This window comes from Micrasema longulum, unplaced genomic scaffold (genome assembly GCF_059751315.1).
Source record: "Micrasema longulum isolate JH-2025_06_02 unplaced genomic scaffold, ASM5975131v1 h1tg001042l, whole genome shotgun sequence".
NCBI classification, from domain to species: Eukaryota; Metazoa; Arthropoda; class Insecta; order Trichoptera; family Brachycentridae; genus Micrasema; species Micrasema longulum.
In genome coordinates, this window is record NW_028278230.1 from 422,082 (window position 1) to 494,170 (window position 72,089).

Genomic DNA, 72,089 nt, shown 5'->3' on the forward strand with positions numbered 1-72,089 from the left:
ATTCCCTTCTCAAAAATGTTTTCCCTATCTGTTGAAATAAATTTGATCACTTTCTTAATCTTATCAACTATCACGTGACAATTTAAAACAGCCAATGATGGTTCAAAGGCCCTGTAAAGGCCTAGCATTTCATATTCCTTCCCCTTAAATGTTATCAATCTTGGTTTAAAAAAAGGTGCATAGGGCACTGTATTATAAATCAAACGCAGCGTATTTTGATCGTATGTTTATTTATTTATTTATTATCATTATATTACATACACAAAATTATAATTTATGTAAAGTTGCTTTGACTGTCTAACTAGGGCTATTTACCCCGTTCTAAAACAGTCAAAAAAATATAATAAACAGTAATCCATTTATAGAAACAGTTATAAAGATACAGGACAAAGTGAAAAACAAAGTAAAAAATGGAGTAAAAACATGGTAAAAAATGTAGTAAAAACATAGTAAAATTGTAGTAAAAACATAGTAAAATTGTAGTAAAAACATAGTAAAATTGTAGTAAAAACATAGTAAATGTTACACAATGTTACACAAAGCTACTTGTTACTGCGTAAATTAGAAAAAAAAAATATGACCATATTTTTTTGGGTCACATCGTGACCATTGTGAATACATTTTATCGACTTTTTATTGAAAGTTTTTCACGATAAACTCTAGTGTTAAGAGTGAGTAAACTTACATGCTACCAATTATGTTTTTTTTTGAATTTCTGTTTTTATATTTTTAAATGTATTTAATATAATACTACGTTAATAATTTTCTTAAATTGTAATATAACTAATATATTTTTTTACATTTTTATTCCACGTCCTCTGAGTATCAAGCCTTAAGGCTGCTTCCCTATCGTCAGAACGCGTACATAAAAGGAATACTTATTCATTTGAGATTCTTGCAAATTAAACAAGTATTCAAAAGGTAATATTATCATATAATACATAGACATATTTTAACGTTCACAATTAAAACATTTACGTTCGTAAATGAAAATTCTTGATGGAAGTTCATTGTAAATTATTATAAAAATAAAACATGAGTGATACTTTAATCCACAAATTTGGAATATCCAGTGACCGGTTTCATCGCTTTCGCGACATCTTCGAGACTGGTATCTTTATTAAAAAGTTAGATGTATTTATACAGAACAGAGGTAAGGATAGATAATTCAAAGTTATATGTAAGTAAATTAAATAAAGTTATTTTTATCTTAAGGATCATTATCAACAAATTTTCTTTGGGTTAACTTAAGCACATACGTGATAACTTAAGCATGTTCATTGTGATCGCTCAAATGCTTAGCATGTTTTTAAGCACGCCGATAGTTATTTGTGATTGAGCTACAGACTGTGGTAATCAAGGTTCAAATCTCGGACAACCTGATCCATAAAGCCAGCCACATTACGGCTGGACCTCAAACTGACGAAATGTTATCATTTTTAGGCTATTTTCTAAAAATCGTAAATAACTGTGATCGAAAATGAAAATCAAGTTGTTGTAGAGCTGGGTTCAAATCGCTTACCATTTTATATTACCACGGGATGCATATTAGTAAATACCCGACGTTATCCATTCGAGGTGCATCTTTATCACTCGAAAATACCCCGTTCAAAATGTTTTGTGATCAATCCCCACATTGATAAAATAAAATTAAGTAGCTACTCTATCTAATTTGATAACGCCACAAAACTGCCCTTGAGTAATACCTACTAACGTCACTCACGTCTGCTATTAACGAAACCACTTCAGGTCAATTCCGAAGCATCTCGAACGGATAATGCGTCGGGTATTTACGAATCTGCTCACGGTTCAATTTATTTACTCAAATGTTTCGATTTTGATGCCATTTTCAGAAAGCCAAATTCAATTGGAATCAAGTTGTAGTAAAGGAGAAACATTAAACTCTGATATATAAGTTACCTGCACTAAAATAAGATCAAAACCAACAGTGCGATTCTGAACGCTCTCTGGGGGGTAAAGAAAGCGTTGCTAGTACCTAATTAGTACGTAAATTATGCACTAGTTACGCTTTCCCTGTCACCGACAGAGCGGTCAAAATCGCACTGCAAGTTCAATTGGTGAATATAATAATTAAGACACCGATTTATTTTTCAAAGGCTTCTCTATTTTCTTCTCATGACGATCCACAAGATCTTCTGGCATCGGAAGAGATGGATCAGCTAGTATTAGAACTGCTAAAGCGCCGTCTAGAGTCCCCAGAGTTACTTGTCCGCTTTCAGTACTACCCAGAGCTGTTAGTTCTGCAGGGACACGATACTCTGCTATCTGCACAGCGTCTCCCATTCTGAAAGCGGAAAGCAGTGTTATGAGTAATTATTGTATTTGATCGCTAAGCGATACTATTATCATTTTTCGGTATAAGCAGGCAGACTTTGCTGGTGCGCTTATATCTCGAGAACTGCCTTTTGTCTGCGTTCTCCTTTCTTCAAAAAATCATCCAATTAGTTTTTCAACTAGTTGACAGAATTTTTTATTTTTTATTTTATTGAAATAAACGGCACTTAGTGCCTTTTACATATTAGTTACAAATACTATTAAATATACATACATGTAAGCATAATTATAAGTAATACAGAGCATTTAAAACAATATTATTAATTTAGAAAGTCTAAGAAATATAAACTATAATATAAAAGAATAAAATATTACCAGTTGTAGAATTATGGATAAAAAAAGATAATTTGGTATTAGAAATACTTTGAACCAGTTAAAAAAATAACTAAGAAGTAATTTTGAATAACATTTAAAAAAAATATATACATGTATTATTATTGAAAACTAATATTTAGGTAAAAAGTATATGTTTATGTATAAAAATATATAATGATGTAAAAAAAATGATAAAGAGAAATATTTTTTACTTATAAATTAATTAAGAAAAGAAACGAAAAAAGGAAAAAAAAACACTAATAAAGAAGTTTAAAACAAATTTTTAACAAAAGTAACAAATAGTTACCTAGAACTATTACCAATAAAATTAAGAAGAAGAGCCGTTCTATATGTAATAAATTTCATGTGAAATGAGTCACCAATGTCCTGGTACTTATTGCCTAGAGAGTGAAGTCTATTGATGACTGCATTTTTATCATATGATGTCGAAGTATTGTTGCCACAGTATTGGTAGGTTTGCCGAGTTGTCCTTTTTGATACATTAAAACTAATTAGTGATAAAAGTGCAGGGGTGTCAAACATGGAATGGATTATTTTATATAAATTTAATAAATCAGTTATAACTCTCCTGTCACTTCGTCTTAATAATTTCAAAATAAACAGTAACAAATCATAATTTAAAAATTCAATACCAACACCTAATTTAAAATTTATAAATCGTAAAAACTTATTTGGGACCTTTTCAATACAATATTGGTGCCTAGAATAATGAGGAGCCCAGATTGTAGAGTTGTACTCCAAAATGCTTCTTACAAGTGACGTGTACATTATTTTAAGTACACCAATATCTTTGAAATATTTAGTGGTTCTGATAATGAAACCCAACATTCTTAGAGATCTATTACTAATGCTATTAATGTGACCAATAAATGATAATTTGGTATCGAAAATAACACCTAAATCACGTATTTCGGAAACGGATGTAATCGACAATTGGATGTCTAGGCTTGGCAAATTACTATAGTCTGAAATTCAGAAAGGAAGTTTTTCTTGGTGAAATTCGGGACGATAGAGCTTCCAGTTATGCCCACCTAAATTGGTGTTCAGATTTAATTAATACATCTCATGTAGGGAGCAGTCACAGTTAGTTAGTATTTCATAAGCTTCTATCAAGTCCCCTCACTTCCGTCGTTCCACCAATGACGAACGAAAGTCCTTGTGCTTTTAATCTGCCGTGGTAGGGCATCCTTTTGAGTAATTTGGTATATTTATCAAACTCCTTGGTTATATACATTATCAAGTGATATTACAAAGATTGGTATAAAATGTACAACTGTTTCAAATGTAGGAAGCAAAGCACGATTTTAATACTACTGATGATTTTTTTAAGCTCAATCGTCTAATTGTTCATTTGGACTATTGCAATGGCCCAGACATTCATAGCTAAATTTAGAAACAAAGCAATTGAGACCTTCGAACACTACTATCATATGAAAAAAAAAGATGAACAAGTTTGAGGTGAGCTACTGGAGTTAGATTTGAAATTAAAAAAAGCTTATTGGACTCGAATTGACTAAGAGAAGTTTTATGCAAAAGACAAGCTTTTGAACCATAAATAGTATACACAATCAATCATGATGTATACTTTATTTATTGAGTACATAGAGAAATACATTACAAAAATACATTCAATACGTACATATTATAAAAAAGAAAAAAAAATACACGAAAGAGACTCATGTCAAAGTAGTCGAAGAATCCTACTCCGGAAAGCCCCTTCAGATACATGAAACAGATCAATATCCAGAGCGATGTTGTTCAGCATAGCAGTAGCCCTTCCAACAGGCATAACCATAGGCAGGTTGGTCCTGAATATCGGAATATGAAACAATCTATGCTGACGCTGTCTTAGGTAATTATCAGGAACATACAAACCAATGCTCATCATAATTTCAGAATTATCGATCATACCGCGCAACAATCGATAAAAATGTGTAGTCAATTACACATTCCTTCTAGTCTCTAAACTGTTGTAGCCAAGCATACCCTGGAGAAACTCGGTCGGGTAGAGCCATTATGCACATTAGAGGAGGGTAGAGACGAGCGGAGACTGATAATGCATGAAGCAAACCAATCGCACAGATTATGACCCGCAAAAGTACATTATAGAAGACGAAGACCCGATTGCAATAGTCAGACATTGTAGATTAAACCATGTAAAAATATTGTCAAACGAACTAAACACGTCTTCACATACATTAACAACAGTTTGATTAAATATGAAATCAGTATAAGCTCGATCAACAACTCATCATCGTATCAGCTCGTCATTGCGTAGTTTTTTTTTACCTGAATACCCTTAGCGTCTTTCTTCCGCTGTGGTAGTACAGCACGTATTCGTTGGTTGCGGAGAAAGTGGACAAGACGCTGAATACTCCTTCAGCAACTCTTGGAATAAAGGTCTGCACAGTTTGTCCTCTCTTCAGCTCAAGAAGTTCTAACCCACCTCGAGGAGGAGCAAAGAGTCCAGACTTCCCGTCTTTGGTCACTTGTCCACCCCATCTAGGTATAAACCTACAAACAAATTTATGAAATACATTTTTTTTATAAAAATAAATGTATGCTATTTGACCACTTCTTACCGCATACATTTTTTGTAAATTTTGCTAAAATTCATATGTTCAATTTTTATTTCTCTTCATTGGTGATAATTTTAATCTTTTTTGTGGTTAAATGATTGTTTTATCATCATGAAACATATTATTAAAATACGCTGCAGTGAGTTTTTTGACTGATGCAGAACGACAAATGGAATATTGATATTGTTTGTAAGGAAATAATAAGGTACTATTATTACCTGACATGTCTTTTTGTTTTGATATCCAAAATACTGCCTTTGTCGGCCCCAATTACAGCGATCCAGTGAGGTTTGTGTGGCATGGCAACAAGAGAAGCCATATCCTTAATGCCACAATTTCTCATTGGTATCCTAGAATGTTTATTTTAGTGTCAAACAGGAAATTTAAAAAAAAACTTAAAAGGTAGTACTGCAAGGGTCGTTCGTGGGCCCACTACTAAAACAAGTTATATTAACAAATCGTCTTTAACAAACACATATTTGAAGTATTTTCATCTCGTTTTGTTAAATTCAAATAATTACTAGTTCTCAATACATATATTTCAATAACTTTTCTGTAAATCAGAAGGATTTTAGAGAAAAATGAAAACCATGTTTTTCAATCTATCAATGTTTTAATTTTTAGACGTGGTTAAAATAAATCTTGTCCTAAATAAATTTCTTATTGGACGTACCTATGAACAAATGTTCCTGTTTTTGCATGATAAATGTTAAGACACTCTCGTCCTGTTTTATCTACACTTGGTGCAACAAAATGTAACTCATCAGATGTGACCACCGCGCTCCTAAAAATGACTCCAGCTGAACATTTTATTGGGTATTCTACGGAAAATATGGTTTCTCCTTCTGTAAAAAAAACAAATATCTAGAAAGATGATTAATGATGAATGATTTAAAATGCTATTATAAAGCTATATTTTATATTTTGTATCACATGGCGCTAGAACAGGAGTCAAGTTGGAAATAATGTTATTCTGTTGTCATATCTATTCTTTGTGCCTGTTAATGATTTTCAAAGGGAATAGCCCTTAAAACATGATTCGGAATTGAACCCGCAATGGCAATTCAACAGGCGAATTACGCCATGGCGCCCATTATAATTGTTTTGCCTTACTTAATTGCAAAAATTGAATTCAGAATGTTAGGTTAATTGTTTAACGCATAGAGAGTAACATAGATTTACAATTGTAGAATCAAGTTTGCATACTTCGTATTATGTCTAAAATTGGAAAATGCCCCCCCTCTATACGACATCCCACCTGCGCGCATGCGCGAAGTGGCCGCGTAATGTTGCCAAATCGCAAACAATACTTGATCATAACACAAATATAAGATCATTTTGTGTTATGTTATGTTTTACCACAAAAAATATTTTACTGACTGGACTATATAAAAATAACCGGTACTTTTATTAGGCAAACACAAATAAAAATATTAAATAATCATTAAGTAACTAAGCAAAATTAATACAGTTTAAAATTATACTTAGACTTATTAATAGAAAGCAGCGTAAAAAATTCGACGACCCTGGCAATACTTACAAAATGTCCACCTTGTTTTATTTAACATTGTGACAGACGGTAAAATAATTAAATTCTTAAATTATATTAGTATGTAAATCCACCCTATTCCCTTTTTATCCCAGCAACACGGCGTTACTGAATTTAAATCGGCAGTTGCGCACTTAGCGGCGTCTACAGAATGACTTAAATGACCAAAACGTAAAACTACTCATTTATGAGTAGTTGTGTCGGCTTCATTTTGATGTGCGTATGCGCTTTTTGGACTATTACAATTTTATGGGGCATATTTTGTCTAGTAAATTATTGGTATAAGCCTTAACCAATAAATTACTAGACATATATATAAGTATAAGATATAAGTCTAAACCAATAACTGATTAGCCATACATCTTTCTCTAAAGGGGGCGTTTGTGTATTAAACAGTTTACGAAAATTGAAAAACACAAAAGTGAAATGACAACAATGCAATTGGGAGTACCTCAGGGATCAATATTAGGACCATTGTTTTATATAATATACATTAATACACAGTGACATAATGGGGAAAAAAACAATCTATGCGGATGACTTAGGAATTTTATGTGAAAACAAAAATGACATTGAAACGACTAAAACCATCAACAATGACGTGCAAAAACTATTAGAATAGACAAACCAAAACTTCTTAACATTAAATGCCAAGAAATGCAATATAATACATTTCGAAACACAAAAGAAGAACCATAACATGAACATAAAAATAAACAACGAAACTCTTAAAGAACTAGAACATGTGACTTACCTAGGACTCACAATGGACAGACAATTAAAATGGATAAAACACATAGACGGACTCACTAAAGTAATGGCATCACTACATAGCCTCTTCTACAAATTAAAGATTTTATACCGAGAAAGGAAAAAATTATGATGTACGAAGCCTATGTCAAAAGTAAATTGAGTTACATGATGGCCTTCTGGGGAACTGATAACAAGACAGACATAACAAGAATACAAAGACAACAAAATAAAATTCTTAAACTAACATCCAACCTACCCTACCTGACCTCTACGACTGAACTGTACAAAAGAAACACACCAGTTTGACATAAACTACTTGACTAAAATTGAGACCTTAAAAATTGTGCTCAAAATAACACTCGGAAACATACAAGACGACGACATAATTTTAGCCAAAAATGCTGACATACACAAATATAACACCAGACAACAACAACACTATCATATTTTGAACAAATTTTTGTAATGATTTCATCAAAACGAGAAAAAATAATAATAGGCTGTGTGTATATTCCCCCTTCGTCTGATACGCAAACCTACAAAGATCATTATTTGGAAGTGGAATGTCTACGAAGGCGGTATCCTGAGGCCGCTATAGTTTTGACGGGTGACTACAACTTACCCAATATACAGTGGGATCCAGATGGTATCAATACTAAATCTAGTGATGGCATAGACCATGGGTCAAGTGAGATAATTGAAATGTCAATGTTTTTAAATCTCCGTCAAGCAAATTATGTTTATAATTGTCTTACTCGTCTCTTGGATCTTGTTTTTTCTAATTCAGATAACATTTCAGTGCAACTTGCAAATGAAAATATTTTACCAATTGATAGATACCATCCACCTTTATGCATTAATTTTGGAACCCTTATTTTAGCAAAGTACAAAACCTCTGATGTTAGATTAAATTTTTTTAAAGCAGATTTTCCTGCCATTAACTCATTTATCCTTAGCAGTGATTGGAACTTTTTAAATCAAAATTTAAATGTAGACGATATAATTGCACAATTTTATCATATCCTTGATACTGCCATTGAGTCATCTGTGCCTAAAACTACATTCATAGCAAGTCATTTTCCTAAATGGTTTAGTAAAAAACTTATTGAAGTTATACAACATAAAAAGATTGCTCATAGTAATTTTAAAAGGTCTCGAGACATTAAAGATTATGAAGAATTTTCGAAATTGAGAATTTTGTCTAAGCAGCTTTCTAAAACCTGTTATCAAGACTGTGTAAGTAAATTTGAAGTCGAGGCTGCATCTAAGCCGCAACATATTTTTAAATTTTCCAAGATTCTTAACAGTAGGGAATCTGGAATTCCGTCCACAGTGTATTACAAACGCAAAATGGCAGACACACCACAGGAAGTTGCCAATTTATTTGCTGATTACTTTAGCAGTGTTTATAGTTCTACTTCTAATTCTAGGTTACACAGTATTGATAATACAGATTTAATTGATTTTAACGACTGTGTATTTACTGATTCTGATGTAAAAAAGGGGATTTGTGCCTTAGATCCAAAAAAAAGCGCTGGGCCAGACAATATCCCTACACTTCTTCTTATACAATGTTGTCCCTCTTTAACTGGTCCACTTACAAAATTTTTAACTTGTCCTTGAAAACTGGAAACTTTCCCAAGAAATGGAAGATCTCATACTTAACCCCCATTTATAAAAAAGGAGATAAAACTGACGTCTCCAATTACCGACCCATTTGTATTCAGTCAGCCATTCCAAAGTTACTGGAATCTGTTTTGCTAACTAAGTTCACCAATGAAATTAGTAAAGTTATCACTCCGTTACAACATGGTTTCATAACTGGTAGATCAACTCTTACAAACCTTATGTTGCATCAGAATCGGTTGATCACATCAATGGAGAGACGTCATCAGACTGATACAATTTATACTGACTTTAGTAAAGCGTTCGACAAGGTTTCTCATACAATTTTAATACACAAACTTAGTTCACTGGGAATTACTGGTAATATCTTGGAATGGTTTAAAAGCTACCTGTCATCAAGGAAAATCTTAGTAAAAGTATTCGGTTATAACTCGTATCAGTTTGAGGCATCTAGTGGGGTACCCCAAGGCTCCCACCTGGGACCAGTACTGTTTTCTTTGTTTGTTAATGACATTGTGTCGATATTTGAGAAAGTAGACATTCTTCTCTTTGCCGACGATCTTAAAATTTCAAAAACTGTTACCTCTGATACCGATTGTGGAGTTCTTCAGTCTAATTTGGTAAGGCTGTACAACTGGTGCCAGAAAAATGAACTTTATTTAAATGTCGACAAGTGTTGTGTAATATCATTTACAAGAAGTAAAAAACCCATAATATTCGATTACAACATTAATAATATCAATCTGGGAAGAGTTACACAAATAAAGGATTTGGGGATAGTTTTTGACGAAAAATTGACATTTATTCCTCACATTGATACCATCACTAATAAGGCAATGAAATGTCTCGGATATTTGCAGCGAACTGTAAAGGATTTTAATTCCATCACTACCCTCAAAGTGCTATTTACTGCCTTGGTTAGAAGTAATTTAGAATTCAATTCAACAATTTGGTCACCTTATTACAATGTTCATATTTTAAAGTTAGAAAGAGTACAACGTAAATTCCTTAGATTCATCAATTACAAACTTAATATACCCGCTGAAAATATTGATTATGATAATTTATTATGTACACTAAATATGTCAACTCTATGTAAAAGAAGAATTATAAATGACTTATTAAATTTATATAAAATAGCGAATGGCGTATTGGACGTCCCGGAATTAACTAGTGTTATCAGCTTGAAAGTACCTCTTCGAAATACTCGGCAGCTAACGTTATTTTTTGAATCTCCTGGCAGTCACAATTATTATTACAATTCACCAATACCTAGACTACACCGGCTAGGTAACGAGTATGGTGAAGTTGATATATTTTGTCTGTCTTTATATAAATATAGGTTAAGTATTCAAAAGGTTATAAATTAATTTATGTAAAATTTCTTAATATTTTTCTTTATTTACTATTTCTTTTTCTCATGTATCTCTTTAATAATGTATAAACTTATATGTATGTATATGTATGCGTGTATGTTTTCATATGTAAATTTTAAAAATATTTTTCTATGTACCATATACCTATGTTGGTACATTTCCTGATTTTTACCTATTATTGTATCTTTTAGCTTTTCTTATGTTATCTTTTATTTTTACCAAACTTACATACTTATGTTTCACTGCTGCACTTAAATGTAATTTCTAAAATATGTAAAAGCCCATTGGGCGTGTAAATCAATAAATAAATAAATAAATATTGAAAAAGCAAAGACAAACACAGGACCGTCAAAAATACTACATAATGGACTTAAACACTACAACGAGCTACCTTGCTACTTGAAAACTTTTACTGAAGACAAATTTAAAATCAATCTGAAAAAGCACATGATGACTGAACTAACTAGACTAGACGAGACATAAAATGACTTGACAATATTAAATTTCTTATGTAACCCTAACGGGTTTTTTAAAATTGTAAATAAATAAAATAAAAAAAAATATGTCAACAGGTTTCATGGTGTATGTATTTACCTGGAACTGTTCTTAGAATAGCAACACCCGTTAACTTTCCCCCTTCACTCACGTCTATGGCGTTGTTGGGTTTAGATATGGTTAAGCATTGAGTTCCCTGTTCCATTAATATCACTTGCTTTATTCCTACTTGCTCCTCTCTGAAGATAACCTTGCAAAACACCCAGATAGATTAATACATATATATAAGATACTTTGCTGCATGTCTATAATTATTGTCGTATGTCTGCCATTTATAGTTTATATACATTCAGTGTTCTGATTATCATAAAAAACATTTAAAAATGTATAAAGTTATTTGTGCGGATGTTGAAAGAATGGCAGCTGACTGGTGTAGAGCAGCCAAATAACCCGCGATGGTGGCATGCTTCTCGGTTCAATATCTGCACAGTACCTATGCACATCAACTTGTAGACGGTGGATAAGATTTTTATACATTAACAATTATTCAAATAAAAATTTTGAAAATTTACCGGATGACATAAAACCAGCATTTTACACAACCAATAATATGGGAAGTATACTAAAAAACCCTAAACAAAGAACTGAAATTAGATCGATCAGGCATTTACAAGTTGATGTGCCATGACTGCAAGTCATTTTAAATAGGAAAAACATCACGTACTTTTAAAACTAGAGTTAAAGAACATACGAGATTTAAGAACAATAATTTTTCTGAGTTTGCTGACCATATCCTAACAAATAGTCACTCGTTCAATTTTGAAGATAGAACCAAAATTTTACATACAAACAAAAAAGGATATGCGCTTGATTATTTTGAAATATTGGAGATTAGAAAGGCTGTAAATAAAAATTTATATATTATTAATAATCAAATAAATCTTTGTAATAGTCCTATTTTCAATATGTTCCCTCTCCCTAAATCCACACAAAAACCCCCTGTCTTCTCTACTTTCGTAGCCACGAAGGTTCTATTCTTACAGAAAAAAATATATATGCTATGTTAGTTTGTAATTAACCCTGAAGAAGGCATAGTATTGCCGAAACTAGTTGGATGTCAAATTATAAAAATATAAGTGGTATATAAAACAAACATACAAAGTTTGTTGTTATGTTTGTTGTGTTAGTTATGTTTGCTGCGTTACTATGTTTTAAGTTACTATTTTTGTATATTTTTTGAGATTGTGATGATGATTCATTTGTATATTGTTGCCATTTTCGAATTCCACAGTAAAAAATGTTGCTAAGATCTTTACTTTTTGTTCCATGGTGTCCCAAATCACAATGTTTCCAGATTCTGCCGATACTATGTATGTTCCGTCTGGAGTTATCTCCGCGTGTGTTACGATAGCTCCTAAAGGGCTGTCAGACAGTTGTGCCAATAGCTTCCCTTTCTTCAAATCCCATATCCCAAAACACCCCCTGGTTACAGTAACAGCCAAAGGCTGAGTCTTGCAGAGACTGAAACAACAAAACCAACAATTGGAATGATATATGATATATTTTTTAAAAGGATATAAAAATGGATAGTTGAGGTGGATAGAAGTAAAATGGATTGTGTTAATCGGCCAAATCAATTTTTAAACATATGTAGGAGTTAATGCTGGTTGCACTGGAGCTCCTACCCAGTCGGAGGTTAACAGAAGAGAATGAAGATATGCTTTGATGTGTGTTTATTACATGCCATATAAACAGAGTAACAGAAAAGGTAACTGCTGAAACGTTTTACTGTGACGCACTAAACTACATGCTGTAACTCACTGTGTGAATTACAGGGCATATTGTGTTAATTTTACTTATTTTTGGTACGTGTATTTTGTATATACACAAATCTGGATTTCTCCCAAGGGGGAGTAGGTATATATTTTTTTTATTAATATCCCTACAGATAAAATAAAAAAATATATATACCTACTTCCCCTTGGGAGAAATCCAGATTTGTGTATATACAAAATACACGTACCAAAAATAATGTGTAATAAGATCTGGTCAAAATATAAGTATAAATAAATTGCAGAGTCATCTGCAGGCGATTACTAGTACTTAATTTAACTCGGAAGAGTCTTAAATACATAAAAATAAAGTAATATGCTAATTAAAAATACTTAACTTCAATATCAATACATAGATGGCGCTCCAACACGCTTGTGAATGGTTTCTCATTTAATAACATATATACAAAAATCAAAAAAATGTTACCTGTGTCGATATTCGCTAATAAGCGGAATGGTGAATGTTGTAGTACGTAAAGTGGCCACTTAACCCAGCCAATGACAGGTCATAAGCCCTGTAAACGCTTGAATATCCACAATCCTGAATTTGAAAAAATACTACCTCATCTCTGTAGGGATATTAATAAAATAAAAAAAAATTTTACTTCCTGGTGACATTTTGAGTTGGTGTACTAGTCTCGTATTTCTCAGCGATTTTACATCCGCTCGTGTCAGCAGTTCAATAATAGTCAATTGAATGTTTTGATAATTAATTGTCAACATACAGGAAACATGTGATTTTGTTTCTGATAAGATAGTAGATCCGCGACTCGTGTTTGAATCATCTCCCGCTCCACTCTCCGCCGATACCGACTACGCTACAAGACCTTCGCCTGCCCTTGGATTCGACTTCTGGACTTCTCACCTTACGGATCCCGACCGCGGCACTCTCTTGGAATTAAAAGTCCTTTTCAGGACTACTAGTCAAATCGGCCTTTCGCTGCAGTGAACCAGTGCTAGTGCTTCGCCTTCGGTTCCCGCCGCCAGTGAAATTAAGTGTGTTCTTCGTTCTTCGGTTTCGGCTGCCTTACAAACAGCGGAAGGGACGACCTCGTGAAGAGTGGTGGACCCGCTAACTTGTCGGTAGCGCGTCAGCTACTGGTATTGTTTTTATGTTTATTAAATCATATTTACTATCGCCATTAATAAAAAATAATAACGTTAGGTTTACCTGATGGAATCAATTGGCAGTTCTTGCCTGTCAATGACGTGAACTTGCTCAAAAATATTGTCGATATTCCACACCTTGACTGATCTGTCTATAGATGATGTAATCACAGAGTTCCATCGTCCAACTGTTAGGGGTTCTAATTGAACAATCCTTCCGAAATGGGCATCCAGAACTTTAATCAGTTGCTTTGTGAGGAGGCTCCAAACATAAAGGTTTTTCCTAAATTAAAAAAAAGCGTATATTGTTACATTATTGATTGAAATAAACAAACGAAGGATTCAAAGTTTAAGTGAAACGGAATATCTGTTGACGTCTTCTCCTGAAATATTTTTTTGTGGTTTCTTCTTAATTAAAAAAATGTGGAAAAGTTCCTTAACATGCCCATGACAACATGATCCACAACCATCCCACCAGAGATCTTCACACCATAGTTAGAGCAGTTAAAAGGAACATACATTTTGCTGTAAATACATGGAAGCCCAAAAATAAGCAACTCCCATTAAAAATGTACTGATTGCAGTTTACGTATTGCTTTTAATACAACCGCTACTACTGTTAACTTCTGAATTTCCTTTTTTTCTATACTAGCAACTCATAAAAACTGTAAATATCCCGTTCTTACCCAAATCCTTCCTATTTCAATTTTTTTCTTCTACCGTCCTGTGAGCAAGTCACATGTGAAAAGTTGTCTCTCTGATAAATCTTTGTCATATCCTGCGTCAGCATATTTTGTACAAAGTGAAGTTAGTGTTAAGTTTTTAAAAAGACTAAATTATACAGCTCATCATCATCTACACGATATCGGTATCCGTGCTACAGCAATAGTGAAGTGCTCCATATAAGAAACAATCGGAAGAACTTTAAAAGTGAGTAATAATTTCTATACAATCCACTAAATTCTAAATCCCGCTGATCTTAATGCCTAAAGGCATTGAGCTGCCCAAACAACTACCATCACGCCATTTGCCCGTAGGCAGAGAGGACGGTCCGCCACACACGTCTATGTCTGCTTCAGACACGACCAGACTTAAGATTATATATACCACATCATTCTTGATCATCCTTGTCCTACGTTACACTGATTTTCGCCATTTATACATATTTATATCATCAATCAATCAATTATTTTCACATGGGTGATGCATAAGGCACTGCATTATCAAATAAAATAGAGCGTATCTCGATCATCTGTTAGCGGAACGTAAAGTGAACAACAATACCCTATTATCAAGATGCAGAACTGTAAAAGTTATGACCTGATCAATCATTATTTTTGTTTTACATAGTGCTTACTGACTCTTTTGAACATTAAGAATATGATATAAATATGGAAAATAATCGTACCTAACACCAGCTACCGCATATTTCTTGTCGGAACTAACCATAGCTGAGTTGCTCTGCATCATCTTGGTAGAGATGTTCCTAATTGTGTGGGGAAGTTGCAACACGAGTGCTTCTTTAATATTATCAGTTCCAATTATGGACGGATGAGGGTCCATATCCAAATCTTCCGGTTCCAACGATCTCTGTATCATGTCGTTAAAGTCCCAAACAGTAAAACTGTATGTGGAAGTTCCTGGAATTATTTGAAAAAATTAAAATTGTAAAAATCAGTGGACATATCAAAAAACCTTTTCAGGAATAAGGGAGGTATCAAGGGTCCTACTGGGGTGGTATTCTGAATCTTCTCTACCCCCTTAAGTGTGATTAATTTAAGAATGTATAAAAATATTTTTCTGCTGAATTCTTCCAATAATAATTAATATTTACCTTTGCTTTCCCCTCGTGGAAATAGCAAACATTATAATCCATCGCTCTACAGCCAAATAATCTTTGATATGTTGGTTACTTTGCACTTGCGCATTTTGCTTTTTGGTCGCTTTTTTCCAGCCATAACCGCATTAATCCGGTTTTCATGCTTTAAATTTAACATGCAACCCCGCCCAACTCCCCGCTGTACCTTCACCCTAACGGGTGGCGTGACAATAAATCAGTACTGTTCAACGTGTCACAGCGAGAATAGCGCGATGGCGTGCAGCATTCTCCCGTAACAGTATTTTATAAAAAAATATAATTTCGCAGAAAACTAGAAATATTATGAAACAGTTTTATAATCACTATCACATTTTTAGTCGTATTTATAAAATTATAGCTGGGATGTTTCTGGTACACAGCTCAGGAACTCGGGGATTTTTTACACTTTCAGACTCGGATAGGTTTAGAAGATTTGTAATAGTATAAGCTTGAGTTGAAAATACTCCTCCAGGATTCTAGTTCTATCAACCAGAACTATATTCTTCATCCGCCTTGACACGGACACATAAACAATAGATTTGATAGATTGTTACGTTGGATATTAAAATCATCCCAGTCATTTAAACGATACTGTGAATGGAAATATACTTTCGTCATACGATATCTTTATATCAATAGTGAAGTGTATGAACATCATTGTCTAGTAGTGACAACTGTTCTTTTGCTTTGGCACTTGAGATTAATGTTGTTAGTTTACATTGACTAAAATGTGGAGTTTTACGACTAAACGATAATCAAAATATGGAGCCTGAGTGACGTACTACTTCTAAAATGAAACCAAAGAATCGTCATAAGAACCCTGCGTATGTCTGAAACTCATATAATTTATATTATTTGTGTTGCAGTTTAGTTTTCTCAAAATAATTCTACCTCTTTCGGTACTTAAATCAAATCACATGACGAAACTCACTGGCGACCCAAAGACTGTATTTAGAAGAGTAAATAAAATCCTAGAGGCGAGTTATCAAAACATCCTGCATAATAAATAATTGTAAACGATAGGCTAAGACTGATGCAGAAATGTTTTTGAGAAATGAAAAGTCTCGAGTCAAGAATTGTTGATCAAGAACGTTAAGCTGGCTCACCATTTTGAAATTTGCGACAAAAATCACGAAGAAACCAAAAAATTACGTATTCGTAATAAATACCCTCTTTGCGGAAATTTTAGGTTAGCCATGAAAAATATCCATAAATTAGGGGAAATCTAACAAAGTATTGCCTACTTGACCCCAAAATCAAAGACTCTTTTAAAGAATCTTCATTATCTTCATCTTTATGGGTAAATTAAATGACTTTTGTTTGCTTACCATTCTGTGACTTGGATCTAGAACAACCAATGTCAGATTTCATATTGTTCTTGCCACCATCTTGTAGAGGGTCGGTGTCAATTAAAAAACTTCAGTATTTAACTATTTTATTCACACATACATACGTTGTAATGTTTATTTTTTATTATTATTTATTATCAAAGACGTCAAACAGTTTATTATAACGCCACAAAATGACGATTTACGACATTAGCCGTTACAGATCTAAGCCACAGCATACCGGCTTCTCCATGAATAAACGTAATCCAAATCGTAAACGTGACCACTATACCACGAGGCTGAAAAAAAACCGAGACAATCCCGGTCAAACTGGGAGGTATAGTAAGCCTACCTATAATGACATATGCGAGCAGACACCACAAGAATAAAGAACCTGCTAATAACATCAGAGGTGAGAGTCCTCAGATCGATTACCGAAAATACTCTGAGCGACCGGGTCAGAAATGACTTTATATGGGAAACGTGCGAAATTCAAGATATAGCGCACTGGAGCAGATCCCGTAGAAGATTCTGAAGAGATCATATAAATAAAATAAGCAGCAAGTGGAGACCACTGCAGGCAAAGAATTGACCTCCGAAGGGTGCCCACCAAGGCATGGAAGGACAGGACGGTTGGGTCTCGTCATCGGAGACTGAGAAGAACAGATCGGCAGATTTACAAGAATACAAAGAAGAAGGATGAAGAAATATTATACGAATAAATTCTAACAAATTGGTATTTGAGCGTTTTGCCATCTAATTAAACAGTATTGTAGCGTGAATCATGAGCTCAGATGATGTTGTATATCTAGGTTGTTGCTATCCAAAACTTTGGCGATAAGCGCAATTGTTCGCATGCGGCATACCATTTAGAAAATAAGTAAAAATAAAAGTACCAACCTATTAACATCTGTTCCTCCCATGCCAGCTTTAGTTGCAGCATCATATCTGCGGTTTCTGGAGGCTCGTAAGTAAGAAGTAGCTCCATACTCCATTCCATCTCTTCCTTATCCAATCGGTACCTTCTAACTCCCGTTTCAATGCAGCAATAGAATAGGTCTCGTCTTTTGGCCATCACCATGGCAGACTGGATACTAATTGGCTTTACGGGTTTTCCCTCCCAAAATGCATGGAGTCTTAAGGAAGTGTCTTCTAGTTTACCAGTCCATAAAACAATGTGATAGTTTTCTAGGTCAGAAAATTCCATTGCTAAAAATACAAATATTTTTCAAATGTAGGTATACAAATTTTAATGACAAAATGAATCGGGTTGTGATCCCGTGGCTAGTGTCTCGGACGTGGTTCGAATCCTACCCCAACTTGATTCCCATTTTCTAATAGTGAGTTATTTACAACTCGTTGAAAATGGCCCTCAAATTGAAATATTTGGGTAAATAATAAGAACGCAAATATTTATTTTTTAAATAAAAAAAAAACGAAAAATATTTGGCTATGGCATTGTTTGTAAATGGCACTGTAGTATATATAGTATTTACCAAAAAATGCATAAATCACATGCGATACAATAAAAAAATAGGTTAATAGTATTCAGTAGTGTGTTGGAGAATAGATTGGGACTGGGGGTTGGGGAAAACAATAACAAAGTGGGCTTTATCAAAACGATATTTGATTATTCATCAGGGTAATATTATTTTTCAAAGCTTTTTTAATGTAAAACATCTCCATGTTATTCAATTCAAGTTAGTTTTTAGTATTTGAATGTAAAGGTGAAAGTGTATTTAACATTGGCATGTTAGTGTAGTAAGTGTTCTGACGAAGAGACGAGCACGCCTCGAAACCAGTTGACATAAAACGTCGGTAAGTGGTTATACACTTATGTTTACTAACATTAGTTATGCTGTGCTGTCCTTATATAGAGACGCAATAGACTGTGTTAGTTTGCCGTTCACTTCATAAATCTATTCCTTGTCTGAAAAAAATTGGACGTGCTCAAAATATTTTTGATTGTCCTGATCTCGATGTTTTTTTTAGAAGGAATATCCTTAACAGATATTCACACTGTTGCTAAAAGCAGTTAACATGCGCCATTGTTCTTGGACTTTGCAACAATGGTGATTGGACTCATAAAGGTAATAAACCAAAATCAGTGATCGAACATTCTATTTCCAAGATAAACAATAACGAACTTTTTTGAGTACCTTAGCCTAGTACATGACACGTAAGGCTACTAAATACAGGGGTTCAAATATTTTTATTTTTGAAAAATGTTTTATACGCTTACTCAAAATCTCCCATTCTGTGTCAGTTTCATCTTCGTTGATAGTTTCTGGTGCTCTCGTAATGTTCATTAGCTCTCCCTGCAAGCTCCAACAGCCCCAGTGGCGGGTGCCATGAAGCAGCAGCCGATGGTCGAGGAGTGCCACTCCAGCCACCTTCTCGTTCTGCTCAGTAAATGGACAGTCCAGCGTCACGAACTCGCTGGAGAGCATGTTTAGAATCACCACCTAGAAAATAATTATTAAAGTATGTATTTTCCGTCTCGGGGAGCGACGGTCGGCGAGTTTGTCCACCATGCAAGAGATCTCGGGTTCGATTCTCGATAAGGTTGACATTAAATATTTATTTAAAGAGGTTTTCTACACAGAATATTTAAAAGTCCTCGCTCTTGAAGACTAAAACTGATCGTCTTACCTTTATGTAACACAAAATGATCTAAATGCGCTTCGGTTGGTATACTAGTGCAGTTTCCTAAGCCACATTAAGTGAGGAAAATGAAATGATGATGACATAATTTTTTTGGTCAGTGTCAATGCAGTTCTGTGAAAAATAGAACCAGAATTCTGGACGAGTGTTGTTGACTCGATGGCTGCTCACAGGTAAGAATCCTGAATAAAGAAATCGAATCCTATGCCTGGTACATGGTCTTTTATGATCTTTATACATGGAAAAGAAGAATTAAGAATTAAGAGTTAGAAGATTTAAAAACCCATAATCTACTCGCAGCTGTCAAAAAATTTTGAGAGACTATCAGCTCCGCATATAGGAAAGTTAATTTAATTATTCCTAAGGAACACAAACTCTATGTAGATAATGTGGGAAGAAGATTATGTAAAAAGTTGAAAACAGATACGTAATAGATATATAAGTTTATACAAAAAATGACTTAAGACTATGAAATTGAAAATTTTAATATATACATAGAAACAAAATGAGTACTGGAAAAACAATTTTAAAACATTGGTAAATAATACAACAAAAAAAAATATATTTCGTACAAACAGAAAATCAGATGAAATCAGTGTGTACAATAAATAATGTTTTCAATGAAACGTTTTCAAATTCAATTACTGATTTGCCGATTAATGATAGCACCAATCCTTTTTTTTACGTGATTTACTTTATGAGATTGTTGATCATTTGTTCGTGTCTGGTCTTCATTTCTGTCTTGCATATTGTGAGAGCTGAATTTGAAATGAAACAAATTATTTTTACCTGATTATTGTTGGTGTAAGCTGATGCCCACTTGTTGTCTGGACTGATGGCCAGTTGTTGCATGATACCCTCCAGCTGAGGACAGATATCCCTGGCCATGTCGCTGGTGGAGAGGTCCCAGGTTATTAGCTTGTTAGAGATAGAGACGATGTATCGGAAGTCGGATGTCAGGCGGAATGAAAACACGGCGAATTGGTGACCCTCCAGGGAATACTGTAAGGCATTTAAAAAAAAAAACTTTTTAAATGTCTGACAATTTGAATTACTGCATTAATCCCTCGAAAGATCCGTTTTACACATATCGTTCAAATCTACAGGGCAAGATAAAGTCTGTGGATACTTATAAATTATTAACTTTTTTCGTGTGGGTAAAAAAATTGCGAAAGGAAATCAAGGGAAGATAAGTCGGCCTCATGGTGTACTGGTTAATGCGTTTACCTGCCACTAAATAAATGAATGATAAAAATACTCCATGTTATTGCTAATACTCTATGTCAAATATAATTTTATCGTGCCGGGTGTATTTTTATTATGGTGTGAAAACGGCGAAAAGATACTTTATAATTCATAGGAAAATATTTCATCGAAGAAGGATTTTAAAAAATGGATTTGAATACCCCATTATCATTAGTTTTTGCACCTAATCGTGCATAAACTACTGCTTTGGTTATTAATTTATAATAGATTTAAAGTAAAATTAAGCTTTTGTGCCTTCAGAGGTCCTCCGGGAGTATGGAGACAATGGTGTAGTGGTAGCAAGGCGCAGTGAGCTCTACCCCTTCCATCACACTGCGCCAGTAAAGACCGCAGCCCGGCGTGGGCTCCTGACTCTGGAAGAAGGCGCCCCAGAAGTTGAGGGGCCAACATGTCAGGGTGTATCCCTAGAACTGCTCCTCCTAAACGAAGTGCATCCGCCACCAACACCAGCTCTCTGAATTTGGATAAAATGGTAAAAAATAAAATTGCTGTTCAAAAAATTCATCGTTATTGCATTAAGAACTCTTAATAATTTTTAGACTTTTTTTAATGAAACGAATTACGATCAATTACCTGCATGCTTCTTTGTTATCGATATTTTGACACGCATCTTCGAAATCTGCTAAAAGAGCCTGAAGTGGACAAGATTTTAGTTTAGCATGCAGCCAATCATAGTTAAATAGGACATTGTCGTACAAGTCCTTGAAGCGACGAGACCGAACCAAATGAAATGGCAACTCCCCAAACTGAAACAAAACACAAATTAGAATAATTATTTTTTTTCCAATAAGGTATGTATGGAGTACAGCAAGGGTCTTATTTGGGTCATTTAATAAATTTGTTGAATTTATGCTTCTGGATGCATGGAGCTCCTCTCCCAGTTGAAAATGGCAGAATGAAACGATGTTGTGCTTTAAAGTGTATTTTTTACATCTAGAATAATAACAGAAAGCAAGGATTACTGACTGATTAACTGACTGAACTAAGTGAATAAATAACTGAGCAACAGTTGGTACTCAGGGGTGCTACCGTTTACATAAATGTCCTTAATATTTTCTTTACTTCCTAGTGAGGAGTTGATATCATATTTTATTTCCCTGCTATTTGATATCCATGCACGGCAGCAATTTGACATCAGTAATCTTGATGTTTTGGTGTATTGTTGACATATAAAAAATGTATAATTCAGTTTCTGTACTGTCCTAAAAACACTTGTAGTTCAGATGACAGAGGGCATTCGTTTCCAACGAGTCCTACAAATTTGATGACATCGGTCGTCGATCTATATTTCAAGTGAAATTTTTGAACGTGTGTGTGTCATCAATCAATGAACTATTAACTCCACATATCTATTTTTGAAGTGGATTAGTTTTTATAGGCCCGAAATCTTTATTAAATTGACCACTTAAACCAGCCAATGACAGATCATAAGCCTTGTAAGTGAATAGACTTCCATATTTCTTTTTAAAAACGTTTTCCATGTTTTTTTGTTATTTATTAATCTAAAAAGCTCTCTAATAGGAGAAATCCAATCTTTCAAACATTATTTGAACATACTCAAAATATTGTCTCAAATAAACATTTTCGCTTAACACAAAATAGTACCTTTATATCTGAAATATGTTCAACAAATACAACTGTATTTTTTTTTTAATAAATAGATATCTAAGCCATATGAAAAAATACCTTTCTGAGGTTGTATCTAGAAGTTAATCCATCAGCAGACACAAAGGCCAAGGGCTGAAGGGGAACTTTTCTGTCTGCTACTCCTTCCTTGTCCGTAAGGTTGAAGCGATGACGCTGGATCTCCGTGTACTTGAAGGGTTTTGGGACGCCACCACCCCAGATACCTAAAACAAGTAATTTAGAATCTAAATATGCCATATCTAAAATAAAATAAATTATAATAATTTTACTTTTTAGTAAAACGAGATAATGCAAAACTATTTTTTTTTCCGTTCAAAGGTAAATATAAAACTACTATTTGAGTAATTGAATAGGAAAAAATCGATATAGAGTAGTACTATAAAAAAAAACAAAAGCATCCAACTTGGATATTGAAGACACCTCCAGCAACCATTTTCAAACATGCCAAAATCTGCAGAAAATTACAGCAACAGAAAGGGGAAACATTTTTGAGACGGGAATGTGGAAGTCTAAGCATTTCAAGGCCTACGACCTGTCATTGGCTTGATTAAGAGTCTAATTTACACGCTGTTATATTCACCATTTTGCCTTTCATTTTATTCTTTGTTCCGCTGATGTTTTGAATTTAACCCTGAAGAGCTGAAACCCTTATTGATGCGAATGAGATTAATCTGATTGAATTATTCCCATAAAACGTCCTCCATCTCTGCTGCAATATATTCACCTTAATAGCTTATTTTGGGGTGGAATCCAGGCCTTGCTAGCATTTGGACGAACTAAAATATAGTTGATAAATCCAACTGGTCCATGAAGAACTATATATATTGAAAACTGAAACCTCCCTAGTATGTACGTGAAATAATTTAGTCAGATGCAATGAGCTCGCATCAATAAAGGTTTCAGCTCATTAGCTTCACAAAAATTAACGGACGGACGAACTTAAGAGATATGTAAAGTGGCCACTTATTTAGAACGCTAAAAATAAATATTAGCGTTCTTATAATTTAACAATGTTTGAGTATGTCCAAATGCTTGCAGACTGGCTGGATTTCCTCCTTAGGGAGTTATTCATAGTTAAATTTATTTCAACAGAGAAGGAAAACATTTTTGAGAAGGGAATATGAGCCGGATGAATCTCACCCCCGTGATAAATGTTTCAGCTCTTTTACTTCACAAAAGTCAACAGATGGAAGAGTTGAGGAAATGTGGATGTTCAAACATGGGCAGAATGGTGAATGTTACACAGTGTGTAAAGTGGCCACTTAAACCAGCCAATGACAGGTCGTAAGCCATGTAAATGCCTAGACTTCCATATTCCCTTCTCAAAAATGTTTTCCCTCTCTGTTGAAATAAATTTAAATTCTTATAATTTACCGAAATATTTCAATTTTGTTAGCCATTTTCAACTATTTGCAAATAACTCACTTTTAGAAAATTGAAATCAAGTTGGGGTAGAGGGGGTTTGAACCTCGGACCTCTGGCCCGTGAGTCAGCAACACTAGCCACGGGACCACAACCGGATTCAAAATTATTCCATTCATAACATTCATTCATTCATTTGAATTATTTTCTCCTCTAAAATTTTATCCATCTCTATCGTAGCTTGTTAATTTGCCTTCAAGTAAGAATTCATATTAACTGCTTTTAATGCTTCCATCAGTCAAAATTTAGCATACCCACGTTCTCATTATAAACTTGTATGTCCTCATTGGCATTGATCTAAATTCACCCATTTTGCCTATTAAACCGAAAAAAAAACACATGTATGTACATTGAAATCTTCCTTCATTTATCCGGATAAGTTGTAGAGGTCTTGTGGCCTCATTCTAAATCCGCAACGTGCAAAAACTAATTTTAAGCTTCAATGACCTTTAAATTTATTTTTACAATCTCAGTATATTTGTATCACCACCGGTCTTCATGCGCATGATTTTGGATGTATCGAGTCTTCAACATTTCGGTGGAGACAGGATCTTAAATGGATGATCTTTATTGTGACAATGGAGAATCGTACTCAAGTCATGTACTGTTCATTTTCATATAAAGGAACAGGGGCTGGGTTGCTCCTTCACGGCCACGGTGTGTTTTTAGTATAAGAACATGATCTTCCTAAGTAGGATTGGGTTTTCATATTTTGCGGTTAATAGGCTGGTTGATAGGTCTTGACTTGGACGATGCCAGGTTTTTAATAGGTTTGATGCTAGGATCTTGTTTTTAATAAGGTGATTCTGGGAAAGGAATAGATGTATGAACTACGATTTTCTTTTAGACTCTACGGGTTTTCATTTTTGAAAGATGTCTGAATTAGGGTGTCTTTGAAACAGTCAAAATAACAATGAAAGGTTCTTCTTACAACTGTTGTTACAAAATGGCTGATGGAGGGTTGGCAACGGCTCTAGTTTGCCCAATTGTACTTGGTTCTCTCGGTCTGCTTAGAAGCTAATGAACTACTATATCCTTACCCCATCAAAAATGGAAAAATTATATTGAAAACATACGTACATATACATACCAGCATGTTTTGTATTTGTTCCCTGAATACTGTCTTACCTAAATAATAGTCCGCTATACTGGAGTGGAAATACATGGCCATGTTCATATTCTTGAAGTACCTTTCTCTGGCTGCGTCACGGAACTGCCTATGGTACCAACTCATGACGCTCACTCCATCTGCCTCTCTCTCAGACAAATAGTTTGGTAAATCGTTTCGTATCCTGCAAAATTAATCAGTCTTTTGTACATAATAAAATAAAAAGTTCAATTAAATATTGCGTGAAGTTCTATTATTAACTCTAATATTCTACTTAATTGACGATAACAGTGGTTCAAATATAATAATGAGAAATTTAGACAAAACTGATTGAATTTAGCCATATTAATAAACGCGAATCAAATTTACGTTTGTGTCGATAGCCAGTGGTGTAGTCGGGCCGGAGGGCACCGGAGCGGCGCTCCGGCACTTTTTATCTGAGCGGCTCTGGTCAGGAACAAATATTACGTTTCAAAAAAATATCTACTTAAGTCTCTTCAAACAATTCTAAATAACAAAAAACGTATTTCTTGCCGATAACTGCAAAAGTCTAAACATGTGTCCCCACCCTCCCCCCTCCCACTTCCCTCTCACTTCACCTAGTGGTGGCGGTTCACTCCGGCACTTTTTTATTTAGGACTACACTACTGTCGATAGCTATTTCGCGTAGAACATCTAGTACTGGTGCTGAACGGAGAGAGTCTGATTTCAATTTCCGTTTCATAGCGGTTGGTGACGTGTTGGTTTAGTGTTTTGGAGGGCCTAGCACTTGGTATTGCCAGTGCCTTTATCACAAACACTTCTACTACCTTCACACAAATCCAGTGCAACGCTCTAGAGTTCATCAAAATCATTTTCTAAGATTTTAAAACATAGGCAAATAATTGTGAGAAACTGTGTCAATAAAACGAAAATCAATTTGGTTATGTAGAGTGGGTAATTGAACATTGGAGCTCTACTACGAGTACTATGGAAAGACCCACAACAGATGAATTTCAATTCATCAAATTTTGTTTACTAAGCAAGCTTAAGACCAATTATGACATATGGCGCTGGAGCAAGTGAAGACGCAGGACAAAACAAATATTGATGAATTTCGAGAAAAAGACACTGAGGATAACAGTAGGCAAAACTCTAAGAGGTCACGTTAGGTAAGAGAGCTATGGGAGGCTGAGGACATTTTTAGATGGTGTAGACAGCAAAGTAGGAACTGGTAAGGTCATGTCCAAAAAATGTCCACAATCAGCTTCACAAGACCAACCCTCATAGAGAACCTCACAAAAGTTGGAAGGACAGCTGAGAATCCATCTCACAGGAGGAGGAACCACATAGGTCTATGGCAAAGAAGGAGAATAATTTGGTTTAACCTAATTCTTAAACTAACCTGGTCCATAGCAGCGGAGGGATCCTTCTGGTCGGCGGAAGATGATACTGGTAAACGTCGTCAAGAACCTTGTCGTCCAGAGATATGAGATCTTCCAGTTCGCTTTCGGAGAGACCACTCCTGGCGGCTGTGATGTACGCCAGACCGTGAAACACAAGAATACGACCGTGCTAGAATTATACAAATGATTGGATTTAAATGTAAAATAAAAAGGGTTAATAAAGATGAGATAATATACAGATTTGAAATAGAATAGAAAATTTGGTAATGTATCCAAAATAAAACAAGTTTATTGGATTGTAATTCTACTTTATTTTTTATAAAATATACAAAGGGTATATTGTGACGCGTTTCGTCTTGTTAGGACATTTTCAAACAAACTAACTTAAATATTTACAATGTTTCCTTATATATTAAAAATAATTGCTATTTTATGTTAGTGGATTTCTATACAAGCCAAAATAAGTCGAGTATTTTGGATACATTACCAAATTAAATATGGAATTCTACCAATTATCTGCATACACAATAAATTGAATAGAAAATATAAAATAGAAGATTATAAGTTACTTGCTCCACTTAATTCAATCAAAATTATTTTTCCTCCCTGTTGCAACAAATTTAGATATACATAACTCCCTAAGTTGGCCTCGTGGTGTAATGGTCAGCGCATTTGCCTGCCATGCAAGAGGTCTCGGGTTCGATTCCCGACATGTTTGTTTGAAATATTTATTTAAAAGGATGTTTTCACACCAGAATATTAAATAGTACCTGGACTGGTACCTGAAGCGTAAGACTGATCATCTTACCTCCATGTAACAAAAATGATCAAGATACGCTGCGATTGGTTCGCCAATGCAGTGTCGTATGCACCATTAGGTGCGAAAAGGGAATGATGATGGAGGAAGAAATCCAGTCTGTCTACAAAAATTTGAACATACTCAAAACATTGTTGATATAAATAATTATTTCTTAAGCTTTTGATATATGTTGTTAAAATTTCACGCGACAGAATAAAAATAAAAAAAATCTTCTAATTTCAAATGTATGGTGTTTTAAATATTTATATAAATAATACTAATCTCTCGAACCTGCTTTTCAATTCTCTCAAACAGCATCATGATGGAATCCATCACAGTGGCCGCCAGTTTGGTCTCTTGGGGTCTGGTGTAACTCCTCCATCTGCAGACTTCAGCAAACACCAACTTGACGAAAATTGGAAGCGAGCAGGAGCCGATGGCGTTGGACACCAAACGCCATTGGAAATTGTTGAGATCACGACAGGCTGTTTTCATCCACATTCTGAAAAAGTAGAGAAAGGATCTTAATAACTTAACTAACTTACACGAATCAGTGGGCTGCTGATACTAGGTATTTTATGTACTTACAGTCCCACATCTCGCCAAACATTTTTCAAAAAATTTACAATTTAAACCAACGTGTATCCAGCTCAAAGTATTTCTCCACAGACAGGTTTCACGTTTCGAAATTTTGGCAAAATTTGATTGAAATACACTGAAAATTTCGTTACTTCCAAATGGTTTTAATGCATTTTGACTAATATTTAAGTTTCTGTAACAGGCACACGGATCATGACCAAAAAGCATTTTAACATGTATTTACGCAAGTTTTTGCATTTTTTTCTAATGGGGGTTTAAAAAAAAAAATTAGAGATTTCAATCACCTTAGATATTTTCCCAACTATCCGTATGGAATTAACAGTTCAATCATCAGTAATATTGCTTCTGTTGAAATGACGCAAAGTGATTTTTTTAATATCTGACCCTTAATGTTTGTGATAAAGTAATGAAAAATTCTTACGATTGGGTTGCAAAAGGATCTTAGTAAAGTTTAGTAATTAAACTAAAAATAAATGAAAATATGAATCAAACTGATAAGATAGATGGCGATCTTGATGACCTCTTACTTGATGACCTGCATGGCCAAGTCCTCTCCTAGGGCGCTGACTTCTATAAAGTTCTTGTCGTTGTCAATCATTCTCCTCAAGAGGTTATACTCTCTGGAAACTACTGGATTGGACTCCTCGCAAGCGCACGTCACAATTACCTATCAAAAATCGTACACGTTAATGAATTTCTGTATAGATTTTTTTACTTACAAACTCATTTCATAATTCTATAATATTATATTTCCTGTCACAACAAACGAAGGCGGAAAAGTTCCTCTAAAGGTCCACAACTATTTTTTTTGTTCTGACAATGTTTAAATTATGATAACTAGAAACTAGAGCGTAATATTTAATTGTATAAGCAAAATCATTTAGCAAACAATAACATTGTATATAATTACGCCATGGCGCCCATTATAATTGTTTTGCCTTACTTAATTGCAAAAATTGAATTCAGAAAGTTAGGTTAATTTTTTAACGCATAGAGAGTAACATAGATTTATAATTGTAGAATCAAGTTTGCATACATTGTATTATGTCTAAAATTGGAAAATGCCCCCCCTCTATACGACATCCCACCTGCGCGCATGCGCGAAGTGGCCGCGTAATGTTGCCAAATCGCAAACAATACTTGATCATAACACAAATATAAGATCATTTTGTGTTATGTTATGTTTTACCACAAAAAATATTCTACTGACTGGACTATATAAAAAAAACCGGTACTTCTATTAGGCAAACGCAAATAAAAATATTAAATAATCATTAAGTAACTAAGCAAAATTAATACATTATTATTGTTATCAAAAACATTTTTCCCTTTGTGATATGACATTTTACACTTATATGTTTATAAATTTGTATAAACCACTTTTTTTTTTTTTTTTTATTAAAAAAGAAATATTTGCGTTCTTATGATTTACCCAAATATTTAATTTTGAAGGCCATTTTCAGCGAGTTGTAAATAACTCACTATTAGAAAATGGAATCAAGTTGGGGTAGAGTGGGATTCGAACCACGGACCTTTGGTCTGTGAGTCCGAGACACTAGCCACGGGACCACAACCCGATTTAAATTAGAGTTACACTTTAATTTAGAGTTATACTTCGACCAAATCAAATTTTACCTAACAATATTGGGCCAGCTTTTTTTACTAATAATGTAGGTAAAATATTATCTAATTGTAAAGATAAGGATGATAAATTAAATCATTTCTATATTGGAAAAACTTCACGTAAATTTATAGTTTGAATCAAAGATCACATAAGATGTCTCGGTAATAATCATTTTTCAGAATTCGCAAATCATCTTATATCCGAAAACCATGATTTTAATTGAGAAACGGGTGTAGAAATTTTGCATGTCAATAAAATTGGTTTTAGTTTAGACAATTTAAAACGTTTAGAAATTAGTTAAGCCATTAATCAAAAACTTCAAATAATAAATAATCAATTAAATTTAACTTCGAGTCCTCTTTTAAAAATATTCCCGTTTTGATTCATTTTATCTTCTTTCTCTCTCATTATTTCATTTTCCTGTCTTTTTATATTAATATTTTATAAAATAAATAACAACGCGAGTAATTATAAGTTATATTTTTATTTATATCCCTACAGAGATGAGGTAGAATTTTTTCAAATTCAAGATTCAGGATTATGGATATTCGAGTGTTTACAGGGCATATGACATGTCATTGGCTGGGTTAAGTGGCCACTTTATGTAGGTACTACAACATTCCCCATTACGCTTATTTAGCAAATATCCACACCAGGTAACATTTTTGGTTTTTGTATATATGCTACGAATTAAGAACCCATCCACAAGCGAGTTGGAAGCGCCATCTATGCATTGATATTGAAGTTAAGTATTTAATTAGCAGATAACTTTATTTTATGTAGTTAAGACTCATCAGCCGAGTTAAATTAAGTACTAGTAAACCCCTGCAGATGACTCTGCAATTTATTTTTACTTATATTTTTACCAGATTTTTTATAACATTTTTTTGGTTCGTGTACCTGCACACAAATCTGGATTTTCTCCTAAGACGGGAGTAGGTATATATTTTTATTTATATCGCTACAGAGATGAGGTAGAATTTTTTCAAATTCAAGATTCAGGATTATGGATATTCAAGTTAGTTTAATTCCTGACGATGAGGTAGTAACCTTGAAACCGGTCGAAGTATAACTCAAAATAAAAGTCAACAATATTTTGAGTTAGTTCAAATTTTTGTAGACAAGGACTGGATTCAACTGAAGGGAATAGAAGGGATAATTCAATTAGATGAATCTCACCCGCATAAATAAAGGTTTCAGCTCTTTAACTTCACAAACATCAACAGATGAAAGAATTGAAGGAATATAGATGTTCAAATATTGGCAGAATGGTGAATGTTACACAGTGTGTAAAGTGGTCTCATAAACCAGCCACTGACAGGTCATAACCCCTGTAGATGCCTACACTTATATATTGCCTTCTCTAAAATGTTCTTCATCTCTGTTGTAATATGCTAAATAAAAGTGGTTTATACAAATTTATTAACATATAAGTGTAATAACATTGTATTTCCCTTGTTAAAAAAATCGTTGTACACATCGTAATGGGTCACCAATTGATTATCCTAATATTTGCTTTGCAATGAAATATTTTAATGGAAAAGCTTGAAGTTATATATACCTATTAGTTCGTGTGCCTGTTTTTTGACTAAGCTCTTATGCCCACTTTTTTCTATGTTTACGTAAACGCCTATGAATGTGGAATTTACCTTGCAGAGGGGAGGCAGCCTTGTTGGCAGCCAAGAAACTTTGCTGGAATCTTGTGCTCCAGTTAGCTGGTCAACTGAATCTAAAAATAGCAGCAATGGTTGTTCGTAGGTGGCACAGCAAAGCAATTGTTTAAAGTGTGCCGTTAGAGGAACCAAGTCATCTGGAATGTTCTCAAACGGAAGAGAAAAATTGTAGGATATCTGAAAACAATACGAATGAAATAATTTGCTTTTTTTGTCTGGTTATAAGCTAAAAAAAGCTCCGATCAAATATGAGTTAGTGCTAAATAAGTTTCTGACGCCGCTGTCAGCTGTGTAGATCCAATCTTATGAATCCTCATAAATAAATTCTGGCCTTCCAATTTCAGATATCAAAAGAGCTGGTCTTCTTAGTGCAGGGCAAGTGTTCTCATATTGCGAAATCTCCTCCTTCAAACCCAGCTTCTTCAAGTGTCGGGCTAAAGCCCAAGTGAGGGCGATCGCTGTCAAATCCTTAGATCACCAGAGGACCACCGAAGAAGCGGTTTCTTGTGTGACACATTCACATAGATTTTTTTTTTTTTTTAAAAAGAAATATTTGCGTTCTTATGATTTACCCAAATATTTAATTTTGAGGGCCATTTTCAACGAGTTGTAAATAACTCACTATTAGAAAATGGAATCGAGTTGGAGTAGAGTGAGATTTGAACCGCGGACCTTCGGTCCGTGAGTCCGAGACACTAGCCACAGGACCACAACCCGATTTGTATAATTGAACCTACATCTAGAAGTTCCAGAAAGGACACCGTAAATTCTAAATCTAATTTAATAAAAAAACACCGGTATACATGAAAAGCCATGATCTCTACTCAACACGCATCGAATTCATTACCTGTTGACAGATTGATATAAGTGTTGGAGTAAGAGCACTGGAATCTGGCGTTGTCCCGAGAAACCTGATGATGCTAACTGGCCTTCTTCCACTGAACCAGTCCTCAGCGGACAGGGCGGCACTCTTGGCTAGAAGACTGGTTTTCCCACAGCCCCCCTCTCCATAAAACACCAGAGGCTGGTAGGAGGGACCGAGCATGTAATCCTTGATTTGCTGAAGTGTCGGCTCCCTGCCATAAAATACCTGGCAAGAAAAAAAACAATAAACATTATTTTCCAAATAGCAGAAGACGCTTTCCCTCTAGATTTTTAAATGTTGATAAAATGCGTAATTTCTTCTTTCGATACAATTTTAATTTTGTCAGTCAAATAATTGCCAAGCTGGGTATATTAACGGCCTCCGTAGTGTAATGACCAAACCACTTAGCGCACTGAGGGTTCCGGGTTGATTCCTGGTAAAAACACAAAAATCTGCTGCAATTCACCGTGGGCTTCTAGGCCTATTGTGGTGCTAATCCAATATTTCTCCCTACAATATACGTGAAATAACTAATCTTAAGTTGACCGGTTTTGGAAAGACATCATTTTCGTTTTCTGAAGGCGCTCATAACTAACTTCATACCATGCATATAAATAAAATATATTTCAGACTATTTTATTTTAAATTCTCCATATTGGGGACAATATTAGTAGTATTATTTCCAAAATAAAAAAGCGTACTTCTGAATTATCCGAATACTTCAATTCTACGGGGCCGTTTACAAGGAGTTATAAATAACTTACTATTTTAAAATGGAACTTAAGTTGGAATAAAGCAGGGTTCGAGCCTCGAGCCACTAATTTATAAATCCGTGGCAATAGACACGGAATCACACCCCAATTTTTCGTTATCTATCAAGAAAGTCAAAAGTTTATTCGAGAAGAAAATTTTGATACAATTCCCTATTCGACACCTCTATTAGCATAGTTTATCAAATAAATCAACCATTTTCTCAGGTATCTCTCCACTGGTGGACGTAGACCTTTTCTTATCTTTTCCGGTCATCTCTCCTTTGTGCTTTTCCTATCCATCCTGCGACGGGGATAATATCATCGGCTCGCCTTTTCTGTGGTCACTCTATGCCTCTCTTCCTGACCCATGGTCTCCACCAAATAAATGTAAATGCCCATCTGTCCATTCCTGGTCTGGCAACATGGCATGCCCATTACCACTTTAGTCTAGCAATACGATCTTCCACGTCGACAACTTTAGTCCAGCGTCTGATTTCCTCATTACTATTTTAAATCCTTAATGTAACACGACATTTCAGGACTGCCTCTTGAGAAATTTTTCAGCCCAGCCTTTTATTTTATTTTATATACGATATAAGCCAATTCGAATTGAAAATTGAATAATAATTGAATTATTAAAAACAGTTACAAGAGTTAAAATTATCCTAATTTTAGTTAATGCTGTGCCTTTTACACTTAACAACTTACCTTGACAGAGTTGTTACAAGCGTGGAGATGCTGCAACAGCTCCGTAACGATCTGTCCTTGAGCACTGCCATCTTCTCTCCTCATGGCTCTATCTACGAGCTTGACGATGCCTCTGTAGAAATGCGCTATAAAGTGGTTCAGGTACTCCCCGTGGGTGTCAGGATCCAAACCCTCTCGACCAATCCATTCCACAGTGTATCTGGAGTAATGAGTGTATTTGTATATTATTAATTTAAATAGTCATTTGGTAAATCTAAATAAATATATTCAAATCAAGTCAATCTTAAAAAGTGCAATGCAGTTTGGTTAGGCCGTTTTGATAATGTGTCACAACGTAAATAAATTACAACCTGTCTCTTTTCTCTCGCCAAATTCAATCCTATGCCTTTCGCACCTACGTGAAGTTTCGAAAAACAATTTAATAGTTATTATTTGTCACCTGCTGTCAGTGTCCGCTTTGAACTTGATATATGTACATGTAAATCGCTAATCAATTTTTGGGACAAAACGCATGGCTAAATATAAAATATGATCAATAATAAACCAAAATAAATTGACTGTGAAAGGAAAACAAAGATGGTTTGGAATTTTGCCGCAGCTTTCCAGAGGAATTAGAAAAATCTTAAAAAAGGTCAGTCTATTTACTCCATTTTCCGATTAATCAATTTACGCTGTGACATTACAAAATCTAATATAAATGTTCTCCATCTCTGTTGTAATATGTAAATATTTCATTATCTGTTTTTTACTACTACCCGGGAACCTTTCATCAAAGTTTTTTTATAAGAATTCTGATAAAACCCTAGCTTGTTATACTTTGTTGGATAGCTGATAAAACGTATTTTTAAAGTCATCTACAGTTTAACTGTTTTGGACTTTTTCAAAAATATTTTGGAAAGAAAAAAAAATGTATAAATTTATTTCAATTTATAAATATCAATCGTCTACTACGACCCATTCAGTTCAGTAAACTGCAGTTTGACACTTAAGAATAATAAAACAACATATCTACTACACAAAAATCGCAAACACAAATAAATTAGAGGCAAAAAAGTCCAAAAAAAATTGCCAATAGACAAAAATCCGATTAAAAAAAAAAACTTAAATATGCAATATTTTGAAAACGGTTAAGTTTGGGGTACGGTGTTTTGTGGTCAAATCAGTCAGGAATGGTGGATACTACAACGTCTAAGAGCTCGTCCATAGTGCGGGTCTAAGGCGGTGGCGACAGCGGGCGCGTTAATTTCAAACATACGAAAACGCATGAAAAACGCTACACATGGCCATAGCGGCCATAACAAGAGGCCAGTGGCGGGCGCGACAAATTGATGTTTGGGGCCTTAAAGGATCTAGGTCGACTTAACCAGTAATCCTGTGTATATATTTCTATAATATATATATTTATATATTTCTCTACATTTCTTGAATACCCACGAACAGGGCATGACTTTGTGGAATTTTTTGTTTACTATTTTTACTGTTGTTTTAATTTGTTTTATAGAATCTTTATTCAATAAAATATACATATTATTACAATATTAATACATTATAAAGAAAACAAAGTATTAAGATATATTTTGTCCCGATAAACTATTCAATAATAGTTTGTCATCGGGTGCTCAGACGTTAGTTTTAATCAATAATCAAATAAGAAGAGTACAGACATAATACTGTATACGTATAAAATAATAAACATAAAAATAGTTTAATGATTTTTTTTATTTTTTTTTAAGTAAGAAAATAGAGTAAAATAATATAATTAAAATTAAAGAATAGTAATTTACTTAAATATATTTTAAATATAAGAAAAAAAAAATAGACACATATATAAATAGCGTGTGCTCATAAATGTAATCAAAACAAGATAAAAAATAAATTAAAAAAAGTAAAGTAAATCGAGAATTTCAATTCATATCTCCAGAAAAAAAAAAATAAGAAAATTAAAAGTACATATTAAAATTAAGATCTAAAAAATGTAAATGAAATAAGAAAGTAAGAAAGTAATAAAAGAAAAAAAAAGGTTAACCCAAGAAAATAACAAAAATGTATTCAATGAGGGATAAAATTTAAAAAAAAAAAATAATAATAAATAAAAATTTAAAAAAAAATTTAAAACATAAATAATAAATCGGTATAGGAACGTTTTATCTACTAACAACTTACGTAATAGAAACTTAATTTTATTTTTACTATGACATGTTTTCATGTCAAGTGGCAACAAATTAAATACTTTTGGAACAATATAACCCAACGTACGTTGTCCATATTTATTTTTAAATTTTGTTACAACTAGGCCATCAACAGATGTAAATCTTGTTAGATAGCTGTGTTCTAATTTATTTTTTATGTATCGAGCTGAACATCCGTTGGATAATAATTTTGCTCCATAAAATACCCTTAACTGGTAAAACATTAAATATATTATTCATAAATGGATTAAATAATTAAGTATGTATTTCATTGCTTTGTAATTATACTTTATTTTTGGAAGACTCTGTTTCATCTTGTTTATGTATACTGTACAAAAAACTAAAAAAACAAATAAATACAAATAAAAATATGTCTCTGTCTATCATGGTTGGATATAATCCAACCGGACACGCTAAGTAAGTAAGTATGGTTTCAAGATTCCTTGATCCTTTTTTCACTCACTTCTGCATGTTGGTAGTCTCTATCTTCCCCGGAAGCCTTTCATCCCTCAAGCTAGCGAGCAATTTTGAGGACTCCGTGTCTAAACTCCTGTTAAGGATGTCTATGAAATTAGATGCCTTTTTTAAATTTTGCAGATTGATGTTGTTGATGTATCGTACGTAGGCCAAGCAATGGTTTTTTGTATTCTTCACATTTAGCACCCCGTTAATTACTTCTCTTTCCGTTACTGAAAAAGGTAATTATATTTTCAAACATAAAACAAATGAAGAAAAGTTATTTAAATCTAAAATACTAGATTTAATACGCGGATTCTAAATTTTCCGAACAGAACTGATCAGCTGACTACTAATCTACTAATCTACCACTGACGATAATTGACTGCTTAAAGTAAGAGTTAAAGAAGCCATCCCTATTGTTTTCTCTTTTTTCTGGTCGAGAACTGAAGCCATCTTCTATTTCCATGGATGTCAGCAATTTGACATCATCTGTGCTAGATAATCAGTATTTCAAATGTTTTGATTATACGTTGTTTGATTCATCTTGACCTATTATTTACCTTATATAGTAGGTGGATATTGGTTATCGGGTGATTCCTACAGCGTACTTAATGCCGTATAATAGGATACAATATTTATTTGTACCTGAACAGCAAATCCCGCTCTCCTCTACATGGAGAGTTGAAATTACTGTGAGATTTTTCAAATTACCTGACATGAAATAGTTGTGCATGGTATCTCGAGATATCTTTCCAGCATTAAATAAGGATAATGATGCCTTTCTGAAAAGTTTTTGCATCTTATTTAAAGTGTCCCACCAAACAGCTTGGTCCTCTGCTTGTAGCTTTGGAACTCTCTAGAAATAAGAACGTACTCCGATTGCATATTGAAAATTGACAAAGTGTAATATTTATAGATCAAATATGAACATCGTCCTTCGTGATTTAACATCGTTTCTAATTATGACTAATAATCAACCTTATCACATTATATCATGAGTAAAGATCAAAATTAACGTGCGCAAATATAAAACATAATCCGCGCCATCAACAAAATTTTAAATATTCTTATCGGAGCCAAAGCAAATGATAATATTGTATTTAACTCAAATACTTTTTCTTCTTCTCTTTTCCACATCCACACCTAAGTTATGCATGTGGACATTACCTCCAGGAAACCCCATCGCCAGCTAGCACTCTCACCTCCCACGTCAATCCCGCGTTCCTTAGTTCCGCCAAATAGAGCCAAAATATCGTTACTGACGGCCTTTCAGGAAGGCAGGAGCCCGTAGGTGTAAAGAAGAGGCAACTTTGGTTAAGGCTCTCCTGAGGCATCTGCAACACGTGTCCAAGGAGCTTCATCAACGCATCTTCAAAGCATTCGTACATCTTCTCGTGACATTTGACATGTTCACTTTCAAGTGTTTGTTGAATTTGGTGACACCATGTCTTTGTCGGTCTTCCTTTATTTCAGCATCCATCAAAATTCGCGTCGAGCATAAATATGTCTAAACCAACGCAGAGCTCCTTTTTTGATATTGTCGATAATGCTCATCTCAGCCTTATATACCGATCTAAACATTTGTACATCTTGCATACATAGTTTTACTAGATATTTGCCTGAGAGATCGCATTTCGACAGCATTTAGCCTTCTTTCATCCCTGTTTTTTCAAGTCCATACTTCGCTCCCATACATCAGGACACCAGGACTCCATTGTGAACAACTAATTTTGCTTCTTGCGATAAACATTCATTTGCCAAGGTTGATTTATCCAATCACCTTATTCTTATTTTCCTTAAGCACTTTCTCTCAAAACTCAGAAGTTCGGTTTTTTTAATTTAGTTAAGTGCCCGTATATGAGTACTAAGAAAATATCATTATTTCATTTTGAACTAGTGTAGACTAGAATTTCAGATAGCAGGCATCGTGTTAAAAGTTGCTTCAGCAATTCCTATGCGGGTTGCGAGCTAATAAGTTTAGCTGACCATATATACCACACCGCTTTGGTTAGCTTTAATTTCACTTACCTTGTTGTTAAAATTGACCAAGATAGACGAGATAGGCTGAAGAACTGATATAGGAGGAACCGCATTCGCATCCTTTCTGTACCAAGTGTCAAGTAATATAACGTCTGTTCCTCCAGCAGCAAGTTCATCTCTCAAAAGTTGCAACTCAGAACTCAAGACGTATGTTGGTATTGGTCTGAGGGATAAAATATAGTTATTAATTTACTATTTATTAATTTATAAATAATTCTTAACTTAATAGCACTTAAGTCCTGTATTGAGTTGAGACGAATAACATACTAAAATAAAACAGTTCAACCAGAACATCATTTAAAAATAACACATGGCATATCAAGGAGTTTACAACTCAAATCTCCCCCCGAGGAAGATCCAGTACAACTAAGCAATAAAAACCAAGAACCATTAAAAAACTGAATTATTTTAACTAAAACAAACAAACAAACTGTTACGCCGTTTCTCCGTAGGAGTCAACAGAGAGGACCGCTATTTACTCTGTCTTTGCATACAGACCTCGCTTCCATCTACATTCATAGATGTTGAATTTGGTCACGCCAGATTCCGCTTAATTCCTCTTTTTTCTTTAACTCATATAGTGTCCATGCGGCTCGACTGTGGAATCATCTCCCATTCATCATCAAAGATGTTACTACATTATCTCTGTTTAAATCACGTTTGAAGAAACATCTCCTTTCTCTTCCTTAATCTCTCCTCCTTTCCTCTTTCCTCTTTTTTCCTTTTTCTAATTGAGTAATAGTTTTGATTTAAGGTAATTTATAAACAAATACGTTTATTTTTATTTTTGTATATCTTTAGCTTTTTAATCCTTATTTTCTATTGAATATGTTATGTTATTTGAATTATAAAAATAAAACTATAATTATATTGATTGGTTGGAAGAAATTGCCGTTTGGCAAAAAGCCCGCCAATGTACAAATAACAATATGGACAGAAAGTTCAATAAATAAAATTATGGGTAAAGACTTCAAGTTAGGGCGAAGCGCGGTAAAAGGGTGCGGCGGGGCGTTGAATTTTTCGCGCTAACCGAAATGTATTTTTATTTTTACTTCTGCGCTTGATGATTTAGTTTTTTTTTGTGAAGCTGTTTTAGGTGTTTCGTAAGGGTAACTGTTTTAAAATAGCAGTTACATTTTTTTTCCACCTCTAATCCCCTTTCTTGATTTTGTCCATATTGCTTGTCGCAACCTTACATACACTTCAAACTTAGTTTGAAATAACTGTAATTGCCAATCTTACCTATAGCCGTACTTTTGTCCAAGAAAAACCACAAAATTAGGCCCCATGGACAACCTCTGGCAATTCTCGATCTCCTTCATACAAAGTTCTGTAGTCATGTGATCGTCTGTAGCTTCGTCTCTGACCCCCCATCTCATGTCCACCACCTATTAACAATCATACTGTATGAAGCAAAACATAGGCAAAATGGTGAATGTTACACAGAACATTTTAAAGAGGGGAGTATAGAAGTCTAAGTATCTTCAAACCTGTCATTGTTTAAGGTATTTTTTTATTTTTTTTATATTACTAATAAAACATAAAATACTTAAAGTTTTTTTTTACCAAGAGTTACTAAAAAAAACTCGTTTGGGACCGTACATCAAAAGAAAACATTTTTGAGACAATACATAATATCATATGAAAAACTTAATGAAGTCACTAAAATTAAATATTTAGGTGTAATGTTGGATTCAAAACTTACATTTCACCAAAACGCTAAGATGGTAATAAATAAGATTGCAAAAAAAATATCAATTTTGGGAAGGATAAGAAGATTTATTGATAAGGACTCCTGCAAAACTATTTACAAAGCAATTATTGAACCACACGTTAACTACTGTAGTAGCATTTTATTTTTATCAAACAAAGAAAACATAGATAAACTAACTGTATTACAAAATAAAGCCTTTGGAATCATTTTGAAAAAAAACAGATATAAGAGGGTAAAGTCGATGGTAAATGAAATGAAATTATTAACATATAAACAAAGAATATTTTACAATACAATGATATTTGTTCATAAAATTATAAACTCTAATAAAAAAACAGAATTTTGGAAAAAAATTGATCGGAACCAGCATGAACACGATCACAATACTAGAGAAAAGAACAAAATTAGACTTCCATTTAGGAAAAAGGCAAAGTCACAAAATTCAATTTTATTTAAAGCAATTAAAAAGTATTACGAAATGGAAAAAAATATTTATGAAGAAAAAAACATATCAAAATTTAAAATAATGGTCAAGACATATGTGATAAACAATTTATAAATTAAATATATTTGCAATGTTATTATTAGAACACACATAACAATATGTATGATATGTGTGCCCTACTTTAAGATTTAAATAATAATAATAATATTTATTTGACATTTTTTATACATATACAATATATATTACATATAAGGGCGGGAATATTGGCAACCGTTCAGTTTGAGAAAATTATAAATACGTGGACAAATTGAATCTTACAATTTTATACAAACATTAAAAAACAAAGATTAACAAAATAAAAATATATTTCAAAAAATAACAATATACTATGAAGAGAGGAGAGGGGGTGGGAAGGAAAGAAGAAGGATAAAGGAACAATTTAATTATTTAGATAGTGACATCACAGTCAATCTTGAATTAAATGTAAATAAAGAAAGAGCGTCTCTAACATTAGTGGGTAGATTATTCCACAATCGAGCGGCTACTACTGTGAAAGAGGAGGAAAGCAAATTAGAGCGATGACAGGGTATTATTTATTTATTTATTTTTAACGGACATTGTCCATGTATACAATTTATAAGGTTTAAATATTACAATAAAAGAATAGTTTAAAACATTTAAAAAAAGAAAGAAGCATTGACAAACATAAGGGACATCGAGACAAGATCTGGACTATTTATTTAGTGCTCGTTTAAATCGTTGTAAACTTAAACCAAAAAAGTCCAGATCTTGTCTTGAGTTAACAATACGACAAAGGCGGGTCATTGGAGAATTTAGGCCTTAGTTTGTTCTATGCTGATCGATGAACAGTACTTCATTGTTTCTCAATCTACGAGTCGGAATATTGAATTTTACTTGTCCCAGTAATGATGGAACATCGATTATACCATTTAGTATACATGGAGTCAATATTAGTTCTACGTTTTTGTAGACTAGAAATATTTAACATTGACTCTATTTCAGCATAAGAATAATTATCTCTCTCTAGTCTGAGCATCCACGCTATTTTTCGAAGCAAGCGATGTTGGACTGATTCAATGTGATTAAAGGGGTTCTCTCGTTACTAGAACGAAGAGATAGTCCGTGTTGTGAAAGAGGTTGGATGAGCTACTCGTATCATGCATAGTTAATACATCCGAAATAGCAAGAAAACATAATATAAAACATAAAACACAGTACTTTACACCATTTATATAAATTACATTAATAACTATCACTATCAAAAAGATTAGTAATATTTCTTAATTGCGACACTTTTTGATTTGCTATTCGACTTTTCATGTTTTAGCTCATCGGTTCTTTTTTTGTACTTCAATCAATAATCTTACATATAATTACTTTATAATATGGAATTTTCACTGGTCCATTAGAGTTAAGTCTAACTGTGTAAAATATTAAACTTTGTAACTGTACTGTATGTTTCTTAAATAAAAAAAATATATAAAACAAAAAAATAAATAAAACAAAGAAATAAATAAAAAGGCAGAATGTTGAATGTTACTACTTAATCTAACCAAAGACAGGTCATAAGCCCTGTAAATGCCTGGACTTCTATATTCCTTTTTATAAAATGTTTTTCATATCTGTTGTAGTACGGTTAAATTGTTTTAAAAAAATCTAACTTTACCTGAAATTCAAGTCCATGTTTTTCTCTGCAATAGTCCTTGATTCTTGGATAGCATTTGGCCATAAGGGTATTTCTCTCCATCGTTGTATCTGAAATAATTTAAAATATCAACGTTGAAGTCAACATATTGATTTTATAAATTGACAAACTCTTTTATCTCCTAAGGACATTTGAATTCGTCCGTTTAAGAATGTCTTTGAAAGGGAACAACAAGCCCGGGTCTATAAAGAGCCTAGCTACTGTGTGGAAGGCGAGAGTTCTCATTTTGGTAAATCTCCACCTCCAAGCCCAGATCCGTAAAGTATCGAGCTAAAGTAGGGGCGAGCTCTTAAGAGTGGTTAAACCAGTGGTCCTCCCCCAAGGATGAGGCTCCTTTTATGATGTAAAGCATCACATTCACATAGAATGTGTATAGGCGTTTCGTCACCCGCCTTGCAGAACCTACATCTAGAAGTTTCGGAAAGGTTCATTCTAGCAAGGTGTTTGTTCAATCTGCAGTGCCCTGTAAGGGCTCTAGTAAGTAATTATTATTTATAATTGTTATCAATACATATTATGTGTATAAGTGTTTCCTCTTCTGCACTGCGGGACCTATATTAATAAATATTTGCGTTATTTTCTAAGTGTAGATACATTTTTAGCTTCTCTGAAGCTCGTTTTACATGGCAGAAAAGGCTACAAGATTTTAAGCAAGATCGCCATGAAAGATAACGGGCAGTTTCACAGTTGACAAAATGCGCCATCTTGTGACGACACGATTAGTGATAGCTAACAATAAACTATTCTGCAATCAACAATCAATATCAGATTTCTAAGTTACTCAAGCAAAAACAAATAAGCATTGACAGTTGAAATTTACTCCTAACAGTACCACAGGCGTGGGATGCGCACGCTTTTTTTTTATGCGCTTAGATTTTGGTTAATTTTTTTTTTTAAAGAGGGTGTTCTAATTTTTCTGAATTTGATCACAGATTTCACCCGATTTGAGTATTAAACGACGCACTATTAATTGGGCCTAATATTGCAAATCATTACTTACTAGGAATGCTAGGCTACCAATCATTGTTTAGGAGAAGGGATATTTATTTGGGTATTCACTTTTTTCATCAGATTGGTGGTCACATACATAATTCAGATATTCTGAATAAATTAGGTCTATTTGTCCCTGATAATTATCTTCGACAAGGCAACACAGGTTGTTCTTTCTATCTACCACAATGTAGAACCAACCTGCCAATGGTTACGACGGTAGGTAGAGTAATCGTGTTATTCAACCATATCGCCTCGGATGTCGATATATTTCGTGACAGCGGGATTTTTCTTAGGAAGGGAATTTTTAATTTAAAATATGTTCTACTGTACTTTTTCTATTTAAATCTGTTATATATATTTTGTAATGTATTGGATATTTATTTATTCAACTTTTTGTATACAATACTTATAGTACGTTGGCGGGCTTATTACCAAATGGCAATTTCTTCAACCAACCAATAAAATAAAAGTTTAATTTTTATAATTCAAGTTACAAAACATATTCAATAGAAAATAAAAATAAAAGATGCTAAAGATACATATATTAAAAAAGAAATAAATGTATTTTGTGTATAAATAATCTTAATTCAGTGCTATTACTCGATGGAAAAAAGGAAAAAAGACAGAGAGGAAAGGAGGAGAGATTAAGGAAGGGAAAGTCTTCAGACGTGATTTAATCAGACACTGTAGTAACATCTTTGATGGTGGATGGGAGATGATTCCGCAGTGGACCGCATGGACACTATATGAGTTAGAGAAGAAAGAGAAATTGTAGATGAGTATTAAGAGAGTACTTTGAGAATTCGAACGAAACGCTAAATCATGATCTGATAAACGTTGACGGAGTTATACAGAAGCGTTAGGACTATGAAGTACATTGAACAGAAGTGAACAGATAGTTTCTTCGCTGTCTAATTTTGAGTCATTTCAGTTTTAAACGATAATCAGAAATGTGGTCATATTTCCCAAGACCAAAAATATACCTTATGCATGTAATCTGAAGTCGTTCAAGTTTATCGAGTTGCCAACAGCTTAAATCAGTCATGGAAACATCAGCGTAATCTAGAATGGGTAGTAGTAATGCTTGCACGAGAGTGCATTTAGTATTAATGCGTAAGAGTTTTGCAACCTTCTAAGTGTATTATGTAATGTTATCAATGGAAATAAAATAATGAAAAATTAAATTAAATCTCTACAAAACAGTTTTTTTTTGTTCCAGTCGGGTATCGTCTCCATTTTTTTTGATGTCGCATTTTTAACTATGGTTACTAAAAAACTGCGTCGTACTTACCAGTAAATGTGGAGCTTGTAAATATCCTGACGATTTTGGAACTAACCGGAGGAAGGGATTTGAGGGATCCTGCGAAGATTTGGTCTATGGTCCTGTCGTCCATATTGCTGTCCTTGTTAATTAATTTTCCTTAAAAAAAAAGAATACAAGTTATTCTTCCGAAACAGCAAAAAACGTTTAAAAAAAAAATTACTGCTTTTTTAAAACAGTTATTCTTTGGAAAAAGCTTCAGCCGTTTTAGCACTGGTACTTTAAAGAAAGAAAAAGTAGTCAGGATATAATTGAACAATGTTTTGAGCATGTCCAAATGCTTGCAGACTGGCTGGATTTTCTCCCTAGAGAGTTGTTCATATTTAAATTTGTTGCGACAGAGAGGAAAAACATTTTTGAGAAGGGAATATCGGAGTCTAGGTATTTACAGGGCTTATGACCTGTCATTAGCTGGTTTAAGTGGCCACTTTACACACTGTGTATCATTCACTGTTCTGCCTATGTTTGAACATCCACATTTCCTCAACTCTTCCATCTGCTAACTTTTGTGAAGTAAAAGAGCTGAAACCTTTATCATGTCGGTGAGATTCATCCGGCTGAACCAATTCACCTATAGACAGAATGGTGAATGTTACACAGTGTGTAAAGTGGCCTCTTAAACCAGTTAACGACGGGTCATAAGCCCTGTAAATGCCTAGACTCCCATACTTCCTTCTCAAAAATGTTTTTCCTCTGTGTTGCAACAAATTTAAAAAGGATATAATTGAGCTGTTTCAAACAATAACTGTGGCTACCCCCCTAGCTCGCCTTAGGAAAATGATGAAATTATCCAAGATGAAAAGATGAAAACATTAAAATTTTCTGGTATACCCACGAACAGACCATGCCTTTGTGAGATTTTTTGTTTACCATTTTTACTATTAATATGTATTTCATTGCTTTGTAATTATGCTTTATTTTTTTAATACTCTGTTTTATCATTTATATTTATTGTAAAAAAACAAAAAAAAAAAATGGTTATCATTTTAGAGAAGGAAATATGGAAGTCTAGGCATTTACAATGCTTATGACCTGCCGTCAACTGCTCTAATTTCTGCAGTGCTGTAAATGCCTAGACTTCCATATTCCCTTCTCTAAAATTTTCTCCATCTCTGTTGCAATTTGTAAAAATAATCTGCTTTATAATTATAAAATTTACACTTTTTTAACGGAATCTCGGGTTTTCTGTCTCTTCTGAACATTTCGACAAGTCGTTCAACTGACATAGAAGATATTGAGGGTATTTGAAGAAAACTTAGAAATCTCCACCAATAACGGAAAATAAGTTATTGATGCCAAAATAAACTATACATAAAGGCCTACCTACCTAAATAATAGCGTAATTCAAAACCGTCTCTAAATCTTGCTTAAACAGATTTCAATTATACTACTTGACAACGCAAACTTAGCGTTCTCCATTGAGTTGGTGAAGCATAATTACAAATTTCACAAATCTTTTTAAAGTTTTTCGCAAATATTTCAATAACTCCTTCAATTTAGATTTCTAAGTTTGCTTTTAATACGTCATCATCATAATTCCCTTTCCGCACCTAATGGTGCATAGAGCACTGCAATGGTACACCAATCGCAGCGTATCTTGATCATTTTTGAGATGATCAGTCTTACGCTTCAGGTACCAGTCCAGGGACTTTTTTTTTATTTTTTTAAATAAATATTTGCGTTCTTATGACTTACCCAAATATTTCATTTTGAGGGCCATTTTCAACGAGTTGTAAATAACTCACTATTAGAAAATGGGAATCAAGTTGGGGTAGAGTGGGATTCGAACCACAGACCTTTGGTCCGTGAGTCCGAGACACTAGCCACAGTACCACAACCCGATTCTAGTGTGATAACACCCTTTTAAATAAATATTTCATATCCACCATGTCGGGAATCGAACCCGAGACCTCTTGCATGGTAGGCAGACGCGCTGACCATTACACCACGAGGCCGACCTTGTATATTTGTAAATTCTCACATGCAAAAAAATATAAAAAAGTATACTGTTAAGTGTCCTCGGCACGGGTAAGCCCATTGAGATCACATTATTTTATTATTGTTTTATAATGTGAAAAAAAAAAAAACTGAAATGAAATGAACCTTCTTTCAGAACAAAGATGCTAAGGCTACCAGATTACTGAGAGGCAACTACTCTCTTATGTGGTGTGCATGGAACGCAATTTACAATGTTCAAAAACAAGGCTAAACAAGATTTATAAATCAAAGGCTTAACAACGCCTTACCCGAGGAATTAAAAAAAACCAGTAAATTTTAAACTTTTGCTCTAAAAGGTATTCATTTATTAATATACTACTACCTTAAATATAAACTATCTTAAATATATCTTCTCTTCCGAATCCGACCTTCTAGTCCTATTTAAAATCCTCAACTCACTCTTTGACGCGCCTGAACTACTGAGCTCAATAAAATTAAATATCCCAACTAGAAACCTCAGACAAAACTTACTCTTTCATACCGATAACCATAGAACTAACTATGGTTTTCATTCCCCTATGCCCAGGATTGTTAGGTCTGCCAACAAACATACCAGTCTTGATTTCTTTGATAACAAGTTGCCTTCTTTCAAACGATCACTGAAGCAAATTCAATTATAAACACCTCTCTCCCGCTTCCACTCCCACGGAGTCTACTATTTACCATTGTGTCTTTCTACTTTCATTTATAATAATTTTCCATGTATAAATATGTCCTTATAAATGCCCATTGGGCATATATATACATAAATAAAAATAAACTATACATAATTAACAAATTGTACCTAAAGCGTAATAATAATAAGTAAGAGTTTACGTATATTTTTAGATCAAATAAAAAGGTTCATATACTCACAGATTTAAATATAGTCCATGTAGAAGACAATTTTTTTTTATTTTATATTCAAAACATTTACCAACTTTACTAACATAACGATTCACTTTTTTCAAAAATAGGAGTATTCTGTATTTAATATTTTCTTTCGTGAGCTGAAACGACTTCCTTGGTTAAAATTTTAAAACAGACTAAAATCCAGCGTCAAATGAATTATGATTCTTATATAAGGGTCACCATGATTTTAAAAATAAATATTAGATAATAATGATGAGGAATTTATACTTAACTTTTGTTTAGGACTACAGGAAGCTGGATTTAAAAAATGTCTTCTAAAACGCGGTAAAAATTACAGCGTTTTATTGTACGGTAAAGTATTTTGAAAACGCATTAAAAAAATATTAAAAATGATTTTAATTAAAACTGTTCTGATAATAAGTGTCTCAGAAAAATCTTGGGTGTGCGATGCTTTGACTTTGTGAGGAATGAAACAATTAGAGAACGAACGCAGCAAACTCCGGTGACAACAACTGTCGTCAAGCAGAGGCGATACGGTTGGCTAGGCCATGTACTGCGGATACCTCCTGAGAGCCTTAACCACGCTTGCCTACTTTATAAGGCATCAAGTTCTCGACGTCCTGGACGTTCACTGCTAACTGTTTGTCGGCAGTTTATGTCAGAACTTCGGGACGAGAACCTGGATTGGGAGGATGCAAAGGCATTGGGAGCCGACAGGATGCTTGGAGGATTTTCAACTACTGACTGTTCGTCGGCAGTTTATGTCTGAACTTCAAGACGAGAACCTGAATTGGGAGGACGTAAAAGAGTTGGCCGATAGAGATGCATGGAGGCTCTTTGTGGATACCATATGCTCCAACTAGGGAGTGGACATGAAATAATGATGTAGCCATCGAGTCTAAATCATACCACACACCTATAACCCGCATGAGTCAGGAATATATATATACTGCCGAAACTATAAAATTGTAATTTTTCATGACACTCTATTAGCTTTTGCGAATAATCTCTTAGGAATAAATCTTATTTAATATGTACAAACGTACATAATATTTTTTATTGCATTATATCCTGTATGAAAAAAAATAAATGTTTAATATATGTATTACATCTTAATATATAAATCAATTTTGTGTAATTCTATAATTAAAGATATATATGCATGTAAAATTGAACCGACGAATGTTTTCAAATAGTTTGTTTTATGGTATGTATCTTTGTTGAATTATCTAATAAAATAAATATAAATAAATAATTCTGGATATATTTCATAGTTTTATTTTTAACTCGTGGTTACCCTACAAAAGTATCCCTACCATTTTTTAACGATGTTTGATCGATAGAAAATGTATCTACATAGATGTAATATACAAATACCGTATCTATGTATCTACGCCAACATGACTTTTCATAATCACAACTTAATAAATTCTTCTCTATCAAAAATAAACTAGCAGTTAGCACGCTATGTTTGGCAATGTTTTAAGTGTGTCCAAAGGTTTGTAGACAGGCTGGATTTCGCTCCTTAGGAAGTTATTAAGATCTTAATTTATTTATTCCTACCAACATTGATACATATCAAAAATAAAATAAAACACATTTAAATGGAAGGGAAATGTATATATTTCGTAGTTAGTTAGCAGACAAACAGAAACAAGATTTTCAGCCTAATTTCGGCTTCTGTTCTAGTTTCGGCCGAAACTGAAACGGAGAACGAAACTTATTTGAATAATTTAAAAGTCACGTCAAAACGCCAAAAATTCGGCTTTTTTATTGTTATAGAATTAAGAATAGTCCAGGAGGAGCGTAGAATCATATTTGAATACAACGGTATGTGTCCAATAATCCCCCCACTATGCCCCAATTTCGCCGCGCGCATTCTTGATGTCACCGCATATTGTTGCACGATGGGAAAAATATAATCATAACACAAATGTGAGGTAAAAAAAAAAAAAAAAAGAAATCTGTTAATTTCTCTAAAATTTTTTTGTGCATGCGAAAATATTGATTGACAAAACAGAGTAGATAAGCAAAGGGTCATTTAATAAGAGTAATTAAATTAATTAACTTTGAAATTTAAATATAAAACAAAAATTATTTTACATAAAACGGATATTTTTATATCATGTTAAATAATATTTTATATTTTAAAGATAATGTCAGTCAAATTTCCACCACAGAGTTGTTTAATCCGAGATCAAATTTTCATTAGTTTTCTCATTAGATGAGCAAAGTAGGGTAAAAAAAATACTACACTGGCAACACTAACGAAAAATCTATTTTGTTTCTTCGACAATCTGACGGAAAAATAATTCAATTTTTGTGTAATGTATTTGCTACTTACACATTCACTTGCTAATTACACACGAAATGTGATACCATCCTGTTTTTTTAAGATCTTAGCAGTATTTCTACATTTTAAAAGGACACAGCACGGCATAGTTGAATTCAAATCAGGAGTTGCGTACTGAGCGACGTCTACAAAGAAACTAATGGGTCAAAACGTAAACCTGCTCATTTATGAGTAGTTTAGTCGCCTTCTGTTTGATGTGCGTATGCGGTTTCTGGACTATTCTCAATTCTATGGTTAACCTAACGATTTCATTAAAATAAGTGTCGAATAAAAATAAAAGGTAAATCAACAATATTTTTAATTTGTCCAATTTTTTGTTGACGAGGACTGGATTCAACTCTGCGGAGCTATTAATATTAACACATTACAACAGAGATGAAAAACATTTTAGAGAAAATAAAATATATTTAAATTTTCAGACCATTTCCTAAGTCGCGAATAACTTTTGCTGGAAAAATGGCAATCGAGTTGTGGTAGAGTGGGATTTGAACCTAAAACCTTTAGTCCGTGAGTCAAAATAAATTACTGTTTTTCCATTCTTTTTTTATGCAATGAAGGAGAAATTAAAATATACAAATTTTTCAAAATAAGGCGATGAGGATTATACTCAAAAGAAATATCTATTATAATATAGGAAGAATGCACAAAGAAATTGGTTTGCTCACAGTAAAGCAGCAAATTAAATATAATGTAGCATTTTTTATACATAAAATAATTAATTAAGGGGATGAATAAAATAAAAACAATGATAAAATTTAATCAACAATGTCATACATATGAAACAAGGGGTAAAAAAAAGACAAGATTAGCAATGAGGAGAAAAACAGAATCTCAAAAATCATTGTACAAGGGAGGGATTGAAGCTGTACAATGAATTACCTGAAGGAATAAAGGACATAGAAAAGATCAAAATATTAAAAAATAATTTGAAAAAAAAAGTTATTGAGAAATTTTGATAAAAAATTGTTTTATTATTAAAAGTTTATATTAGTTCTTAAGATATTATGAACTAACTTAATAAAGCATAAATAAATAAAAAACAATCCTACCACAACCAGATGTATTTTATTTGATAAGTACCCGTATTTATTATAAGAAATTGTATTTTTTACTGTTGGAATAGACTGCATAAGTACGTCTAATAAATAAATAATAAATCTATGCAATGTCTCGCAGCAGTCTCCTGCAATGGTCTCGTACACTTCTCCTGAAAACAGTTATTGAATGTACATTATATACATGATGAAATAACTACATACAAACCTTAGAGTCGCTCATACGGAGAAAAACCGTTCTATGATTATTGATAACGAAGTTACCTACAGATTATAGCAATACAACGGGCCGTAGGCACTTGGGTCGGGGATTGCAAGCGCAAACCGAAGCCATCCATTACACGTTTGTTGTTAAACTATAAACCAAACAAATTAAGCTTAAAAGCTTCTCTAGAGAATTATTACTTTGAGATACAAACACACTTTCTTTAAGACCAGAAAATAGTTTTATATACAATATTTTGAGTGTGTCCATATGTTTGTAGACAAAAGACTGGATTTAAATTTTTAAGATTTACAAATTAAAATAAAGATGGAGTACATTTTAGAAAGGAAAATGTGGAAGTGTAGGCATTTACAGGGCTTATGACCTCTCTTCACAACCATAAAAGTTTCTGCTTTTTTCATCATCATCATCAATATTTCCTTTCCGCACCTTGTGATGCATGGGGCACTGCATTGGTAAACCAATCGCAGCGTATCTTAATCATTTTTGATACATGAACGTAATATGATTAGTCTTACGCTTACGGTGCCGGTCCAGGGACTATGAAAGATTTTAGTGTAAAAACGCATTTTTAAATAAATATTTCACGTCAACCATGTCAGGAATCGAAGCCGAGAGCTCTTGCATGGTAGGCAAACGCGCTGACCATTACGCCACGAGGCCGGCAAAGGAGAACAATTAAGAGAAATAAATATGGAATTTTAGGCATTTACAGAGCTTATGACGTGTGAAACAGACTGGTCCAAGGAGAAGTATAAAAATAAAAGTTTAAAAAAAAGAAGATCAATAAATATATTGCTTTTCTAAAATATCTAACCAATCTAATGACCTATAACTGGCCAATCAAATTAAAGGACATCTTTTGACATTTGAGTATATGGTCTACAGCCCCTCGGATTGTTATCTTGATAATTTTTGTTACATGAAGGTAAGATGATCAGTCTTCGCTTCAGGTACCAGTCCAGGGACTATGAAATATTCTAGTGTAAAACACCTTGGAATAAGCAGATGATGCAGTCCTTTTTGAAAAGTCTATTAGTGTTTTCAGGAAATTGTTGACACACTGCAGGAAAACTCAACTCGTCTGGGTCTTAATATTATTACAAAAAAGACTCAGATTATGTGCAACAAATCCTGTCCTGACCCTGATCAGCCTCTCTATAATAATGGACAGAAGATTGAGAAAGTTGACAGCTTTAAATACTTGGGAGTTCACATAACTGAGGACGGAAGCATGCATAAAGAGCTCCCAACCCGCCTAGGAATTGCTGGAGCAACTTTTAACATGATGCGTGTTGTCTGGAACTCTAGTTTATACTCGGTCAAAACGAAATGCCAATTATTCAACTCTTATATAATGCCAGTTCTCCTATATGGGTGTGAGTCTTGGCACCTTACCAAAGCTCAAAACACCAAACTTCTGAGTTTTGAGAGTGAAGCTTGAGAAGAATATTAGGTATAAGGTGGTTCGATTTTATAACTAACATTGAAGTCCGAGAACGGACGCAGCAACCTTCTATAACGAGCGTCTTGAGGATGCGGCGGTGGACCTGGCTTAGACACGTGCTGCGCATGCCCCAGGAGAACCTATACCCTAGTTGCCTCTTCTTTAAACCTGCGGGATCACGCCGTCCTGGAAGGCCGTCAATGACGATCTTTAGAATTAATTCGGCGGAATTAAGGGGCACTGGATTGACATGGGCAAGAAGTGAGAGTGCTGGCTGGCAGGGTCTCCTGGAGGCAACTGGTGATGTCCACATGCTTCACTTAGGAGCAGATGTGGAAAAGAAGAAGAAGAAAAACACCTTTTTAATCTAATAAATATTTCTTGTCAACCGTGTCGGGAATCGAACCCGAGACCTGTTTCATGGTAGGCAAACGCGCTGACCACTGCACCACGAGACACCTTTTTCTTCACTAAAATCAACAGATGGAAGAGTTTAAGAAATATGGTGTTCAAACGTAGGCAGAATTGTGAATGTTACACAGTGTGTAAAGTGGCTAATTGAACCAACCAACGACAGAGGCGGCCTCCGTGGTGAAGTGTTCAAGACGCTTGATTCACGCTTGGAAGGTTTTGGGCTCGATTTCCGATAAGAACACAAAAAAGGATGTGATTTTTCTTAGGCCTGGGTATTCTGTGCCGTAATTCAGCACTGTAATTTGGCCTCCTGGCCTGTTGTGGTCCAAAAAAAATAAATAAGTTAGTGCCTAGACTTCCACATTTCCTTTACTCAAGTGTTCGCCATCTTTGTTGTAAATTGTAAATCAAGTTTTAATTTTAGTGCTCAATTTTTAATTAGGAAAAAAGCATACACAACTTGTTTTAACACTTAACAAATAACACTTTTTGGTGCAACTGCATCTTATACGCAAAAGGGGTAGCATCGATTGCCTTTAAGTTAAATTTAGCCGTAATTCCGTGACATCTAGCGGTTGACCTTGTGACCTTCATTACTTTACCCCATTACTCCCTGGTGGTGCTTGGTACAAGGGTGTACGAGAAGGTAACATACTCCATTGGTCATGGTATTTTGGCTTCGGCACTACGTATATGTTACGAAACTTTTTAAATTAAGGTTCTTAACTCTTCTGTGGCTGGTATACATACGATACAAGACTTGATAATTATTTAAATGTTGAAGTTGTATTTTTTATAATCTTCAAATCGACATTTTCACCCCGCATTCGGAAAGTCAAATTCGTATAAATATGCTGGATTTTAATACAAAAAATATTTATCCGTGCTGCGCGAAGAATAAATGTGACGCATTGGCAATACATAAAAAGAGAGAACACGAAGATAGAATTCATAACAAGGAAGACAGAAACGTTGTTCTGATGCCGGTGTTTGTGTCAAAGAGATGCTGTCGTTTATTGACAGTGATGGGGGTGCACGCATAAGATGACCAGCGTATTTTTTTCATTTGAAAATTTATTTATTAACCCTTACGGATTATTACATTCATCTTACAAAAATAATATATAAATTTTTTATTCATACTCTGTTGTTCAAAACAATATTTTTTACATCTTTTAAAAAGTTTGTCTGAGTCTTTTGTCTTTTAGTTTATTGTGTGGTTTTAGTCTCTGGTTTATTAGTCTCGACTGTCCTTGTCTTGTTTTAGAAAGTTGGGTGTGATAATTTTTTTATATTCTCGTATTATGTCCATGTTTACTACACTTTTTTACAAGTTTCAGTTCTTTGTCTACAATTACATGAGTGGCTAGTTTATGGATAAATTTTAATGATTCCTTATAATAATAAAAATACTTTATAGCTTTATTCCACTTTTATTTTTAATTTTTTTAATTTTTTTACCAGTGACCGGGTTTCGTCGTGACCGACATCGTCAGACTGGTCAGAACGGTCACTGGTAAAAAAATTATAAGAAATTTAAAAACAAAAGTGGAATAGAACGTTGGCTTGCCTGCTATCATCTTGGAAAAATACTTTTCATCTAGGTACTTGTTTGTGATTAAATACCAAAACTAAAAATTGCTGATATTCAAAAAATATTAAATTTAAGTAGGTACTTGTTTATGGTTGAATTCTAAAACATAAAATGAATATTTTTTCAAATATGGCATTATTTTTGCAAACGTCAAACTCCGGTCCCCACCAACAAAGTATTGTACTTATGTGGGAATACGATTTTTAAAAATGTATTGAATTTAATATTATTTTGGTGTTACCAAAAATCCAATAAAAATAAATAAATGGGTAGAAATTATAAGGAATTTAAGGAAAGAATCTGATTAAGATCCACAAAAAACAAATGCAAAAAAAAACAACATCTTTCCATTTTTTTACAAATGCTTTCTCCTCGAATGCAACCCTGGTAGATCGATAAATAAAACATTTATGCTCCGAAGTTTTTTTTACAGATTCGATTGAAGATTTCAATATCTACGAACACGCACAGCGCAAATATCTATTTTTCTCTGAAAACCGCACGTAAATCATTAAGCCGTTTAGGAGGAGTACGGTGACATCACACGTACAGATGAATTATATATATAAAGATAAAACACTTCGTAGGTAAAAACTAGTCGTGTTTTAATGTATTAAACTCTTGTGTGGTAAATTTACATTTTAAATAAATTCAAAATAAAAATATATATAAAAAATTAACACTATGCTATGAAGAGAGGAGAGGGGATAGGAAGAAAAGAAGAAGGATAAAGGAACAATTTAAATATTTGTTTAAATACTATCTAGTGACATTTTAATCTTGACTTAAATGTAAATAAAGAAGGGTATGTATGTACGGTATGTAGGTAAATGTATGCAGTAGATAAAGAAATTGTAATTTATGTTAACAAACCATTATTATTATTTTTATTTATATGTTTCGGTTGACGATTTTTCCTTGAGAAGTAAGAACCTGAGCTGCCTGGCAGTATCTACCGCATTTTAACCATTTAAAACTTTCTTTTTTTATATATTTATATATTTGGACCTGTGTATTTAGTAGCCTTACGTGTCATGTACAAGGCTAAGGTACTCGGAAAAAATCGTTTTTGTTTGTCTTGGAAATGGGATGTTCGATCACTGATTTTGGTTTATTACCTTTACGAGTCCAATCACCATTGTTGCAAAGTTCAAGAACAATGGCGAGTGATAACTACTTTTAACTACAGTGTGGATATCTTTTAAGGATATTCCATCTTTCCTGCATCTGCTTCAAGATTATGGCGTTGCAAACTAAAAAATGGGCACTGAAATAACAGGTGTTCGATACTCTGTGAAGAAATATCATCGCATTGACAATAGTCATCATTCCTTAATTTAAACCTATATAGGTAACTTCTCATAGCTCCGTGTCCGGTAAAAATTTGGGTCGTTTCGAAAGTACTTTGGTGATGATGACGGAAGTTTGCTGCATCAGCCAGCGTTGGGTTTGGTGATTTTACCTGTAGAAGAAGCGCGGTAATGATCCTCCCAACGCTGCTGCGTATTTTGTTTTATACAGCGTTTAGCAAAGCTAAGGGGAAATTCCGAGAAGAAGAAAAAACTTTCACATTCAAAAATTAAACTGACAGCTGTATTTCCCTGGAAAACAAATGGATGTCTTCTGTGATCCGCGTGATAAACTGTGAGTGCTATCTACAAAAAGTTACCTCTAAAGTGTCAATAGCATTATTGTCATCACGGCATCCAATATTCAATCCTAATACGCAAAGCTGAACAGACGAAGATCTAAACATCCGCATCATTCCCACATATAATATCTGGTGGAGCGAGGGGAACACTTCAACACAGTTGAGTCAATTTCCATTGTATCGTAGGGAGTCAGAAAAGTTAATGCATGCCACGGATTGGAGAACCTTACTGGATGTCAAAATTAAATATAAAAAAAAGGAATTATTAAAAAATATATATATTTATAGATGACAACCATGAAGTTTCGCATAAATAAATTGTCTATGTTTTTATGAATGTATGTATGTGTATGCGCATGGGTGTATGTACGTATGTGTGTATGTATGTATGTACATATGTGTATATTTATATATATGTGTGTATATATGTGTATGTCTGTATGTATATATGAATCAAAATGTGTATCCGAATAAGTGTATATTTTGTTTGTATGTGCTCTATATTAATTTGTTAACTATTATAATATATTAAAATGTAATTGCCTAGCTTGGAACGGGGTATGTACCCTTGTTAGCTGGGCAAAGTGAACATGGAATTGTATTTTGATAAAGAGTGTGAATAAATAAATAAATAAATATTTAGTGGCCATAGAATTAAGAATAGTCCAGAAACCGCATACGAGCATCAAACAGAAGGCGACTAAACTACTCATAAATGCGTAGTTTCACGTTTTGACGCATTAGTTTCTTTGTAGACGTCGCTCAGTACGCAACTCTTGATCTGAATTCAACTATGCCGTGTTGTGTCCTTTTAAAGTGTAGAAATACTGCTAGGATCATAAATAAACTGGATGCAATCACATTTCATGTGTAATTAGCAAATGAATGTGTGTGTCACAAATGCATCACTTAAAAATTGAATTATTTTTCCATCTGTCAGATTGTCGAATAAAACAAAATGGACATTTCGTTAGTGTCGCCAGGGTAGTAAATTTTTTGACACTACTTTGCTCATCTAATGAAATAACTAATAAAAATTGGACCTCGGATTTAACAACGCCGTGGGGGACATTTAGGCGAAATTATCTTTAAAACATCAGATATTATTTAACATGAAAAAAAAAATCCGTTTTATGTAAAATAAAATTTGTTTTATATTTTTAGTTCAAAGTTCATTAATTCAATTACTCTTATTAAATGACCCTTTACATATCTACTCTGTTGTGTCAATCAATATTTCCGCGTGAACAATAAAATTTTAGAGAAATTAACAGATTGCTTTTTTTTTCTTTACCTTACATTTGTGTCATGATTATATTTTTTCCCATCGTGCAACATTACGCGGTGACATCGCGAATACGCGCGGTGAAATTGGGGCATAGGGGGGGATTTTTTAACACAGTCCGATGTATTCAAATGTGGTTCTACGCTCCTTCTGGACTATTCTTGATTCTATGACTTCAACACAGGTGAGTCGATTTCCATTGTATATTAAGTGGTAGTAAACCTCCTTAATAACGTGTGTGTTGGCTGACCTTGTAGGACCATCTTGGATTAGTTCATGCGCTCTCTAATCTATCGAGGAAATAACTTTTACGCCTCTCTCTCACGTCACCAAGAGGCTTTATTTTTAAAAATCAAAATATTTTTTTATTTAAATTGTTTAGGGGGTATTTTAGACTAATATTGTATTTAGCTGATGATGCATTTTTCGTAAAAAAAACTTTAAAGCTCTGTTTCTACCGATTTGTGTTTTGGTCTGTTGGGTAAAAACAAACTGAAGTAGCCTTTTTGCTTATGAGGGCGGCAGTGTAGATATGCGAAGACGTGGTGGTGTGACGTTCTATCCTCTCTGCCTATCCTTCGGGGAAACGGCGTGATAGTTTGTTTATACGTTAAATAATAATAATACTTTTTATCAGCCAAACAAATACATTAAGCTGTTTTTTACCATTTTATGGGATTCGCAAATTCAAAAACTTGTAAAACTGTCATTTTTAACCTAAACTAAAATTTTAAAAAGCGATTTTCATTAATATTTAACACGAAATATTTTGCATACAATTTACTGTACCATAATGGACCCAGGCTGGAGAAAATTCACTTTTATTTTTTTGTGACCTCACCGGGGATCGAGCCCGTAACCCTCTGTGTGTGTGACAAGTGTCTTAATCATTACACCATTACATTTCATTATTATAAATAAATAAATTATATGCAGCCCGCCATCTTTCTATATTTACCAAAGTATCATTTTGTGATTTCGCTGCAAAATTTGTATTTAGCCAAGCTCACAACCAATTTCAAAATAGTTTCAGGTGTGCAAATACAGATGGCAGTTTAAGTTTACTTCAGTACAAAATTATTTTATTGGTCTGGACTAAAACTCCGTTGTGCATCGTCAATGCACTTTGATTGACATCGTCATCAGTGGTGCATAGGGCACAGCATTGATAAACAAAATGCAACTTATTTCGGTTATCTGTAACATTAAGGTAAGATAATTGTAATTAGTCTTACGATACAGATGCTAGTCGAAATATGAAATATTGCAACAATGTTTTGAGTATGTCCAAATGCTTGCAGACTGGCTGGATTTTCTCCCTAGTATGACGGCTCTTAAATAATAACACGGTTTTTATTAGTAATTAAATAGTTTATTTATCAATTATCGCTTAATTCACACTTATCGGACTTTGCACAATTCTCTCTCGATACCAAGCTTTCTATCCTCCCCTAGCAATTCGTAGTGGCGTCACCAAGCTGGCGTCATCCCAGCCCTTAGTAACACCTGACATCTAGTGGTCGATTATGTAAGCTTAGACCCCGGCGCCAAATTCGAATTCTTTGGCGTCATGGGTCGTAACACTCTCCCACCCTAGAAATGCGTTGGGTCCTCCCAACGCTCGACCTTACCCTGATGTCTCACATCATTTACATTTTCAATCCAAATTTATTCCTGCAATAAAAATATTTTTGTTACAATACTACATGCAATAGCTCAATGGTGAGCATAAAATATATATTTTTTTTTTATTTTTTTTTTTTATTTTATTTTATTTTATTTTGGAAAGCCAACAGATTACAATATTTATTAATTACAGTGTAGGTTAAATTATATATTAAAATCCAATTACAGGCCTTCTCGTAAGCTAAAAGATAAATATTACTAATAAGAAGTTAATATTGTGCCCAAACTCGTTTTTGGAGCACACTCAGCTTGACCCTCATGGAAGCTAAAACTCTAGCGGATACACCTGATTGGGTGTATACACTTACTCATGGCTCTACCCTCGTGAGAGCCTGCAATATACTGTGCCCAAACTCATTTTGGAGCACACTTAGCTTGACCCTCGTGGAAGCTAAAACTTTAGTGGATACACCTGATTGGGCATATACACTTACTCATGGCTCTACCCTCGTGGGAGCCTGCAATATACTGTGACCAAACTCATTTTGGAACACACTTAGCTTGACCCTCGTGGAAGCTAAAACTCTAGTGGATACACCTGATTGGGTGCATACACTCACTCATGGCTCTACCCTCGTGGGAGCCTGCAATATACTGTGCCCAAACTCATTTTGGAGCACACTTAGCTTGACCCTCGTGGAAGCTAAAACTCTAGTGGATACACCTGATTGGGTGCATACACTCACTCTAGGCTCTACCCTCGTGGGAGCCTGAAACACACGGTGCCCAAACTCGTTTTGGTACACACTTTTAGCTTGACCCTCATGGAAGCTACACACTCTTAGCTTGACCCTCGTGGAAGCTAAACACTAGTGGATACACCTGGCTGGGTGTAAACACTCACTCTAGGCTCTACCCTCGTGGGAGCCTGAAATATACTGTGCCCAAACTCATTTTGGAGCACACTTAGCTTGACCCTCGTGGAAGCTAAAACTCTAGTGGATACACCTGATTGGGTGCATACACTCACTCTAGGCTCTACCCTCGTGGGAGCCTGAAATATACTGTGCCCAAACTCATTTTGGATCACGCACACACACACCTTGCTTACCCTCGTGGTAGGTTTAAATACTCTGTGTCCAAACTCACTTTAGATCACACACATACACACACACATTTCTCTACCCTCATGGGAGCTTTAAATACTCAGTGTCCAAACTCATTTTGGATCACACACATTGCTCTACCCTCGTGGGAGCTTTAAATACTCAGTATCCAAACTCACTTGGATAACACACATACACACACACATTGCTCTACCCTCATGGGAGCTTTAAATACTCAGTATCCAAACTCACTTTGGATCACACACATTGCTCTACCCTCGTGGGAGCTTTAAATACTCAGTATCCAAACTCACTTTGGATCACACACATACACACACACATTGCTCTACCCTCATGGGAGCTTTAAATACTCAGTGTCCAAACTCACTTTGGATCACACACATTGCTCTACTTTTATTTCAAGTTGCCACACGAATCTTAGTCCTCTATAAGGCCTCAATTTCAAATTTCTTGCCCACATGGCAGTCAAACTCTCAAACTTATACTTATTTCCAACTTCCTCAATACTACTTGACTTGAGTATGTATCTGGCTGCTCTCATAACACCAAAATGTGTAACATTGTACTCTATTTTAAGTTTTCTCATAGGACTCAATTCAGCATGTGAATCCCTATTCGTCAACTCACATAGCACCCAAATATGTAGTATTATTCTCTTTTTAAGATTTTATATATAACTCAATTCAGTATTCATCAAACTTACTCACATAGCAACCAAATAAGTAATATTATCCTCCATTTTAACTTTTCATACAGAACTCAATTAAGCGTATGAATCAATATTCATCAAACTTACTCGTTGAGCAACCAACTATGTAATATTATACTTTATTTTTAACTTTTCATAAAGAACTCAATTCAGTTTCAGTAAACACTAACTCTCTAGTAAATCAATAAGATCTTCTCTGTCCCTCATACTTCCATCACTTTCATCTGACTCCGACGTCACTGCGTTTAAAGAAACGTATGGTCTCATTGCATCGGCTGCCACAATAGCTGTGAAGTTTTTATATCCCCGGATACCTTTAATACTCCTGATTTTATATCTATCATTTCCTATCACCGTAGATACTTTATAAGGCCCTGAATATTTATCATCCAGTTTCTTATTGACACCACTTGTTGTACAAGCTGGTGCGCCTTTCCACAACACCAAATCACCAACTTTATATACTCTCGCCCGCTTTCGTTTTCTATCATACTGCGCTTTCATTCGTATCGCAGCTTTCTGAATGTTTCCTCGAGCCCGCTGGCGTAAAGTTTCTACTGGCTCCTGGCGGTCAGAGCTTTCCATATCCGGTAGTAATCTACTTTTGAAACTAAACATTAGTTCAAACGGACACACTTTTGTCGACTCATTGATTGTATTATTAATACCTTGTATAATACTAGGAATACTCTCTTCCCATTTCGTCTGGTCGCTTATGCTGGTACGCATAGCATCTAAAATAGTCCTATTAACTCTCTCAACTTGTCCATTAGCTCGTGGCGTAGCCACAGCATTCATGATGTGTTTAAATTGTTTTCGGACAGCTAACTCTTTAAAATATCTACTTGTAAATGCTTTACCTTGATCTGTAATAATACGTGATGGAGTACCGAAGTATGCAAATATTTCTTCTAGAAGTCTAATGGTTTCCATCGAACTCACCGTTTTAGCGGGTTTTGCTATTACAAACTTACTAAAAGAATCAACTACTACTAATAAGTATTTATATTTACGTCTCGATTGGTTAAATGGACCTAGATGGTCGATATGAATACAAATCATGGGGTTGTCGGGTTTAGGAATCGGATGAAGTTTTCCCTCAGCCTTTCCGTAGTTACCTTTTCTAAAACTACACTCTATACAAGCGCTTACATATTTTCTTATGAACCGAGTCATTTTTGGAAACCAGTACTCACTTTTAATCCTGTTTTCACAACGTTTTAAACCAATATGTCCAATATCATCGTGATTCTTTCGAACTATACTAAAGCGACCTCCGGCTGGTACTACTAATCTATCCCCGTGCAATGTTTTCCTATAAAGTCGTTCATTTTTAAATACAAAATCTGTAATCATCTGTTGATCAGCCTCTTCTGCTTGCAGAAGGCGAATGATCGCTTGTAATTTAGGGTCCTGCAGTTGTAATGTCAAGAACCAGTCAGCTTGCGCAATAACGTTAACATTTGCTGGAAGCAAATCAATAGGATTTCGACTTAACGCATCAACGTGCTTCATTTTATCTCCAGGTCGATATTCAATTTCCATGTCGAAGTCCTGAATACTTAACCACCATCTCGCTATTCTCGGAATTATATCCTTTTTTGTTAGAGTCGATTTGACTGCGATACAATCAGTAACTACTTTAAAATGTAGTCCAATTAAATATATTTTAAAGCGCTTAAGTGAGTCTACTACAGCAAGTGTTTCTAATTCATAACTGTGATAATGTTTTTCCTCTTTTGTTGTTACTCTACTAAAATAATATACCGGTTTTAAAGCATTATCCTGTTGCTTTTGTAATAAAATCCCTCCGAGTCCATTTTTACATGCATCCGTATGGACTTCTGTTTCTGATGTTCTATCGTAGAGAGCTAAAACAGGTCTGGAAGTGAGAGTACTTTTCAGTGTTTGAAATGCATTTTCCTGGGGCTCACCCCAACTCCAGTCTGTCTGTTTTCTTGTAAGCGATGTCAGAGGTTGTGCAATTTTTGCAAAATCTCTAACAAATTTTCTAAAATAACTAGCTAACCCAATGAATTGACGAACTTGATGTACGTTAATGGGTGTTTGAAAACTCATAACAGCTGCAATCTTTAGATTCCCTGGCCTGACTTCTCCTGATTGGACCTCATGACCGAGATAACTAATACTGGTTTTAAGAAAGAAACATTTACTCAAGTTAAGTTTTAAATTAGCCTCTGATAAACGTATAAGTATTTTCTCAAGTAAATTAATGCCCTCAGTAATTTCTGCTGACGGAATGAGAATGTCATCCATAAACGCCAGAACTCTTTCATCTCTTAGTTTGCCTAGTACTCTATTAATTAAGCGTTGGAACACTGCCGGACCATTGGCTAATCCGAATGGTGTCTTCACATACTCGTACTGTCCATCAGGGGTTACAAATGATGTTTTATGAATAGAGTCCCCAGCGATTGGAACTTGATGATACCCCTGAGCTAAATCCAAACTTGAGAAATATTTAGTACTTCCCAATCGACTGAGTTGGTCCTCGATGTGAGGCAGTGGGAAACGGTCTTTAACTGTGATAGCGTTCAACGCTCGATAGTCAACACACAGACGGTAATCGCCAGTTTTCTTTTTAACAAGAATAACAGGCGATGCGTAATTTGAATTCGATTCTCTTATTATGTTTGCGTCTAACAAGGCTCTAACCTTGGAGCGAACAACTTCATTTTCTGCATAGGATAAACGATAAGGCCTGTAAAATATAGGTTTATCTGTAGTCAAACTAATTGACATCTCTGCCATATTGGTGGTCCCCAGATCGTACTCGTGATCTGCAAACACTTTTGTGTGTCTATTTAGAACTGTCAACAGTTCATTCATACTATCAGATGGTATTTCGCCAACTTGGATATCTCCTACTCTCACTCTCATAATACTTGTATGTGGCATTTGGCCTGACATGACTCTCATAGATGTATTCTCACGGTTAACTTTTTCTCTCGGAACATGTTCTGCACATAAGTCAGCACAAGTGATGACTTGTCCTGCACTCCATTGAATTCGTTCGTGACCCATGTTGGAGACAGACATCAATCCTCTCTCTCCAGTCATGATGGTGGCTGGTAACATGTAACTTATCTTACCTAACTCAAAGTATCGTGGCTTCGTACAAACCGTACCTCCAGCATTACCTTTAATAATCACCGGAACATATCTCGATTCCCCAACATCTATCACAGTATCTTCCTGCAACTCCACTGTGATGCGAGGATCTTCGCAAACATCCATCTCCTCTAAGTGGTGTGTTTGATCCATTTCTAACCGAGCCATGCCTTGACTAACTGTAAATATTACCTCACTGTTATTGATGACTGGCTGCCCAACAATCAGATCTGCATCTCTCATATCTGCATCAGATACAAGTGCCCTGGTATCCATCTCGATCCCGTCTATCTGAAGACGGAATATTACTTCACCTAAGGAGAAAGTGATACCTCCAGCAAACCCAATAAGAGGCTCAGTTGTTACTGATCTCCTTATCTTCAAGGCCTCTGCTATTTTTGATGATAATATATTTACCTGGCTGCCAATATCCAAGTACACCCTAACAGCGTGGTTGTTAATTTTGCCCACTTTATAAAATATATTATCTGGCTTTCCGATCAACATTACCTTTGACTTCTCCGGGACTGACTTACGACAATCTTTGGCCAAATGTCCCCGTTTCGAGCATTTGGTGCAAGCCCTTTGGTCCCGCAGGCGGCACTCCTTCGAAATGTGCCCCCTCTTCCCACAGTTATAACAGGTCACCAGTGGGGCTGGCAGCACACGAGAAGACCAGTTACGGCTGTCTCCAAATGTCCTTTGTGGGGCTGATCGGACAGCACCTCTGGTACCTGCACTTCCTGAGGGCGTCTGGTACCCATCCAGTGAAGACAAGAATCCCGCATACAATTCTTGCGGAGTCGAGCACTGGAAAGCCTTGGCGTTCGCCTGCAGCTCGACTGGTAGACCCCGAATGATGCAGGATATCGCATCCTCATCGTCTATCTTGCATCGGTGTACCAATGCGAGCTTGGCGTGGAAGTAGTGAGTCATGGACTCTCCACTGGTCTTCTTCCTTGCCACTAGCTCCTCCAAGGCTTCCGCAAATTCATGCCGTCTCGGAAAAGCCCTCGCAAGCTTGACCTTCCAGGCGCCCCACGACAGATCGTAGTTGTCGAGCCGGTTGAACCAGTCTCTGGCTTGGCCCGACAACTTGGACTGCATGAAGAACGACTTGGTGTAGTCGTCCCATCCGTGTATGGCGCCCAGTTGGTCGATCCTACGAAGCCATAAGACGACATTTGTGCTCTTGTCCTCGGGACTGAAAGAAGGAATAATGTTTTCCCCTCGCACCTGCCCCAAAGAAGACGACGCGTGCCTTGGCGGCGCAAAATGGATTTGGGAGAAATAGCTCTGCACCATCCCTTGAAGCTTCTCCTCCATCAGCTGCCTTAGGATGGTGTTCGCTGACTCCCCCTCCGAATCTCTATCCGTCTCGAGCCGCTGACGCTGATCCTCCTCCGGGTGGTAACGATCCATTTCCGCACAAGTGTTCTTATCCGAAACTTTGGCAATTAAATTGTCCGAAAATCACGAATAAGGCACAAGAAATATTAAACTAAATAATGTCCTACACGATGTGGCGAAAACGTCCAAACAATCGGTGGCATACACAAAAACACTCAACAGGTTGTAGCGTAGCGTCAGTAAACAAAGAGAACAAAGGCACACACAATTTAACTCTCGATTTTCGCAATTTGGATGAATCCCACTTCTGAATTTATGACGGCTCTTAAATAATAACACGGTTTTTATTAGTAATTAAATAGTTTATTTATCAATTATCGCTTAATTCACACTTATCGGACTTTGCACAATTCTCTCTCGATACCAAGCTTTCTATCCTCCCCTAGCAATTCGTAGTGGCGTCACCAAGCTGGCGTCATCCCAGCCCTTAGTAACACCTGACATCTAGTGGTCGATTATGTAAGCTTAGACCCCGGCGCCAAATTCGAATTCTTTGGCGTCATGGGTCGTAACACTAGGGAGTTGTTTTTATTTAAATTTGTTGCAAGAGAGAGGGAAAACATTTTTGAGAAGGGAATAAGGAAGTCTAGGTATTCACAGGGCTTATGACCTGTCATTGGCTGGTTTAAGGGGTCATTTTACACACTGGGTTCTACCTACTTGTCATATCGACATCATATAATCGAAACAAATCAATGGAATTACCGCAAACAATTATTAGTCCGCGTTCCTTACGTCATTATCATTTAAAATAGTTCTAATTTATAGTTTTATTAGGCTTATGTAATAAAAAGTGCTCACTTCAAAGCGATTATAAACTCCATTAAATCCCTATTCAAGCATAAAATCATCGCTTGAACGTGAATTTTATATGACTTTTGGAAAACACTAAGAAGGTATGGTTAACGTTCGTCTGTATCTACCGATCAACTACAAAGCCGGCTCCTTTAACGTCTCGATACATACACTCGGAAAAATAGTAAAACAGATGGAAAATATATAATTACTAAATTATTTTTTTAGAGTGATACTAGATACTCTTATTTGTTAATAGGACAGAATATAGCGACATTATTCGTTTGATTAAAGTGACAGTTATGTCGGAATTTAATTCGACTTCAAAATTTACTTATTTTTCTCTCATATTTTTAAAAGGCATTTAAGAAAAAAAGTGCCCACCTCAAAACGATTAAAAATGTTAATAAATCATAATTAAATCATAAAAATTGCTAGGTGGAACAAAAAATTTGACACTTTTAATGCGAAGATAAACGTATCGAGGGGTTCTAGACCCGTCAAGATCAAACCTTACCTTACCTACCTTTATAGTCGGTCGGGAGACTTTTATATTCAACTATGACGTCTTACTGAAGCTATATCATTTTAGAGCGTAGATATGTGTACCGTGACGTACGCTTCCCCTTGTTTCATATCGATGTACCTACCTAAAACTTGAAGGTGGTGGTGGTCGGTAGTATATCTTTATATTCGCTAGAGGGAATTTATCTTCAACTATACCGTCAAGGTGAAGGTATGATGTCTTATTTTAATATTTTTAATTGAATCGGAATTCACTTCGTAACACTTCATTATAAATTATTATGAAAATAAAACTTTGTTATCAGTGTTACACAATTTTATTATTTTACAAGAACACAACTATAGTTTCGGGAGAGCACTCCTCTCATCGACGAGTGATATAAAACTAATATAATAAACACAGAATATTGTTTACAATGTCATCGAATGTAAACAAAAAATAAACAGATTAATCAGTGAAACTTAGAGCAGGGGAGTGCTCTCCGAAACTATAGTTGTGTTCTTGTAAAATAATAAAATTGTGTAACACTGATAACAAAGTTTTATTTTCGTATGATGTCTTTATCATCCCATCATAATCGAGGCCCAGATGAGCCAAGTAATGAGACCATTAAAAGCTTCTACCAAAACAAATCCCCTCCATCCCATGTGACCTATGCACCACACGAATCCTCGAATAAAACACATTTTTCTAATTCAACAATTGTTTTTTATAATATTCTTAAAATATAAACTCCGACTGAGACAAAAAATATGGTAACGATATTTCAAAAGTGTAAGTGTATACGTCCTCTACTGAAATTATACACGGTAGGACCAATATATAATAAATATGTAGAACTATGATATGTTTTCAACCTATTTGGGCTATCTACAGTGGCCTGTAGACCCGTGACTGAGTCGTCAATTATAACCGCATCATCGGCATACTCGAGGTCGCAGAGATTTTGGGAGGAGGAGATGGATATTCCTTGATCTAGTAGAACTGACTGCCTTAGGATGAAGTACATAAAGATTATAATAAAGAACGGTGCAAGGACGCAACCTTGACGAACTCCGGTGGTGACCTAAAACCAATCCGTGACAACATCGTTGATTCTGATTCGGAAATCGCTACTTGAGTGGAGGCCTTTGATAAGTTTGGCTAATTTTATAGGCACCCCATATGATTTTAGTATTTTCCAGAGTGTAGGTCTGTGCGGACTATCAAACGCTTTTTCGTAATCGACAAAGCACAAAGCCAAGGAACTATTTTTAGTTCTTTGTTCTCCTGTAGAATACAGCGTATGTTTATTTTTTTATTTTTTTGACGGACTTATGCAGTCCATTCTAACGATGGTAAATACAATTTCTTCAAATAAAATACAACTAAATAAAATTAAAGCTAGGACAAAAAAAATACAAATTACTACCTCAAGACAAGATCCGGTCTATCTTAGTGAATTTTTAAATCTATAAAGACTTACACCAAAAAAGTCCAGATCTTGTCTCGAGTTTACAATATGACACAATCAGCTGTTGATCGAGGCACAGCACATTATTTTTTCGCAAACGGCGGATTGGAACATTGAATGCCACTTGTTCCAGTAACGATGGTACATCTATTGAGCCATTCAGTAAATTAAACATAAATATGGAGTCAATGTTATTTCTACGTTTTTGTAGACTTGAGATTTTTAACATTGACTCCATTTCTCCGTAAGTGTAGTCTCCCCTCTCGAGGCCAATCATCCATGTTACTTTTCTTAGCAAACGATGTTATGGATATGATCCGCGCATGACCTACCAGGTGAGAAACCCGCCTGGTTCTCCCTCAATACATTAAAGTTCATTTATATTAAAGTTATTTCTAATTATTTTATTACTATTTAGAATTATCTTTCATACATTTGAGAGAATCTTCGCGGTGCAATTAAATACTCTAAATTTTCACCGTGTGCATAAAAACATTTTTACATACAATTTACAGTAGCACTGATCTTCCTCATTAAGTGTTCCCTCATAATTGGTAACATAAATTGCCGCATAAATATAATTAAGAAAAGTGTCACGCTGTGAAGGTATATTTCCTCTTCAAGTTTGTAGCAGTTTTGTAAAATAGATGAAAAGGATTAACAGATATAACATCAAAGAAATACAGAAATAAAAGAATTTGAGTTACTTACCTTACCATTTTTGTTTATTTAAAACCAATTAATTCAATAAATTAAATCAAAAATACTATGAAGTGAATTTGAATGCTGCGGAGGCAGAGAAGGGCGAGTGACGTGGTGCGCGCCCTTAATTAAGGTCCACGGGGCACTGCGCGCATAAACAACAAAACGTTCTCGTCACTTACTCTCTGGTCCCCACAATGTAAAAGATATTACTACATATAGTAGGGCCAATTTAATAGGTCACATTTGACATTTGTCGGTTTTAGCTTCATAGTGAGGTAACCTGCTTAAAAACATCGATTAAAGTGAATGAATCGATTCGGACTTCAAACATAATATATGTCAATTGAATTCAGTTGCTATGAAAAAGTACTTATAGGCACTGTAATTTTATTTTCAAAATCATAAGTCGAATCCCTGTCCCATTATTATTTTCTATCTTAAATTTAAAGAACAAAATAAGATATGTACATAATTTAACAAAACTATCAACATTCGATTTTTCTGGGTAACATCGCGAGAGCTCCTTCGGGTAGCTTTTCTCGTTTGACAACGAGCAAATTTTCCGTGTATGTGGTCACCGCCAAGGAGACTTATATCCTCAGATGCGGTGTGCGGTGGGCAAGTCCAGAATCTTCACACGGGTCAAACAACGCCAAATACTCACATTTTCTACGGCTCCACATGTCAGCAAACAAACTTGGGAAAAATAAAGATTTGAAAAAAATATCCTTTTTGAAATTAAAATCGGTAATTTTAAGCATTTATTTTCCAAGTAATTATTAATTAAGTATGGCACTGTCTTTGGTGCTGATTATCAAAATATAAAGGAACTCATTACGACACATTGGTTCTGCGGTGACTCAGTAGTGCCATTTTTTTTAATCAAATAATTTAGTCTTGTATGCATAAGTTACTTCTTAAAAAACAAAAAGCCATCGAAATAATAAATCAATAAAAAAACAGTATTTAATTAAACAGGTACCAATAACATAAATAAAAATTATATAGGTCCGAGCGCTGTTCCTTGCGGGTTTCCAAAACATGTCTTCTATTTTCCGTCGTAAGGGAGATACCAACACACCTGAAAGTTTGCTCACCTTTATAAAACACAGGTAAGAGCATGACTTCAGGCCCATTGGTTACCTTTCCCACAAAATAGGTGTCCTCTGCAGAAGTGCAGAATAGAAGCACCTTCCACATCTTCGTTCCTGGTTATCCAATTGTGTTTCTTCCTCGCTGGCCTATCTGGTGATATAAAAAAGCATCAGCATCAGAGATTGTCTTGCACTAGAGTACGCTTAAGTAATTATTATATTTTTTTCTATTTTTTAAACTTCTCTATTTACCACGGTAATATTGACAATATTTTGAGTATTTTACTTCATTGAATTTTTATTTATTTTACGTGACAGTTTCATTTTATTATTTTCTACATGCACTTTTAATTTCAATCATACATTTTTAATGGGGTCGAGGTCGGGACTATTGCCAGACCACGGCAGGACGATGATACAATTGTCCTTTCTTCTGAAAGATGCACTGCTCAGGATCCCCTTCAAAGAAATTACCGATAATGGGCGGCAGTTTTACCTCCAAGACCACATCTTATAATCTTTTTCGATGCTAAAAAACATTAATTATTTATGAAAATAACAGGTAAATATAAATTTAATAACATGATATTAATAGCAATAAAACAGCAATTGAAAGTAAGCAGTATGTGAAAAAAGGCAAAATAAAATAATGAAATTAACGGCAAAAAAAATGACATAATGGTTAAGTACGGTTGATTACCATGTTGGATATGAGCTTTCTCTACAAAATTGTTGATAACGTAATTGATAGCCCAGAAATTGTTAGAGGCATTTCATATCGAGTTCCTGTCCGTAGAACACGTCAATCTGTACTCTTCGACTTTCCTAACTCAATGACTAATTATTTCAAAAATAGCACTCTACGAAGAATACAGATTACCTATAATGACAGTTTTAGTGACATCGACATACTACATTGTAAATACCATATTTTTATCAGATCTGTTAAAGACATTTTAAATTTATCTCCTGCTTGACTTTTAACTTTTGATTTTATCTTTCAATTTTAACTTTTTAATTTTAATTCTTAATTGTAACTTTTAATTTAAACTTTTAACTTAATTTTAATTAAAACTTTTAATTTTAACTTTAACTTTTACTTTTGATTTTAATTTTAACTTTTGATTTCCACTCTTAATTTATACTTGCTTACATCCACTACCTGCATCTAATAATTTATTGTTGGTTGTTATTTTTTACAAATAAATTTAAATGTTCATGGAAGCAGAGAGAGAGGGAGGAAAGTAGAGTAGCTATACAATGTCTTCTCCTTTTTATGTACTTTTTATGTAATATTTTTATTTTTACTTTTTTAGAATTCAATTATTTTTCCCCTCTCCTCCTGCATTCATAATAAATTAGTGTGAAATCTGTTATTGGTCTTACTTTTTTTAATTGTTCTTTTGTACCTTGTTTTATAAAAAGACTGTATGATTTCATTTAGACTTAATCTTGCGTAAAATCCCTCGCTGCGTCGGAGGTAGTTTGTTGTAAAAATTGTGGAATTTATTTGGTATCCACTGCTTTAATACCAGCAAACCGTTGAATTTTGTTGAAAGCATGAGTATTACTGTACTACTGGGGCCTTGCTTATGAGATTTTCTTATACCAGGTTTATATTAAGAAATAACTATACCCGGTTTAATTATTTATAACCGATATAAAAAATAGCTTACTTATAAAAATGTTTATTGCCTAGAATAACAATTCACACGTTCTTTCATGCTTATTTTTTTAAACAGTCAACACTGATATGTGCGCGTGCGCAGTAACTTTTATAACAACAACAAGCAAACATCAAAGTCAAATTGAGACTACTGTCAGTGTAATGGAAAACAGTTAGAAAAAGAAATCAATATTGGGAAGAAGAGGAGAAGGTAAAAACGAGTTCTTAAGTTTATTCGTGTTTCTTTTTTATCACAATTAATTAAAACACATACAAACATATAACATTTCAGATATTACAAGATACAAATTATTAAAAATCACTTGAATCGCATTGAGAAAGCCGCAGGACTTCGAAACTGTTCAAAATAATGTCAT

General features: G+C 34.5%; 1 protein-coding gene across 1 annotated transcript; it reads right to left on the reverse strand.

Annotated features, from left to right (window-relative positions):
* Positions 1–2,091: 2,091 nt before the first annotated feature.
* Positions 2,092–44,667, reverse strand: LOC148277374 (NACHT and WD repeat domain-containing protein 2). The gene is made up of 27 exons (XM_088232954.1): positions 44,565–44,667; positions 42,242–42,330; positions 39,638–39,783; positions 38,384–38,558; positions 37,067–37,211; positions 36,360–36,585; positions 33,708–33,906; positions 32,230–32,472; positions 31,359–31,559; positions 28,613–28,752; positions 27,777–27,987; positions 26,686–26,855; positions 25,322–25,485; positions 22,811–22,974; positions 21,698–21,870; positions 21,359–21,578; positions 20,648–20,860; positions 19,437–19,659; positions 18,095–18,403; positions 15,417–15,648; positions 14,073–14,291; positions 12,386–12,590; positions 11,169–11,319; positions 5,944–6,115; positions 5,489–5,620; positions 4,981–5,205; positions 2,092–2,305 (listed from the first exon to the last, which is right to left on the reverse strand). The coding sequence occupies exons 1-27, from the start codon at positions 44,665–44,667 to the stop codon at positions 2,092–2,094; spliced, it is 5,064 nt and encodes a 1,687-aa protein (XP_088089080.1).
* Positions 44,668–72,089: the final 27,422 nt, after the last annotated feature.

What these genes read in the sequence shown, in the direction of transcription:
- LOC148277374 (XM_088232954.1), bottom strand. Translation starts at nt 44,667, where the DNA reads ATGGACGACAGGACCATAGACCAAATCTTCGCAGGATCCCTCAAATCC. An exon ending in TTGGCCATGCAGGTCATCAA is followed by an intron (nt 27,988 to 28,612) that starts GTAAGAGGTCAT and finishes CTACTTTTTCAG; the next exon opens with AATGTGGATGAAAACAGCCT. An exon ending in CTTACACCAACAATAATCAG is followed by an intron (nt 19,660 to 20,647) that starts GTAAAAATAATT and finishes ATTATTTTCTAG; the next exon opens with GTGGTGATTCTAAACATGCT.